The 71,174-nt window shown below is 46.9% G+C and overlaps 2 protein-coding genes across 2 annotated transcripts in view; one reads left to right on the forward strand and one right to left on the reverse strand.

Annotated features, from left to right (window-relative positions):
* The first annotated feature begins 24,401 nt into the window (after positions 1-24,401).
* On the forward strand, positions 24,402-54,021 carry PSMB2 (proteasome 20S subunit beta 2). Its single transcript, XM_044425102.1, has 6 exons — positions 24,402-24,599; positions 28,660-28,782; positions 30,476-30,546; positions 49,590-49,752; positions 52,110-52,159; positions 53,805-54,021. The coding sequence occupies exons 1-6, from the start codon at positions 24,509-24,511 to the stop codon at positions 53,910-53,912; spliced, it is 606 nt and encodes a 201-aa protein (XP_044281037.1). The 5' UTR covers positions 24,402-24,508; the 3' UTR covers positions 53,913-54,021.
* Positions 54,022-70,995: 16,974 nt separating this feature from the next.
* The window catches only part of TFAP2E (transcription factor AP-2 epsilon), a 68,032-nt gene continuing 67,853 nt past the window's right edge, over positions 70,996-71,174 (reverse strand). Inside the window, exon 7 of the mRNA XM_044425286.1 lies at positions 70,996-71,174. This exon is cut by the window's right edge and continues 304 nt beyond it. The gene's annotated coding sequence lies outside the window, so the exon portion shown is untranslated.

Here is a 71,174-nt window from a genome sequence, read left to right on the forward strand (position 1 = left end):
GGCTTCAAGGACCATAATGTCACATTATGGGTCTTGCCAGGGAGCATCCCAAATTATCCTTAAAAGGTACAGAAGTCAAACTCAAGGCCTCCCTTTCCCTGACAAAGCCCTACACCGAAGCACTGCTCTGCTGCTGAGGTCCTCTTCCTCTGACCTGCTCTGAAGCAATGTTTCCACATAGCGAGGTCTCTAATTAACAGGATTTTGAAGCTAATTAAGATTATCTTTCCAATCACATTAGGCGACTTCCATTAGGAGAATGTCACTTCCATTCATCCTCTGGGAAGACGCCATTCCCCTGTGATGAGAGAGTGTCAGGACTCGAAACGAGTTTAAAGCATCCTTTTGGAGGACCGAGGAGGGTTTCTGCTTCCCTTACATTTGGACTTCCACCCAAGTTGAAACAAAACCCCATGACCGAGGTTTCAAAATCCACAGTTGACTTTTGAAATGGACAAATGTTTCAGATTTCTTTTTAACTACACAAATGTCATTTATTAATTTGGATAAACATGAAGTGTTGCTTAGCCAAATGGAAAACTTTCACCTCTTTCTAAGGATCCCATCCTTCAACTTCTTGGGCCTGGTCAAGAACAGGAGCTACACATGAACTGGCCCCAGATAGACAGCTTATCCAGACATAACGTGAACGCAGTCAATGCACCCTAGGTCTCATTTCTGAAATTTTGCTGTGTTTCACTAGGTTAAACTTTGGATGCCATTCTGTCGTGTTCAAGAATGCCTGAAGAGAGATGTAACATAAAAAGATTTGTCTAAATTCTGCCTACACTTTGTCTATATTAATGTCTATCTTCTAACCTATCAACCAATCGCTGCTATTAGAATATTTTATCCAGTGCTTTTTTTGTCATAGAATGCACCGGAACAGAGTTTCGGCACCTTTTTTCAACAGATTTTCTAAGTTTTAAAAGTAACTTTTGAAAATTTGATGTTTGGTCCACGTGAATCGCCCTGTCGAGCGTAGCAGGTTGGTGGCAAAATCATTAAAACGGTGCATGCGGGCTGCTCGCGCGTCAAATCCTATGCGTGCGTCCGCGCTGGTTGTGATGGCGCTGCTCAGCTTGTGATTGGTCATGTGGTCGTACACTGAGTGCTTACTGCGGCGGCAACCGTTACGTTTCGTTACACAACTGACGTGGGTGGGTGTGTGTACAGTGATTGGCTACGTGCGAAAGATACATAATTTCATGAGTTCTGGCACCTTTTTTCTTACAAAAAAAGCACTGATTTTATCTCACCTTTCCATTTCAGCTGGAAAAGGCTACAGTCTCCATATTTAATAGCGATCACGTTTAAAGAAAACAAGCAAGCAAACCAGAAGAGGAAGCAGCAGGTAAAACCAGACCTTATACTGTTGTGTGCGTGCACCCCACTTTTAAGCAGTAAGGTGTTTTGGGGGTTCCAGCACAACCCAGGCTCCAGTTTCCTTGGAGGGAGGTCACTGGAGCCTGGTGGTACTTCTGTGAATCAACGTTTATCCGCAAATCCAAATCCATCCCTGCAGAACACACCAGCAGCGTTCACCACGCTGGGGAAGGGGAAGCCATTGTGCCTGGGTTCCCTACAGCAAGTGGAAAACCCACTTGCCCTTGTCAGAACTTGCTGCTGCGAGGACAGTTGGAGCTCACTTCTTTAACTCTCACCCCAGGCCCAGCTGGCACATTCCTTCAGAAAGGCTGGGAAGAGAAAAGCAAGGCTCCTTCCAGAACAGCAGACCTCTGGCTGTCTTTCAGGCAAGCCCCCTCTCGACCAGGCCCCATAAAAGTAGGGAATCTGATGCTGCCCCGCCAGTTGGCTCAGCGCAACCAAATCCCCTGAGACCTCCAGGCAGGCAGGCAGGCAGGCAGGCAGGCAGACCTCCAGGCCTGCAAGGTGTACCCGCCACCGCAGTCTGTCTTGCATCCACACCATCTCCATGGCATGCCTGGTTGGCCATTTTCAATTGTCTAGGTCGGGGGTCGGCAACCGCGGCTCCGGAGCCACACGTGGCTCTTGAACCTTTCTGCTGCGGCTCCGTCGCTCAAAACACGCACAGCCGCTGATCTGCTCCAAGCTCCACTCAGAAACGCAGCGCTGGCTAGTTAAGTAAATCAGCTAGTTAAGTAAATCGCTACATTCCTCTGCTAAACAAGCACACTTCCTGCAGGCTCTCATGCTGCTGAAAAGATTCTCTTTGTCCCAACGTAATCTCCTTCATCTGAATGTTAAAAGCTGCGCTTGGGACCTGTCACAATTCACAGCACTTGACTGTTTATCTGCTAATCAGTCACTAAACACAGCTATATCTCCGAGCCTCCGATCTGGCGGGACCCCCGCCGATTTACTGAGCTCCCCCCCCCACAGGCCAACCCTGGATAAATCAAAGAAAAGTTTCTGAAGAAAACCGAACGTTTAATGGTACGTGGGCAGATTCATTTGCTTTTACTGCTGACAAACTTATGGGGTTTGCTGTTTAATGCATGCAGCCCTTTAGCACTGACTTTGACTCTTCAGGAAGCTGTTCTCCTATTCAAAATATATGAAAGGAGTCCTACTCGGTTATAATGTAAGATTAAAAACAACAGTGTTTAGTGACTGAACAAGAGCTGCAGCTAAATCATAATGAAGATATACATAGCATTAAGGTAAAAAACCATATATGCAGTGTTATCTTCATTTTAGATGTCAAAAGGGTTTTGTGGCTCCCGGTGTTTTCTTTTGTGTGGGAAACGGGTCCAAATGGCTCTTTGAGTGTTAAAGGTTGCCGACCCCTGGGCTAGATAAAGCATCAAGGCAGAGGAGGAAAGGCTTGGGTGCCGAAAAGAAGTGGTGGAAGCCCTCCGCCCGAACTTCCTCCCCTCTCCGCCCCACCAGCCCATGCTTGGTGCCCCCTCCAGACCCAGTTGCAACTGTGTGGGGAGGCAATTGCCGCAGCTCTTTCCGTCCTTGCTGGGAGGGGAATGAGGCAGATGCTCGGCCTTCGGAGTCCGAGCTCTGAGGCCGCAAATGCACTGAGTGGGAGAAACTGCACGAAGAGCACAACCTGGCGCTTGTTGAGACCAGAGAAAGGCCTGCTGGGTCAGCAGAAGCACCCACTGGTCGCCTGGATGATGCCGCGGGATTGAGCTCCCATCCAGCTAGTCTCCTTCACAACCATGGATTCACGGGATTCTCTCTCGCTCTCGCTCTCTCGGTGGGTGGGGGGATTCTTGAGAGGTCTGAGACCACCCCCAGTGATTCAAAAAGGATGCTCAGCCATTTCTAGCCTGCAGTGGGGCATCTCAAATGGGCAGCCTGGGAGCTGCTGAGTGTTCTTTGGAGCATCTAGCCTCTTTCTTCGCATACCAGCATGGTTGGTTTGGAAATCCTGTTCCAGGGAAAGCAGAGCAAGCGTGTTGCTGCAAGGGCTGAGTCTTCAGCTGGATGGGGGAACTTTTGCTACCAAAGGCCAGCCTCCCCCTGCCCCCACCACGTCTTTCTGGACATCAGTTTGGATTACACCAAGAGTTACATGACCCATCATAATCATATTGCTGCATATTCCCTAATTAGCTCATCTCTATCTACCTACCCCCAAGATACCTTTTCTACAGCTTGCTTTGTCTGCTCTTCTGTTTGAATGATTCATTTGTGAGTCTGGCTGTGTGTGTTGCAGGAGAGGGAGCAGTTTTAGGGGCCAAATTATTCTAAATCCTTTCTTTAGGGACTGGGAACAAAGCATCTGTTATCCTAAGCCAGTGCATCAGGTTTGGAGCAACTGGTTTTGCGGCACCCTGCTGGTTTACATCTGCAGCTGGGAACCAGTTTGCAGCATTCAGGGAAAGAGAAGGGTGTTCCATCTGAAAAATAGCTCTTTTTCCGAATTTACCCAGGATGGTCACCTAAAATCAACATTTTCAAAGTTTTGCTGGTACGCAGGGCAGTGGGAGGTCACCCTCGTGTTCTTCCTCATGGGGAACCAAACCGGTTCTTGGGAATGAAACAAAACAGCTGGGCAAACTTACAGTTCTGTGTGCGGAAATTGTGATGAAAATAGTAGCTGCTGGATGCCAAAAATTCTGCAAGAGAGATAATTTTATCGGATAAGATAAAAATCTAAAGTGCGGCATTGGATACAAATTACTATGCTCAGTGAAATTGCCTGATGTTTGGCAACTCTTGTTAATTGTTTATTAGATCATGGAAATACAAACACAACATTGATTTTAAATGTTTGGAGGGTTGTTTATTTTTTCTTTTATTTTCTGCAAACTCTTATTTACAGTACAATTCTGTGCATACTTACTCATAAGTAAGCTGCATTGAATTCACTGGGGCTTACTCCCAGACAAGTAGATTTAGGATGAAGTCTTATGCTCGATTATTGCTCTTCTTGTTTCTTATTTAACTGAGGATAAGAACAGTAGTTCTTGTTTATTTAAAAAATAAATATTTTAAGTATATACATTACTAGTGAAAACAAATTCTACTATGAAAGCAGGAGAAGCAAGGAAGAACATAAACATCGGAGTGCCCTCAGGGAGGCTGAAATACATAGACAGGTGATCTGGGCTTAGAAAGTTATCTGAGCATGTTCTTGGCAAGTTAGGGATAAATGATAATTATAACTATAATAACAATTATTGCTGTTGCTAAATTGCATTTCTTTCCCACTTAACTTCTTCCTGCTTGCAACCCAAGGAGGCTTTCAGGGTTCTCTCCATTTTACCTTCAAAACAACAATCCTGTGAGGAAGGTTAGGATGAGAGTCTGTGACTGGTCGGAGTCATCCATGAATTTCATGGCTGTTTGGGGACTTGAACCCAAATCTCCTGAGCCCCAACCCAGCACCAGCTGCTATCTAGAAGCTCGGTGACCTGAAGCAGATCATGGTTCCCCCTACCCAAGAGAGAAAAAGGCACGGCAGGGCCATCTTTCCTAGTGTGCATACTCATTTATGGTGGGCTCAACAGGTGTTGTTGGTTTCCAGTGCACTTCTCAACCCTGTGGCACCTATTTAGCCAAAGATTTTACTAGAGGACCTGGCCTTGCATGCAGAAGAGCCCAAGCCTGATCCCCAGTATCTCCCAGGTAGGAGAGATACCGGGGATCTCTCCTGCTGAGCCCCTGGCAGTCCACTGCTGCCAGCCAGTGCCCGCCACACTGAGACACATGGGCCAAAGAGACCTCAGCAGCTTCCTCCTTTCCTAGCCCTCTTTTAAATAAGCTCTGTCTTCAAGTATGGTACTCTAGGGTGAGGTGAGATGAAGGAAAAACTTAGTAGATGAAATGCATCCGTCTTCCGTCCGTCCGTCCTTCCTTCGTCATCACTGCCTTTTACTGTTGCAGCAGAGAGACAGTGTGGCACAGTGGTCCAAGGGTCGGACTTGGATCCAGGAGATCCAGGCTCCAGTTCCCAGCCAGCCATGACTTTGGGTCAGTCACTGACTCTCAGCTAACCTTACGTCACAGCGTTGCTGCTATGAGGATTAAGCCGAGCTGCGCAAGCCGACCAGGCTCCTCACCAGGGGAAGAGAGGCAGGATATGAATGCCGTGCAATATAATAATAATAATAGTAATAAATAATCTGCCACTCACTCTAGGCAATCGACACAACGGTATATTCTTTTCCAATTTATCCATTGCTGCTTCCCTTCCTCTCTTGTTTCCCTTAAGTTGAGCTTCAGTATGTAAGCTCCTCGGGGCAGGGACCTGTCTCTTCCAGACTGAAAAGCACAGTGTACACTGATGGAGCTTTTATTACTACTAATAATGATAATATAATCTATTTGTTACATTTTAATAGTAACTGATCAGGTGCTTTAATATTTATTGATTGATTTATTATATTTAAATTGCATGTTTTTCTTACAAGGAGTCCAAGACAACTTACATAATCCTCCCCATTTTATCTTCACAAGAACATTGTGAGGTAGTTTAGGCTGCGTGTGAGTGACTGGCCCAAAGTCACCCAGTGGATCTCCAGAGTCCCAACCAAGCCTTTAACCACTAGGCCACACTGATGATGGTGGTGGTGATGCCACCAATAATATATGGATTATAAAGTCATCCAGTGAGCTTCACTGCTGAGTAGGGATTTGAACATAGGCTTGCTTGCTTGCTTGCATGCTTTCTGATACTTATATCCTGCTTAAATATAATAAAACATTCAAGTGGTTCAGATAGAAGCATTAAAAACACATCTAAAATACATATGGGAGCCATTGCAGTGTTCAGTATGTTGGGTTGCTGACTTGGGAGCTCTGGCTTCCAGTCCTCATGAAACTTCCTGCCTGTCGCTCATGCTCAGCCTAACCTACCTCACTTGCTGTCAGGTAAAATGAAGCTATATAAGGACCAGCTATTTATGGCTGGCCCTGCAAGTTAATCATGTTGACAGCAATGCATACGCAAGACGGCACAATCCTGTGATCTCTTTACTCCGAATCATTCCCACTGTGTTTGGTGGGGCTCGCTTCCTTAAAAGTGTGTATAGCTTAGATCTTAGGACAACCAGTGTACCTATGTAGTCAACAGTTCTTACAATGGAAAGACCCTGATGGGGAAAAAAGCAAAACCATGTGATAGAAGAAGAGCAATTCCTTGATTCGATCTTTGGGGTGCTTTGAAATGTGCTTGATTTTTTCCCAGATTACATTTGCCCCCCATCACCTCCCTTGCCTTTAATGCATCTAAGCCCCCAAACTCAGAGGCTTCAGTGCTCTGGATGGGGCATAGTGGTGGCTTTCCCCATCTCCAGCCATCTGGATAAAGCCCCGGGGAGCAGGCGGGAAGAGTGCTGCATGCATGCATGCAGGCAGGCAGGGGCTGGCGTGAGTGCTTGGTTCCAGCTTCCTCCCTTCTCCATCCCCCAAGATGCGCCCTCCCCCCCCCTTGAGGCGCATTCAGAACCTCGGGAGATGAACCACTGGCCCTTTCCCATGCCAGCTGTGTGGCAGACAACTGGTTCATGGGGCTGGGACAACTGGACTCTGGTTCTGAGAGCACTGGATCATGGAGCTGGGACTCTGAATAATGCTGTATCCCCCCCTGGGGGCAGCACACACGCCAGGTTGGGAAGCCATGGGATTGCAACCTTACCACAAAAGAAAGTGAAATAAGGGGTTGCGGGGGAATGAAATCCAATGCATCATTATTTCTTTGAATCTAAAGGTTTAGAAATCTACAACAAATCTCTAGGATTGTGGCTCACTGATTAGCGGAAACAGTTAATATGGAATTATATGAGCCTCCTCTTTTCCCCACCCCGTGCATGCGCGCACGGGCGCGCACACACACACACACACACACACACACTCTTGACCGCCATCTCAGGGAGAAAAAACACACACACCCTAGAATAATAATTAAAAGATGCCTAGAAACACTCTTGGAAGAGCATAAATTCTGAAGATGAAAGTAAATGATTAAAATAATTAAATACTTCAAGTTGACAAGCAGAAGCAGAATCTTGCCAACGGACATTTGTCGGTAATTAGTTAATTAATCCTAACACAAATTATAAGCCATAACAAACCAGTCAGGCTGAACGCAGCCGGCTGTTCAGAATTAAACTTGGAGGGGAGGGGAGAGAAAAAGAAGCAAGGAAGAGTAGAAAAAGGAAGAAGAAAAAGTTTGCAAGTTTCTGGCAAACGGAAATGAAGATAGCAAAACATCTGGGTAGACAGAGGAGAAATCCAGGCCACTGGATGAATTCCTGGAGGAAAGCCATTGCTGAAAATCTCATTATTCCAGAATTTATTTATTCCTATTGTTCAGTTTCCAGAGACCTGGATCCAATTTTTATATTGTATGTAAGCATGTGTCACATGAGTCCAACAATGAGGAAAAGTGACTTCTGTGAGGGGCAATGAAGAGCAGAGAGGACAAGGAGAAAGGAGAACATACCAATGCAAAAAGGAAATTCTAAAACTGCATGCAAAACGTGTCGGGTCCGTTTGTCAGTAGCTGGGCCATCCCTGCCACTAGACAGAGGGGGGCCATTGCCTCGGTGACAAATGTTGGAAGCTGCACGGTGCTGGAGCAGAGACCTATGTGCATCCAAGTAACCGCACAACCCACACGGAAGAGACGGTATCTCTTAGCCGCAACACCAAAGAGGTTTGCAGGATGTCCCAGATTCAGTTTCCGGAAAGCTGAGTGACCCAAGGACCCCAGGATATCAGTGCTGCGTGAGATCCCCACCCTGCTGGAGACCCTGGGGTGCTGCTACCAGTCAGAGCAGGGCTGTGATGATGCTCCGTGGAATCCGTCCCTCTTCGGTTCACAGACTTCCTCTCGTGCTTGGACCTGTCTTAGAAAGCGAGCTGAGAGGTGGTCCACGGACGCTTGCAGAAGTCTGGCTGGGCAAAAGGCAGCCATCTTCTCTGTCACAGACGCCGCTTGTGCAGTGGTTGTGCACGGCTCGATGCATGGCGAGTGCTGTGTGAACGCCTGGAGCTCTCACCGGGAAGTCAGGCTACAGCCCCAAGGAGAGAGACAGGCTGAGTCCAGGGAGCCAAGCACCCTTCCCCAGGGGTACCTCCCACACCCCTGAGTCAGAGGCGGCCATGTGGACTCAGTGGAACAATGCCTTGGCCTCGTATGATGCCAGGAGTTCTCTCCAGGGTCACTTCTAGTGTTGCTGGAGTGGCCACTTAGGAAGCACCGAAAGCAAAAAGACTCCGAATGCTGAAGATGTTGGCCTTCAACTCCACATCAGCCAGCAAGCCGCTCTGAACATTTTCAGGATCACCATTGTTGAGACTCTACAAGAACCTGAAAAAAATATTGCCAACTGGACAGAGAGGTGGTCTTCCTTGGGTGGCAGGTTTGGAGATGCCATTAAAGGGCAGTGGCTCTCTAGGAATACAGAAATCTTAGGGTGAAGTCCTATCTTTTGTGTCCTCAATGCTGGTAAACCCCTGGACTTTCGAGGATCCAGTGCAGAAGGGGAGAAGCAGCAGAGAGAAATGTTCCATCTCTGCACCTACTTCTTTGCATTTCAGCTAAGTCATTTCCAGCCAGGGATCTCTGACCTCAGATACAGGAATACAAATGCTCCTATTGCCCTTTAGATTCAGTTTAGGCACCATAGGATTGCTTTCATGGGACACGATCCAGGGCCCTCTTAACAGCATGATGGGCCCCGGGCAAAGCAGTGCACTGAGGCCCCTACGGCAACTACAGCTACTGTTAATTTTGGAAGTTTTCCAATTTTCCAAGGGTTAACACACACAGATTAGTATGGGGCCCACGGGCAAGTGCCCATCAGGCCCATGCGTTAAGACGGCCCTGAGCAACTTTTGATGGGGAGAAAGCCCTATGACTCCCCCATGCCCAGTTTTATTTGGCTTGGGATTAGAAAATGATTTGGGGTCCTGATGTGCTTTTGGCTTGCTTTTGCATTAGTATGCTTTTAAATTTTAGTGCAAAAGTTGCCATGTGGGTGGGTGGGTGGGTGGGGGATGGGGAGAGAAGAGAGGGAGAAAGAGGCCGTGAAAGATTAAACACCCCCAGCCCCTCTCTTTCTCTTTTTCTCCATTTTTTCATTGCAGTTTTTTCGACACCATTCCAAATTAATTGTAATTAAAGGAAGAAATATTGATTTGGGATGATCCAGACAGGGTGCAAATTAATGGAATAATATATTTAATCTGAGACAATTTGGATGGAAATATAATTGGCTAACTTTGCCTTCTGTGAAATTTAAATAAGTCTTGGTAATTATTTCAAAATGGACATATATAAATTAGTGCTTGCACATTGTGCGCAGATTTCTGTCCTGTGGGCTTGAGTCTTGCATCCTTTAAGTGTGTAGCAATGACTCACCCCGCAGTGGAATCCTTGCACATCCCTAACAGGTAGTACGTTCCCTTAGCCTTATAGTCTGTTGGGGAAACAAGGAATCCATACCTGAAGAGCAGGCAAACCAATGGCTTAAGCTACTCAGGTAGAATGCAGTGCCATTCTGGTTTCTGCCATGGACAATCTGAACTGCTACCGCTTCCCATTGTGTTAGGCTCTTCCAGCAGACCTGACAAAGAGGATTGTTGCCCCTAAAGGCTGGTGGATGCAAGATGGCTTACGGTTCCTGCTATCCTTGGCTGCTGTCCACAAATGCTTCTGCCATAATAAATCTGCTACTCTTTAAGTTAGCCTAGACACAAGGGCATCAGAAAGGGCTTGCTAGATCAAGCCAAGGGCCCGTCTCGCTCAGGGCTGTTCATACAGCGGCCAGCCAGCATCCTGTGCGTCACCGCACGTGCCGCTGCGCTCACATCCAGGTGTACTATTCCTTTTCTTCACATGTTTCCCCTCCCCAGATTGTGCCAGATCTGTGGTGGCTGCTTGAAAGTCAATGAATACATCCACTGAGATCAATTTGGCAGATTGTCCACCTGTTGTTTGCTGAAAGCTTACAGGTAGGTCTTATAAATCTAAGGGGAAAGGTTGTTTGGTTTTAATGAAACTATTCAAATTTCATGGCCATCTTGAATGCCTTCACTACTTTGTAGGAGGATAGGACTGAAGGTGGTGGAGGGACGTGATGCAAACAGTTTTTCAAACACTGCTAATGCTACCTTCCAATTTGGGTTTTCTATGATTGTTCCAAGGCTCTTGATAGTTGAATGAACAAATGCTAATAAAAATAGACATGGACAAATCTGTCTCTTTCCAATTTATGTTAATTTCACACTGGCTGTGCATAATGGGAGTTGTAGTCCCCACTTAGCTGGCTCATACCCATGCTCAGAAAATAGATTCTGTACCTGCAGTTAAGTTCTAGGGTCAAGAAAGGTACTTGTAGGAAGAGTATTTGCACCTTCTGATAATGAACTGTGGAACCCAAGCCACTGGGAAGCTTTGGTGCACAAACCCGAAGGAGAGAAGCTGGAGTTGTGCCTAATTAATGTGTTGCTGAGCTCTCGTGTCACTCCTATTAATTTTAAAGCAGGAGACTTTTGACTAGGAAAGTTCCCATCAGTCAGGTCCATCTCTTAATGGACAGATCTTAATGGAGGTCAAACTGTGCCGCTCCAGGCCATGTCTCAGTGTGAGGCTTGCCCTGGCGACCACCTGATGCAGGTTAAGAGATGGCATAAATAAAAGGTGAGCAACTTTTGATGCTCAGGGACCCTTTTGCCAGCTGTACCCCACCAGCCTACCCCACCGATGCAGCAAAAGCCACTTCTCATGTGCAATTCTATGCATGCTTAGGATGCTCCCTAACAGGCTTACTAGGAAGAAATACAACCTGAGCACAGCCTTCGGGTTCATAAGACTCCACAGGAGCTGTGAAGGCTTATTGGGACTCAAAAACACCCTGTTTTGGTCAATGAGAGCCTCTGTAGCAATTTGTCACTGGATTTTGGTGTTACATTCTTGGCTTTTGGGAGGTGAAGGGACTTCATGGGGAGGGGAGGCAAATGCCCACTCCAGGCAAAGTGAAAGTGTATGCAGAAGGCACAAGCAAGCATGGGGAAAGTGTGAAGGCAGCCAAATTGGGGAGGGGGGGTGAGGGGAAGTGGGGGAATAGCCTCTTAAAACTAGAACAATGAAGGAAGGAAATAGGATGGGTAGAATTCCTGGCTGGATACAAAATAAGTCCCTCTGTACAGAAAAAGAAGAAAAAAGCCCCAGCCCATCCCCAGAGATGGAGAAGTTCAGGCTCTGTGCGCTTGCGTGTGTTCATAAGTGTTTTGCATGATGTGTGCTCTGACCTTCAGAGAGGAACAGCAGGAATATTTGCTTGCCCCGGGCTAGTGTTGTCAGTGAAATGTCTGTCTTCCTTAATAATTCCAATCCGGGTGACGGGGACAGCGCATTTTTGCTCTGAACGAACGTACTGTAAAAACTGTCAGATGGGGTTTGTCTCAAGATACGGCACTTCCCTCCATTCAGGGTCATAATTACAGGCATACGATGACCTGTGGAACGGAGCATTTCTTCTTTATGCCAAAAAGGGGACTGCTGGAGCATGTGGGCTTGTGTGCCCACCAGCTCTGAAAACATCGCGGCAACTCCTTTCCCACCCCAAACGATTTCCTGCCCTGTGCCCATATACCCTGCCCTATATGCAAAAGTATCTCAGGGTGGCTTACAAAAATCGAAACAAACAATCCAATAATTAAGAATAATTAAGATATGCATAAAACCAGCAATAACATTTCATAAATGAAAACAGAATAAAAATCAAATTCAAACTGTGACTGTGAAATAGTTAAAACCAGATTAAAATTCCTAACATTTAAAATGGTGGGCATATAAAAAGGTTTTCCCCTGGTGCCGAAAAGAATATAAAGTCAGTGCCAGGCGAACCTCTCTGGGGAGCGCATTCCATAGTCTGGGCGCCACTGCAGAAAAGGTCCTTCTCTAGGTGGAGACATCCTTACTTCCTTCAAGGAAGGTTCCCAGAGCAGAGCCTCTCCCGCCGATCTTAAGGGGCACAAGGGCTCATAGGGAAGGAGATGTTCCTTCAGGTATCCCAGTCCCAAGCCGTTCAGAGCTTTATAGGTTAACACCAGCACCTTAAATTTATAGGCCGCCTATAACTGCAGAGGCCTTCCTAGGCGGCTTACAGTACTTTAGGCACCCCAGGCTGCCTTTAAATATGGTTCAGAAGCTCCAGGTGGTACGAAATGGATGCATGTGTGGACCAGGCAGTCAGAATACTTAAGTCTCATGATGCAACCTTCCAAGTGCATTTGCTGCCAAATCAATAAGCTTCTGGTCCCAATTCAAAGTGGTGGCCTGCAATTTTACACCCCTAAACAGCTCAGGACCAGGCTATTTAAAGGGCCATTGTCACCTCCATAATCCTGCAAGTATGCGAAAATTTACATTGAAGATCTTTCATGAGTGCCCATCATTAAGATTTTTTAGCTCTGCATGTACAAGAGACAGGGCCTTCTCAGCAGTGGCCCCAACACTGTGTGACGTCCTTATGTGATGGCTGGCTCCTTCAGAACAACCCTTTAGGTGAGGATTAAAAACCTTTCTGTCTGAAGAGGAACTGAGCTGAATTTGCAATTCGCTTGTGCAGGGGAACCAGCTGTACAAGTTTTCTGGATGCCTGTTATGGTTGCTTATGTTGTACCATGTAGTCCTGAATGCAGCTCAAAATATCTTCAAGCAAATGTATTTGTCTCCGCATGTCCTAGGAAAACTATTTTGGCCAGGTTTCCCCACGGTATTTTCCTAGGCTGGCAAGGTAAACCTGTGTCTATCACTGCCAACCCAGACTGAAACTAAATTGACGGAGAGAATTTTATAGATAGCGTTCCATTAAGCACTGTGTGTGTTGGGGGGGTGGACCCCCCAATCCCCCCCCCCCCAGGAATTATCTTCTGGAGGACGGACTCCTTGTAGTTCAGGCTTCTCCCGCCAGGTGAGTGTTCGAGGAGCCCACCTGCATGAGCGAACCCAGCTGGCGTGTTGTGAGAGATGGCATCCGACTTCAGTGAGGTTGTCTTTGGAGACTCTTTCAACGCATTTGCCTATGTATTTTGTGATGGCTGATTTACACGAACAATGTGCAGCAGAGACATTTCATGCAGCTGAGTGTTCAGCAGTTTTTGACCGAAAACGGCAGGACCCTTGTGCCCCACCTTTGCTATCCACCTGATCTTGCCCTGTGCTACTTCTTTTTGTTTCCCTGAATGAAAAAGTCCTCAAAGGGAAATGTTTTCTGATGTTGAACAGGTGAAACAAAAAGCAGCAGAAGCACTAAAAGGCATCAAGATCAGCGAGTTCAAAACTTGTTTTGCACAGTGGAAAAAAGAATTGATGGGTATATTGCACAAACAGAGAGTACTTTGAAGGTGACCAAAGTTTGATCACGTGAAAATAAATACACGATTTTTTATAAATAAATTCCTGGGTTTTTTGGGTCCCCCCTCATATATATACACTTATACATATAGTGTTACTTTGTTTATTTTTTAAAGCATTCTTATTTCACTTCTCACAACTTTTACATGGGTGTTGAGCTGTTCTAGGAATGATCTCTGCTCACTACCAACAATTGAAGGAGTGTCTGAGCCGAACAGAGGCAAAGACGCAAGTCCGAAGGCAAGGGCAGTAGCCTAACCCGCCGCCTGCCCAAGGGAATGCCATTTGTGAATTATGTGTCTGCTGAAGTAGCGCATCCTTGTCTCTCCGTTGCCTCTTCCTATTGTCCCCACCCCGCTTTGTCTCCAGCTTTGTCATTATGCCTAAGCCATGAGCACAAAGTGCCTTTGTCAACGTATCCTTGTCCAGGCTGACAGCCAACAGAAGCTCTCAGCCAAGAGAGAGGCCAGGACCCTCACCTTTGCTATCCCTCAACTGGAAATGGACACAGGTGCTAATCACCTCCATTGTCACTACCTTTGAAGGGATCATTATCCATTTTCACTTGCCTGCACCAATCGATTTTCCCCATCTCAGGTGGAGAGCAAACACCACCTCTGATGATTAGAGGCACAAGCAGGCCTTTCCCAGGAAAGAAGCTTTTTCCATTAACCCTTGAACCAAAGGAGGCTCCATAAGTTCGGTCTAACCAGGGAGCCATGGGAACCCTTGGCTAATCCTTTGAGAAAATACGGATCTTCAGCAAACTATTTTTAATGCTCACCCAATACTACAGTTCTCAGGGACCGGGGGAACTCTGTGGGTCAATGAATACGGGGCAGGGGACCTATAGTCCGAGCAGGTGTGAGTGCAGGCACTACTCAGCTTAGAAGACAAACTCTGCTTACTGCATCACTACTTTGTACAGAAGCAACTAGTTTGGATAAATCGTCCAATTTTGCACACATTGTGCTACAGTCACTCGGTTTCAGGGTTGTGCATATTATTATCTGTGCATATTCTGTTTGCAATGTAAAATAAATGCACATGCTGCCGTCCACCTTGGAGACGGAAGTCTGCAAAAAAGCCCTCTTCAGATCACAAGCAAGCGAGAAATCCAGTGAGCTCTAGTGAGCTTCATTTCCCTGTCTGGGTCCATGCGGAGAACCTCCGGACCACGACCGCAATACCAACATCCAGGGTAGGTCCGACTGGGCACCTGCTCAGCGCCCACACCTCAGCAGAGCCCTGGACCCACTCCTCCCCTTCATCAGCCCCACTGGCTTGTTCGCCTGTTCCTCGCATTGACCTGGACCACACCAGCGGTGAGAAGGAAGGAGAGGAGATGCTGCTGCCTCCTTGCCTGCTGGCACTCTGCTTGGAAAACTGGGCGATGCAAGGAGAACGAGGAGGCGGAGGCGGCCTGAAGAGCAGAGGGCGGAAATGGCGGAAAGGAAAGCAGATCCACGGAGGCGGGGCCGGTGGGGTTAACTCGCCGGAGCACATGCGACAATCCACAGCCAGCACTGCATGGCTGAGTACCCACAAGGCTGCTTTCAAAGGGACCGAAAGCACTTTGTGCCTGGTACGGTCTTCCTTGAGCCCCTTTGCAGTGCCATTTGAGAAGTCCTGCTTGTGGGGCACCAAGCCCAGGCGTTCAGGACGGTCGTCCTGGCATGAGTGGGACATCACAGAGAAGGCCCTGTGGCCTTTCCTCAAACTGCTGCAAGAGACAGCCTGGGGAAGGCCACAAATGTCAATCGTAGTATGTGGTCGGTTCATACCAGAAGAGGCGCTCTTTTGGGTACTTCAGTCCCAAGCCATTTTTATTTATTTGAAGCTTTTATATGCCGTCCGCATTGCGACACAGCCTTGGGATGGCTCACAACACAAATAAATCAAGTACAATTACAATTAAAACTTGGAACACACTGGCTGCATAATTAAAACTATAAATATTAAAGATTATTAAAATACTGTTAAAAGGTATTAAATACTGTTAATACTGAATAAAAAGGTCTTGGCCTGGTGCCAAAAAACAAATAACGACGGCGCCAGGCAGACCTCTCTGGGGAGCACATTCCGCAGCTGGGGTGCCAGTGCAGAGAAGGCCCTCCTCCGGGTACTTTCCTTCCTGATATCTCTTATGGAAGGCTCCCGGAGGAGAGCCCCTGCTGCCGATCTGAAGGGGCGGGAGGGCAAATATGGCCGCAGGCGTTCCTTCAAGTAGAAGCCATATATCAGCCATATGAGGCTCTGTGGATCAAAACTTGCATCTTTCTAATCGTTCCTCTAAACTTTAGTAATATAGATCTAATTTTAGATTATATTAAATAATATAATATTTATAGTATAATATTTATATTATAATATAATATAATATAATATAATATAATATGGGGGCGGGGCACAGGGGAGGGGCCGCGGCCGAGCCGGCTCTGGGAAGGGACAGACAGTTCACCGCCGCCGCCCGCAAGACCCGCCGCCGCTGCGGCTGACTGACGCCCCGTCAAGACACTGGTGCCCTGTGGGATGGACAGCGCCCATCGCGGGACCAGGCGCCGGGACGCCGCTGGCCTGCAGGCCCACCACCCTGCTGGCGAGTGCTCCACGGGCTCTGCTCCTGCCCCCCCTTGGCGTGGGCGGCAGCTGCGCCAGACGGGGGGCGGGGGGCGGGGGGGCCGTGGCCTTTAACCTGGCGGCTGAAGGGTGACGGCCTAAGGGCGGCATCGCTGTTGGGGGCCGGGCTGGCCATAGACGCTGTTGGGTGGGCCTCAGTAGTCGGGTGGTTGCGGGGTTTTACTGTTTTAACTGTATTTTAATCTTGATTTTACTTTGTATATTTTAATGGATTCACACCTGGCTGCTTCCATGGGGTTGCCTGGGGAGCGCGTGGGCACCGCCATTGGGGTGGTTATGGGCAATGGTCGTTATGGTGTTGGGGGTTTAATGTGTTGGTATAGAAGAAGGAGGGACAGATGGTTGACACCTGTTCCTCCTTCTGGTTATTCCCCCAGCCGGAAGGTTCCAGCTATGCTTATCAACCGCCCTACGGGCCTGACGGTGCTGTTACTTAATGCCAGGTTGGTCCATAATAAAACATCCCTCATCCACAACCCAATTGATGAGGAAACTGACCTGGCTTGCATTACAGAGACCTGGGCAGGAGAGCGGGGGGATGTGTCCCTCTCTCAACTGTGTCCGCCCGGGTATCTGGTCCAGCACTGGCCATGCCCGGAGGGGAGGGGAGGGGGGTCGCTTTAGTTCATCAGGCTTCATTAACCCTCGCAAGGCTTCCTGTTCTCTCGAGACCGGGTCTAGAGTACCTCTACCTGGCGCTGGGTGACCGAGACAGACTGGGGATTCTGCTGGTGTACTGTGCACCCTTCTGCCCATCAGACTCCCTGCCTAAGCTGATGGAGATCATCTCGGACCTGGTATTGAAGACTCCCAGGATGCTGGTCCTGGGGGACTTCAATCTCCATGCCGAGACTGTTCTGACAGGGGTGGCTCAGGACTTCATGGCCTCCATGACAGCCATGAGGCTGTCTCAACATGTCATAGGCCCAACCCATGAATGTGGACACACGCTGGACCTGGTTTTCTTGACGGGGCAGGAAGAGGGTGATCTGAGGGTAAGCAATTTACATTTGACTCCCCTGTCATGGTCAGACCACTTCCTTGTGAGGTTTGAGCTTGATGGTGGCCCTTCCCTTTGTAAGGGTGTGGACCCTTTTGTCTTGGTCTGCCCTCGGAGCCGGATGGATCCAGATGGATTCCTGAAAGCTCTGGGGGAGCTTCCAGTTGATAAAGCTGGTGCTCCTATTGATGCTCTGGTTGAACTATGGAATGGGGAAATGGCCGGAGCTATTGACACGATCGCTCCTAAGCGTCCTCTCCTGTCTGGCAGAGCCCGTTCATCCCCTTGGTATACACCTGAATTATGGGCAATGAAGCGGGTTGGGAGACGGCTAGAGTGTAGGTGGAGGAAATCCCATGCTGAATCTGACTGAACACAACTGAGAGCCCATTATCAGGTCTATGCTGTGGCGGTGAGGGCAGCAAAGAAGAAATTCTTCTCCACTTCCATTGCCTCCTCACAGTGCCGTCCAGCGGAGCTTTTTCGGGTGGTACAGGGACTGGTACATCCAGGCCCTAAGAAAGATCCTGTACCACCCTTGATAACCCACTGTGACAACTTTGCCCAGCACTTCAAGGAGAAAGTCTCTCAGATTCATCACAAGCTGGACTCCACCAGTGATTCAGATTCCGTAGGGGAGGTGCCAATGTTACCATCTGGTCACATTTTGTTGGATGAGTTTCAGTTATTGCGACCTGATGATGTGAACAAGGTGCTTGGACAAGTACGTCCCACCACCTGTTTACTTGACCCTTGCCCATCGTGGCTACTGTCCAAAACCAAACACGGGACTGGTGCCTAGATCCTGGAGGTCATCAACGCCTCTCTGAGGGACGGCCGGATGCCTGACTCTCTAAAGGAGACAGTGGTTAGGCCGGTCCTAAAGAAGGCGTCCCTGGACCCAGAGATGGCTGCCAATTATAGATCGGTGGCCAACATCCCGTTCTTGGGCAAGGTGGCGGGAAAACTCCAAACTCTCTTGGATGAAACTGATTATCCGGACCCATTTCAGTCTGGCTTCAGACCCGGGTATGGTACTGAATCTGCCTTGGTCACCCTGTATGATGACCTGTGCAGGGAGAGGGACAGGGGGAGTGCGTCCCTGCCTGGACCTCTCAGCGGCTTTCAATACCTTCAACCATGGTATCCTTCTGGATAGGCTAAGGGGGCTGGGAGTAGGAGGCACTGCTTGGCAGTGGTTCTGCTCCTACCTCGACGGCCGGTTCCAGAAGGTGGTGCTGGGGGACTTTACCTCTGCGCCATGGCAGCTATGCCACGGAGTACCGCAGGGATCCATTTTGTCCCCCTTGCTATTCAACATCTACATGAAACCGCTGGGAGAGGTCATCAGGAGGTGTGGGCTGCGGAATCATCAGTACGCTGATGATACCCAGCTCTACCTCTCGTTCTCCACCAATCCAGGTGAGGCAGTGGCTGTACTGAACCGGTGCCTGGCCAAGGTAATGGGCTGGATGAGGGCCAATAAACTGATGCTCAATCCAGACAAGATGGAGGTCCTGTTGGTTGGCGGATCGGGCTTCGGAGAGGGTGAATTGAACTTATTCCTGAATGGGGTTGCACTCCCTCTTAGGGACAAGGTCCGCAGCCTGGGAGTGCTCCTCGACCCAGAGCTTTCTTTGGAGGCTCAGGTGACAGCGGTGGCGAGGAGCGCTTTCCTTCAGCTTCGGCTAATCCATCAGCTGAGTCCCTACCTGAAGGACGACTGCCTGGCGACAGTGACACATGCATTGGTTACTTCCCGATTGGATTACTGTAATGCGCTCTACGTGGGGCTGCCCTTGAAGACAATCCGGATACTTCAGATGGTGTAAAACAGAGCAGCCAGGTTGCTGACGGGGACTGGGTGTTACTCTCACATAACCCCAGTCCTCTACCAGCTTCACTGGCTCCCCATCGAAGTCCGGGCTCAATTCAAGGTGCTGGTTATCACCTACAAAGCCCTTAACAGCTTGGGGTCTGGATACTTGAAGGAACACCTACTTCCATATTTGCCCTCCCGCCCCTTGAGATCGGCAGCAGAGGCCCTCCTCTGGAGCCCTCCGAGAGAGACATCAGGAAGCAAAGTACCGGGAGGAGGACTTTCTCTGCTGTGGCGCCCCATCTGTGGAATGCGCTCCCCAGAGAGGTCCACCTGGCGCCGTCGTTATTTGTTTTTCGGAGCCAGGCTAACACCTTTGTATTCAAACAATGTTTTAACAACGTATAATATTTATAGGTTTTAGTTGTGCAGCCAGGGTGCTTCCGGGTTTTATCTGTATTTGTATTATATTTATTTATTTGTGTGAGCCGTCCCGAGGCTATATAGCAAGGGGACGGCATACAAAAATTTTAAATAAATAAATAAATAAATAAATTTTTCTAAACTTATTCTTTCTCTCGTTTAAAATGTACTTTGAATTACTGCTATTTTGCGTTGCATCTGGGAAGTGTTGTATCAATTCATCAAGTTCAAATTCCTCAAGCGTCCCAGTTGGAGTATTGGCCTGAAGGCGCACGATACAGGGGTTGTGTCTTTACTGAAGCCAAGCAGAGACCGCCTGAGAACCACCTTTAGCCTGGTCATGTAAATTCAGTAAAGACCCAACCCCATGCAGGAGAGCTGGCTGGGATATCCTGTGGTAGACCCTTTTTCTGTCTAAAAGAACAGAGGCTTTTCATAGGATTATCCCCTAAACAATCAACTCCTGCACAGCATGGAAAATAGCTCAGGACAACCACTATTCCCATTTTGATTTTCTGTGTGTAGGACGTTTTCAGCACAGAGGCTTATTTTTAAAAAATCTGATGTATTACCTGCATGTCAGGTGGAATGACGGGCATTCTAGCATCTTGTCATGGAAACACTTTGTTCTTCTAGCTGTGGAGGCCATGCCTTGGAGACGCAACGGCTCTGTCTCGGCTGCAGACAGCTCCCCAGTTCTCAAACCCAATTTGCAGGTCATGAATCAGAGGTGCTGTTTTGATGGGTGGGTTGAGGGGAGGTTTCCAGCCAGGGAGGCTGAAATGTGAATTCTTTAGGAGCGTGTGCAAGTGTGTTTGTGTGTATGCATGCTTTTTTTCTTTTTCTTTTTTTTGGGGGGCAGCTGGCAACTTCTTTCCTTTTATGTTTTACTTTTTAAAAACCACGACATGTGCAGGAAGTGAACGACAGCACCAGGACAAATACATTCAGAAAACTGCAATAGAGGTTGATATCAAGTGAGTTCACAGATCTCGACCACAAACAAATCTTTCAGATGTATGTCACTCTTGTAGGGGCATAATATGTTATAATTAGCACAAAATGTGAATTGCAGGGCAAAAACAAGCTTTTCATGCATTCAAAACCAGTAAACATTCTGCAGTTTGCATTTCTAACTTTCAAATTTGAAATGTGAGTACTTCAGATTTACTGGCAATCTTGATTGGTTTGATTATTAAAAAGTCTCAAATATGAAACCTCATTTTTCTATGTCAATAGCCAAATACAGTTAAATACTAATGACAGTGAAACTATCAAGTACAGGCAAATACTAAACATTGTTGAAAGTCAGCTATCGAATGATGTCAAATACCCAAGCAAAGGTTGGGGTTGCTAATTTTTTTATTATTAAATTACATTTTATACCTCAGGAGGGAAACAATTCATCAATGGTCACCCTCTACCGCACTGGATCACCTTCCACCCCCGATCTGTATAAGGCAAGAGGGACTACAGTTTCCCAGCTGCTCAGGAAAACTCCCATAGCTTCTCCACGTGCCCAGTCCTGCACGGGGGCCGAGTTAAAATGGTAGTGCACAGAATCCGAGTACCTCCCTCTGGCTGTTAGGCTGCTATCTTCTTCTGCATCAGCCAGACTATGCCAAAAACCTGTGTCACCCTGAGCTTTGCATAGGGCCAAAGCCATATTGGAGGTTCTTGGACACCAGCATCAAATTTGGAGGTGTCAGGCAAAGAGGCATTTCCGCATTTTGTAGCCCTGCTTGCTAATGCATAACCAGCTTTGAACCAAGCTTCTTGACACATAAGACTTTATCTAAACCATTTTTTCTCTCTTCCTTTGCAAAATTTGGTCTATATGTTTTCCTTCTGTCTGATTTTTCCTTCTTGTGTAAATTCAATTTGTCAAGACAATTCAATAACAACATTAGCATTTAATTGCACCCCTGGGCACAGTAAAAATCATCAAGCAAGATAGTTGCTGAATCCTCTCTCAGTCCCTATGAGGTTTTGGTTAAACTCCTTTGGAAAAGGATCAGCTGCAGCAACCCTAAGTCAGGCAGCCTGGCTTTGTGTGCAGCATGCCCTGCTCCTCGCACTCCACAGGAAAAACATATTTTAAAACTTCAAATTGGATCCACACACTTAGAAACTGGCATGGGGCTTTGCCATTGTTTGGTAAAGAGAGACATCCTGTTTTGATTTACAGACGCGGCGCTCAATTTAACAAGTGTAGCTGTGGGCGATTGGAAAACAGTCAAAATGGTGAATGCCTTACTCTCATTTATACTGTTCCTTAAAGACAATTTGTCGCTGGTGCGTGTGTTTTCTGGCATGTCTTTAAAGCTGCAGCATAATGGGACCAGGGCCAGCCATGCTCTGAAGTCCTGGCTGGTGGTTTTGCAGCAAGAAAAAAAACAATCACAACACAATCCATAGGTGGCCACCACAAACATGTTTCTTCCTTGATACAGGGAAGGACTGAGAGAGGACCATTCTCTGGTGGAAGGACTGTCCTGTCCAGGTCCAGCTTAAAGACGAAGAATCGGCTCGACTGTTGCCTGTCCACTCTTAGCACTGTGGGCAGCCAAAGGAACAGGCTGGCATGCACAGTGCTCAGTCACAGTCTTTAGAATGACTTTTCCTGTGCTTCTATTTAATTTCTCCCAATCATTTCTGGATGTGCATCTAAACATGTTGCTTAGTTTGCAGTTTGGGGGCAATCAGTGTCTTTGTTCCCTTTATGATTTTGCATTTCCTTCATTATGGGAGTTAACAAGCACCCACACTAATCCTAGGGTGATGATGGAGAAAGGGAAATAAAGCAAAAGGAGAAGTGAGTCAAAAAGTCAAGGGCAGAAAGGAGGAGAAAGGAGGCAAGGTGGCCAGGCAGCCAGGTTACCAAGGGAGGCAGCCTTTTCCGATTCTCAGTACTAGCATTCATATCTCACCATGCTTCTGAGCTCAGGGTGTCCTGTGCATTTCCCCACCCCCACCTGATGATGGCACTTCAAGGTGGGTTAGGCTGAGAGACAGCGCTGGTCCAAGATGGGGGAGCTTCATGGCTGATTGGGGATTTGGAGCCAGAGCTCCCCAGCAGAGCCAGACCGACTGTCGCGATGGAGAGAGCAACCCTGTGACCTCTTCACAGTGTCTTGCTTCCCAGAGCACGACACTCCAGCCTCGGAGCTGCGAATCAGAATTCCAGCGCCACTCTCCCACCCACTCATGGCTGGCACACAATGAACCACGCCTGGTCAGCAAAAAAACTGCAGAGAAGGGGCAGAGAAGGGAGGAAACTGGGAGAGCCTGGAAACAAGGTATCCTGAGGCTGGTCAAGCCTCCTTCCTTCACCTGAGATGAGCCCACAATACAGGTGAAAAAACCTGTCTAGCAGAAAACACAGGGCAGGAAGACAGGGAGGCAAAGGGTTAGGGTTCGGCTGCAGCGGCTTTTCCCGCTCTCCATAAGACACCTGTAAATCTCTGGATTCAGTGGTTTACAGCAACTCAGCAGGAATGAACCCTAAATCTTATGCCAAAACATATACCCCACTTTTCGGTTTAAATCCCCAAGGCAGATTGCAAAAGATACTGCAACTGAAAGCCGTGTAGTGAGAGCAGAAAGCAATCCAAATGAACAAGAGCACTACACAATCAATTAAGCACCAGTCACAGCCTGAAAGGGGCTCAGTTATTTTTGTAAGGCAGCACTGGGCATCCCAAATGCTCTGTGGAAGTGAGTCAGAGTGGGAAAACATCTGAAAATTAACAGGGAAAGGGCTTAAGGGCTTTGTTCCACAAAACAATGTCACTGTCTCTGATGGGGGCATATGGGTCAGTGCTTCTTGTAGGTGAGCTTATCCTGTGCCCGGAGAATACTTCCTGAATGGGCAAGGATTGTAGGCAAACATCCAGGAAGCAGGAAGCCCTGACTGCCTCTTGCCCCTGTCCTTTAGCTGCTCTGTATCCTTACTTCCCTTTTCAACTCACAGGGACTAGAGTTGTAGAGGAGCAGAGGGGCACCCTGCGAGAAAGAGTGGGGTATGTGTCAGCAATGGGATCTGAAAGAAGAGTTAAGGAGGATGCGTAAGGGGAATGAAACAGCATTCGAGAAGGGAGCAAAAATGCAGGGTGCTCTAAAAGGGGCGGCAGGGAAGTAGTTAAAAATGGTGTCCCCAAAAGACCAAAATGCATCAGGAGCTGCTTGGAGAAGAAACGGAAAAGAATACAAGGGTCTTGACCTCTCTTCAGTTGCCTCTGTTATGAACTTGGCTCCTGCGAGAGTCATATGCGATGCATTATTTGAGTTGTCCAGCACCTCTGGAGGCCCCAGGTTCGAGCAGGCTTTGATTCGGCGAACGCAGCCTTCTTCAACATGGGGCCCTCCAGAAGTGTAAGACCACAACCTCCCTAGCTGCCATCGCGCACAGGAATGCTGGGCTTCGCAGCTGGAACGAAACCCGCCGAGGAAGAGACGCTACAGTGGAAAAGGGGGGCAGCAAGGCGGGCAGGGCGGGCCTTGCGAGAGTCACGTGAGCGAGTCGAGTCTCGCGAGCTGCCGATCCTTCGTGGGCGGGGCCTACTTGGAAAGAAACTGCGAAACAAAAAGGGCAGAGGGGGTCGATCACATGACTCGCTCATCGAATCATAGAGTCTTTGTCTAGAAGGGCCTCCGTTCGCTCAAGAGCTCTCGCGAGGAGCGCCCACCTTTAGTGACGTCATCATCCCGCGCCGCGGCGCACCGGCTTTCCCTAACGCCCCGCTGTGTCATTGTAGCGCGCTTCCCCCTGCAGCATCCCGCGCCTCGGTCTGCTGTCGCCTGCTGGGCTGCAATGGAGTACCTCATCGGCATTCAAGGGCCCGACTTCGTGCTGGTGGCCGCCGATACCGTCGCCGCCTCCAGCATCGTCCACATGAAGCGCGGTCAGTGCCCGGGCTTCGGCTGGAGAGACGGACGGGGCAAGGGGGCGCCCGGCTGGGCTGAGGTGGGGTGTAGGCCCGGGGTGCAGGGGAGGCCCTTGTGCGTGCGGAGGTGGCCGGCGCCGAGAGGGCCTGGCAGTCCTCCCCAACCTGGAGTCCTTCGGATGCCTTGAACTGCCAAATTCAACGTCTCTCCGGCCCGCTGACTGGGAGATGCTGGGGGCTGTGGGCAACTCACCCTGAGGATGCTGGGTTGGGGAACCACAAGTCTCAGAGTAGCAGATCCCACTCCAGGCCTCTCCGCCGCTAAAAATGAAACGGAAAGTAACTGTTCGAGTGGGGACCGCCGCACGCGGAAACTCCCCGTTACAACTTGCTGTTAGTAAGGATTCCTTTCATAATATTGATCGATGACTGTTTATATCTTGCCTTTATTTTCTCTGGCACGGAGTCCAAGGAGGCTTACATTGTCCTCCTACAATTTTATCATTCCAACAACAGTGTGAGGCGGGGTAGGCTGAGAGTCAGAGTGGGACTTAGGCCCAGTCCACATCAAACTGCTACATCACACTAACTGTCAGGTAGCAAGCAAGGGATGGGAAACACCCTTCTTTGCCAGACATCCTAGAGATGCTGCCATTCAAAACAGACAAAACTGAGCTGGGTAGATAAATTATTACATTGTCCTAGTAGTTACCTTCAAGTAATTTCTTCCTCAGATGTTTGGGCTGCAACTCCCCATCAGCCCTAATTAGTGTAAGTAATGTTTAGGGAATGTGGAAGTTGTAGTCCACCAACATCGAGAGGCCACACGTGTCCCACTGCAGCATAAAAGCCTTTCCCAACTTGGTGCCCTCCAGATTTGTTGGAGAACAACACCCATCATTTCAAGCAACTGGTGGGGATGATGAGATCTTTAGTCTGGTGTATTTGCATAGCATTAGGCTTCAAAAGTGATGTGAAATATGTTGAGAGATGATAGATATAATAATCTAACTACATAGGGGTGTAAACAAATCCCCCAGCTCTGCACTGGAACAAAGATTACTTAAAGAAGGCAAGCAAGGAAGGCCCTGTATGCCCCACTTGTGGAAATTTAGGCACTTTCCAGGTGCAGGAGCTCTTCTAGATAATATGTAAAGATTGCTCTATCTGGAGAATGCCAGACAGAAAGTCTACATTTTAAAAGTTTCTTCCAGTCCCCCTGTATTCCTCTTTTTCTGTCTAAACTTACATAAGATGGTACCTTTAAAGGAAAATGTAGCAGTACAGAGTAAAGTACTCCATAACATTAAACAATCCTGCTGTAAATGAGCATACTGGTTGCATTGATTTATTTAGCTCCTAGACTGCTCAGTAGCCAAAATATAGATTCCTGGCTTAATAAATAAGTAGGATCAGGAATACAAAAAGCACAGAATAACAAGATGTATCTGGGTTTTTCTTCCTGAAACAAGACTTTCCTTCAGGCTTATGCTCACTTTATTGGAATGTTGTTCTTGTACTAAAAATAAACAGAGGCAAGCCTCGTACAGCTGATTCAAAACTAAGGTTATTCACCCAGAGCCAAACTAGCATAATGGTGGCCCAGTGCAAGTCCATAGCTGGAAGCACAAATCTGTCCCAATATGTGAAAAGAGGTTGGCATGAGATGCTGTTTTAAAGGGAAAGAGAGGTGGTGTGGGGGTTCCTTGTATACTGCTGTGTTCTCTGCTGACAGAACTTTACAATGTCAGGAGTATTCTCAGCGTTTCCTTTTTGTTTCCCTTGCCCTTCTTGGTCGAACTTCCACGACAGTTAAAGTGATTGAGAAATTTGTTGGTGTACAGAATAACTTCTTTTCTGAACTCCCATAGAGTGCTGAATGACAGAAAGATAAATTCGTAGGTTTGAATGTATTGGTTGTACTTGTTTAAAAACCTTTGGCAACTTTGTTCTACTTTACCTTATTTTACATATACTTTTCTTCTTTTTGTACTCTGTTTATCTTAAGAAAATAATAAAAAAAGAAACTTTCATGACAGGTCTGAGATTAAATGGGCTACTGTGTGTATGTTACAGAAGGGTGGATCAGATTTGGTGAGCTGCTAAATATGCAGTGACCCCATCTCACATTCTAATAAGGAGAAGGCTGCTAAATGTCATCGAGGGTGGCATATACTAGGGGTGTTGTACTTCAGGTTTACTACTAAATCAAACCCTCATGGGTTCTCCAGATCGCCACTCCTCTTTCCCCCAACCTCCAGTTTTTGATTGTTTTATGGATTTTGTGCAGTTTTTTCCAAGTTGTAAAAGAATGAAATGCCTCTGCTGAGGTTCAATTACTGGCAGTAAGTGGCTTAAACTAAAATACACTGCTGCTTTTGATACTTTGTCTCTATTATTATTATTATTATTATTATTATTATTATTATTATTATTATTATTACATTTCTATGCCGCCCCTTGCCGAAGCCTCGGGGCGGCTTACAACACAATAAAATACATTGAAATACAATAGAACATAATAAATTACCACTAAATACAAAAATACAAAAAATACACTGAGATACAAACATAATAATATAAAATTAAAATTAACAGTATAAAATAAGTAAATAAAGAATATAGGAGGAGAAAAGAGAAGGAAGAAGTTGCCCTGGCCAGATCATATATTTTAACAATTAAAATGATGTTAAAATAAAAAGGTCTTTACCTGGCGCCAAAAAACCAGTAACGACGGTGCCAGGCGGACCTCTTTGGGGAGTGAATTCCATAGGTTGGGCGCCACCACAGAGAAAGCCCTCCTCCGAGTACTTACTCTCCTAATGTCCTTCACGGAGGGTTCCCGGAGAAGGGCCTCTCCCGCAGATCTCAAGGGGCGGTCGGGCATATACGGACGTAAGCGCTCGTTCAGGTAGCCAGGACCCAAGCCGTTTAGGGCTTTATAGGTCATAACCAACACCTTGAATTGGGCCTGGGCTTCAATGGGCAGCCAGTGAAGCTGACGGAGGACTGGAGTCATGTGAGCATAACGCCCCATCCCCGTCAGCAACCTGGCAGCTCTATTTTGCACCAATTGAAGTGTTCGGACCATCTTCAGGGGAAGCCCCACGTAAAGCGCGTTACAGAAGTCTAGGCGGGAAGTCACCAGTGCGTGTCTCTACCTTCTTTGCATCTAACACTGCCACTTTTACCTGTGTCCTCACCTACCTCTCTAATGTGGCTGGCCCTCAGGAGGGCTTCTCCAAAAGGAAATCTGGCTTGTGGCTGAAATAAACCTTCTTGGTGTATACAGTAGGTTAAATTGGTAGGTGTAGATTGAGTGCAATGTTGTTCTCTGGTCCAATCCAGAAGCAAACACAACATTGTTTGTCAGTGCTTTAGTGGAGGCTGACCTTACCTTGTTGAGCATTCACAATACAAATAAGCTCTTGACGTCTTGTTCACTGTCTGTCATGTCCTAAATGGATGTGCATGAAGATCTCTACACTTAGTGGTCCTGAAATCCCAAATGTAGAAGTTGGACAGACCTTTGGCTTGCAGGAACTCCTTTGTTCTCTACTAAGACTTCCACGATCACTTCATGAATTTCATTTGCTTTGTGTAAAATCAAATAATTTTGAGGCCAAAAATTTGAATTGAGTACTGGAACTGAGTGGAACTCAGACTTCTTCCACACAAAAATCCACCCTTTGTTACTCCAGTGTATCTTCATGCTGTTCTGTAGTTTAGGTTGCCAGGGGTTGTTTTGTAATACTGCTGCTATTAAACAATTGGGTGAGATATCTCCTTGCTGATCTCCTTGCAAGTCACCCAGAAATCTACCAGCACATCCAGATGTGCATTCTTGGCCCTTCCAACTCTACTGTTCTGTGATCTATGAACTCTCACACCCCTGTAAAATACCCAACCTTTCCATTCGGCAGTGAAGTGGGGGGAAAGGGCCCTTGGGCCCACTGGAAGAGTCACTGCTTGTTTCCCTTTCCTTCTGGCTTACTATGAATACTTTGCATGAACTCATTCTTATTTCCAACACTTTTATGTGTGTGTGTATTTCTCTCCTTCCTCCATATGAATTTAGATCATGACAAGATGTTCAAGATGAGTGAGAACATTTTGCTGCTGTGTGTTGGAGAGGCTGGTGACACTGTCCAGTTTGCAGAATACATCCAGAAAAATGTCCAGCTTTACAAGATGAGGAATGGTGAGTGTGGCTGGCGCTGCGTGCTTACATGTGTAGACTAAAATCTCGATGTCTAGATTTCTGCAGTTATGACCTGTGTACTTCTCAAAATTCTACACACATGATTGGATTTTTGCTGCCTGGTCAGCATCTTCACCCTGTATTTGATATGCGACTTGATTGGACCTATGGGCAGAGTATAGAGCTCGTTCAGCTCACATCTTCCTATATCCCATGCTCCATTTTTTGTTTTCCCTCCTTGGAATAACACTGCAGGGAGCCAACAGAGAAACATAGCAAAGGTAAACATGTCAGTTTCTTGCATCCCTGCTGCTGTGGAGTATTTAAGAGCCAGTCTGCATGATCAGAACAATCACATAACGTAGGGATGTGTGAGGAATCTGTTTTGTGGGTGAGAATCTGTCAGATACCTCGGCTTTGGTTTCCCGGACTCCAACTCACTTTCTTGCAGCCCTGAGTCCGGCTTCCTGGTGAGCAGACGAAGCATTCACATGGTTTCCCGCCAGGAACTGAGCCCATGCAGACAGCATTGCTCTTCCTCACATGGGACTCGATGCCTTCATTTGTGCTCCATGTGCTGTGGAAGAAGGTTGCTGGTTGTGCAGCTGGACTTCTGTGAATATTTGCCTCGGCTTGGCTCACTTTCTAAGTGGAGGCTGAGCTTGAGAACAAGTATGATGGACAGGATGGATTCTGAGGAGGATCATTCCAGCCCTAGATTAGGGTAGGCTGTGAACTGTAGTCCAATGCATCTGAAGGGCACCAGGTGACTAAGGACTGTGCTGGTTATCATTTCGAAGTGCTCCAGATGTTTAAAACCAGACACGGCTTCTCTTCTCTATGAAAACCAGCACTTTAGGAAGGTTAGAATACACATTTCCCCCTGAAGTGCTAGTTTTCATATTCAAAAATTCCTTTGAATATGCAAGCCCTACTCACCCAAGTCTGAGGTGCTTGAGTCCCAACAGGGTGGCACCACATTGTTCTGCTTGTTTTGAGTAACACCCTAATTCTTTCATAAGCCCCTGGTAACCCTGCCCCCTCATCTCTGTTTGTGTGAGCACAACCTAAGGATTACTAGCTATCTTTTATTCCCTCCATTCCTTTTTTTGTAAGCATAGGGCTGGAAAGTGAGCAATTTTGGAAGTGCTAACCCTCATCAGAGATAACCAAAGCACCCCCCCCCCCAAATGGCCAAGGGTCATGGCTGCTGAGATTTCTCCCATATGTTGCAGAACGTTTCTTGTTCTGTTTCCAAGAGCTTGGGACATCTTTGTCCTGTTGCTGTGGTTATTCACTTCCTCACTTGTACTGTGCTGTAACTAAACCAGAGTAGAGAAATTGCCTCCATATCCTACCCCTGCCTCCATTTTACTCTTTTCCTGTTATTTCTCTGAGTCTCTTTTTTGACTGTAAGCCCCTTTCATCAGGGATCTGCCCTTCCTGTCCTTTGTAAAAGGCTGTGTACGCAGATAGTAGTATTAATAATGATGATCACAACAGTATTCAAATCAGTATTTATTTGTTAGATTTATTTTCCACCAACTTGGCTCAAGGGCCCTCTAAGCAGATTTCTCTGTCCTGTGAAAGTGAGCTGAAATAATTGTCTTACTTTCAGGAGAAAGTAAACTTCTCCTGATCATGTTTCTGTTTGGTTTAGAACTTTACAACTGTGCCCTTCTCTTAATGGCAGGATATGAGCTGTCTCCAACTGCAGCTGCCAACTTCACACGCCGAAACCTGGCTGACTATCTGCGGAGTCGGGTAAGTAAGGCAGCTTCTGCAAGCCAGCCGGATATGCTTCAATGTCTCAAGTCTGCATAATCTTTCACCAGCTATTAATGATTTGTATTCAAATGTTCTCATGGCCTGTAGACATACTGTTTGCATAGCATTCAAAATATAGGATGGAATCCTAACATATGTTAACCTAAGGAAGTCCATGGATGGAGACTTGGCTGCTTCCTCCTCCCTCCTGCAGACTGCCTCCCGCCCACCTCCACCCCCCACCCACCTGTGCCCACATTTCCCAGAAAGTTTCTTGTGTGATGAAAGAAATGGCCAGAGATCCACTTGGGGTGATTCTGTCCCATTGCAGGGCTTCCAGCATTTGAGGGGCTTTTGGGGAGGGTATTGCTGTCTGCAGAGGTGAAGAGGGCATGCAAAACTTTGCTTCCCAATACTTCCTTGTATCGTCATCTTAGGGTCCAAGACATTGATTTCTTGTCCTTCAAGAACAATTGCAGGGTAATGAGTAGGCCCTTTATTGACACAAGTGAAGGTCTTGTACGAAACAGAACATAGGCTGGATGTCTGTCTGAATTCAAAACAGAATTATCTTTTCTTAAACATTTGGCTAAATAAGAGTGGCCAAGTCATCCATTTGAATGCTGCATTTACCTTTTCATAAAGATGACAACTGTTGCAAATAAGCTTTGTGGTGGCCATGTTCCTTCCCGGGAACAAGAAGGCTTGTTCCTTTCAGACCACTCTTAAATGCTAACAGTTCTGGGAACTCACACTGCATGGAGAAAGCTGCCCTTCCATTTATGTGCCACATTGCTATTTGCAAATACATAAATGTAGAAACGCATTTTCATCTGTAAATGTTTCCTAAGCAAAGGTTCATTACTTGCCCCCTGCTAAAAGAAGCTAAGAGTCCTGGACAAAGGGTGATTTGGGGGAAAGCCATTACTCTGTGGCAGAGCACCTGTTCTGTACATGGCAAATTCGAAGGCCAATCCACGCAATCCTTGAGGTGGGACTGGAAGAGACCCTTCTCAGCCCCTGGTGAGCTTCTGCCAGGTAGCAGGGACCTGCTGCCTTCCAGAAGCTCCCTTTATCACTAATGGTCGTCCATGCTGAATGGGAATGTTGGGCGTTTCAGATCAGCACATCTGGGGGGTGGGCACTAGGTTGGGGGCAAGATGGTACAGCGCTGCTCTAACTTGGAGTCAGGCAGCTTCCTATGTTAATTCACATTGTAGGCCAAGGAAACTGAGCAAATCCAGGGTTCCTGTGCACCTTGGGTTCCTTCCAAGAGGGAGACAGGCAGGATATAAACACAGTGTAATAATAATTTTTTAAAAAGAATCTGCTTAATTACTCTGGTCTGCTTCTGGGACTTTTACTTTGCTGCTCTTCTGTACAACTTAGTCTGGTTATACTAGTAGATGGTCTGAAACCCACCACAAATCAATAGGAATCTTCTTCAGCCACTGACTGGCCTTCGCTCTCCACAATCTTTGCCTGTGTATGTTGCAGCACAATTTTAGTGGCTTATTTGTTCCATTTCTCAGTGGCCCAGTTGCCAAAGCTCTCTGGACGTTCTGAGCTTATGCGAGCTAACATGTCCTCCGGCTTCAGTGGGGCAGGTAGACGTTCTGATACTTAGGAAGTTGGATTCTCTGGTCAGTTTGGGTCACTTTTTCAACACTTCCTTGAACTCAAAATATACATCACGTTTCTGCCTTTTGAATGTTCCATGTATGTAACATAAAGTGCCTGCATTTGGCTGCCATAAAGAGGCCTTGAATACAGGAAACACTGGTTTGTTCCAAGTGAAAGGTTTGAATCTCCTTTGCTCACACAGAAGAAAGGGGAGATGAGTTCAAGGCTCAATGGGCATGTCACTCTCAACAAATCAATTTGTTGTGAAATCTGAAAGCTGCTGTTACCTTGGGATACTTAGAACAGGCCTATGAAGTGGGGCAGTGGCTTCCTCATGCCGCAGGTTTGAGGCTGAGGCTTAGTGCGCAGCTTTTTTAGACCCACTAGTAAGGCATAAGTGGACTCCAGGGGATGGTGGAGGACAGGAAGACCTGGAGGAATGTTGTCCATGGGGTCACAATGGGTCGGACACAACTTCACGACTAACAACAACAAGTAAGGCATAACTCAAACTGGCAGATCCTGACTTGCAGCTGAGCCACTGAAAGGGGTGGTTCGTGGGGTCTGCACGGAAACACAGAGAATCCATTTGTGCTCCTGTTCTTCCTTTTCCTACAGTTCCTTCATCCAGTAAAGTTCCTTTACCTCTTTGTGATACAAAACGTGTTATGCCCTTCTTTTGGAAATTTAAAAAAAAATAAAAAGCCATGTGCCTACTCATGACTGAGTGCTGCAGGGCAGAAAACACAAAATAAAAATTGGGAATGGCATGTGACTGCTCAAGTTTGCCTCCCCTTGCATTCTTTGGAAACAGCTGCTGTCTGTGTATAGAGAGGTTTAAGGAAGTGCCCCAGTGCAGTGACGGAGCACATGCTTTGGCTCTGTCACAGCATCTCCGGGCAGGAGAAGGGAAGACCCTGATCCTTATTAACTTAATGTGGAAACAAGGCAGGGAAAAGGAGATGTGATTGGGGTCTACAAAGTGTGGAAAAAGTGGAGAAGGATAACTTTTCCTCCTTCCCCGCACATCATACTGGATCCTAAAGGTCCTCCATGAAACTGATTGGTGGGAGATCCAGGAGAGATTAAAGGAAGTTCTTTACCCAGCTATGGAATTCACTTCCACAAGAAGTAGTAACAGCCCCGGTTGGGGGTAGCTTTAAAGTGCACGTGGGAGAAGGCAATCAAGTGGCTACTTGATCAAGTGTCTTGATCAGAGGCAGGATGCCTGTGCATACCAGTTGCTGTGGAATGTGGGTATGAGGGTCCTGTGGCTCCTTTATCCTTGTGGGTTTATAATGGGCAGCTAACTGCCCACTCTGAACAGAATATCAAACTGGATGCACTCTGGATTAGGTCCTGCGGAGCTGCTCTTACAGTCTTCTGGGGTAGCTCTGAGCTAGATGGACTGATGCTTCATCTCCTTTTAAGACCAGCTTCACATGTAATTTTGATTCCTTAGCCAATCAGTTTCAAAACAAACATGAATGTCACTTTGGAGCGGATGGCAGTGGGTCAGCTGGTCAGCTTACACTAGTCTACAAGGAGAAAACTTTGGAGAGGAAATTTTACCAGAATTAGGTCACTAATAAAGGAAAAGTAAGTCCTGAGTATTAATTGGCCCCAGTTTACAAGATACACCTCTAGGTCAAAATTGCATCAAAATAATTCAAAATTATCATCTTTATCATCATCTGAGTCTAGAGTGTAGGATTCTGGTAGATCTGGAATTGGCAAGTCCTCACCATGGGGTACCAGACGCAGTGCGGATGGAATGTTTGGATATTCCATGGTCCACTTTTCTTGAGATCCCTTTTGCAATTGGGGAACCATATAAAAATAGTAGTCACTACTATGATTGGTGGGTTCCCTCCACAGCATTGGGAGTTCGCAAGGCGTGGACTTTTTCTTCTTTAGCCAATGATCCAGATCCGTTGCACATGTAATGCAACAAGAATGAGGGGCCCAACTCTTGTCCTGGACCCCTATTTTGCATCCAAAATATAGGTGGGATGCCTTTGTTACCACTGCCGTCATACTGCACTTTTGAGGTGCAAATACAATCACTCCACAAATGTGGCAGAAGTTATCTGCGTTGTTTGCACAGTTTCGAGGCATCTTGGCTTCTGAGGGAAAATATCAGGCAACTGTTCCTTGGAAATGTTAGGCAATGACACTTCCAAAAGCCACCAGATGGAACTCTGTGATGCGTAGAGCTGACCAAGACAAATGTACCTTGCAGTGAAAGAACAATAAATTACAGTTACGTAATATTCTTTAGTCTCAAAGTGAAGATAAATTTATACACTTCCATGTGGTATCATTTTCATAGCTCTACCGTACTTATGGTAGAAGTTTCAAGGCATCATGATCATCGGATACCTCCCTCCCTTGGAGGTGGCAAATATACTCGCCTGTGTATAAATCTTGAAAACTTTAGCCAACCAGCACCTTTGTCACCTGTTTTCTAATTCATCTAATCAAAATATGTAAGAATTGGTGCATTTTATCTCAGAGGTTGATACTTTCCCAAAATTTGTAGACCAGTGTTATACTTAGACATCAGCCTCATTTCTCAGCCTGCTCAGGACATGGTTAAGTTGACATTTCCTCTGGACTATCCAGTTCAGATCCTCAGTCGTTGTGTCATGGGATATTGTGTAGCAGGGTTGGGGGACCCTTTTTGGACCAAGTGCCAGCTTGCATGTCAGAGTTGTTCCCAGGGGTCACATTCTGGCAGTGGGCAGGGCCAAAGCAAAATGGGTAGAGCCAAACAATCCAACCCCTCCCTCAAATTCTTTTGTTACCAATTTAAAATAGGAATCACGTTTCCTAAGCAGAGCAAGCCTCCACATGACTTCCTGGAAGGAAGCAGGAGATGGATCAGAAGGCAGCAGAATGGAGCAGCTTCTTCGTCCAGCCCCTCTGAAAAAAGCTCCTTTCTCTGATCAACTGCTGATGAACATCAAGAAAGTGAGCCTTTTGCAGGGCTGTGCAGGAGAAAGAAAGCACTTCTCTCTGATCAACAGTTGGCAAAGGGGTGGGAAAAGTTGGAAAAGCCACCTGGCTGGATGGGGGACTTCCTATGAGCCCTTTCCCTGCTCACGTCCAAACTGTGTGGAGAAAACCCCCTACAGGGATGTCTCTTGTTAATCTAATAGGAACATAATCCCTCTCATACCATGTTAGAATATTTGCCCATCTAGTGAAGTAACATTGCTTACTGTCCAGAAACATTTTGGCTAATGGGCAGGATAGAAATCAAATAAATAGAATAAATATTCATAAAATAGATAAAGTATCTGGGGTCTCGGGCAAAGGGAGGTCTTTCCTGTCACCTGCTAACCAACTAGTTTTTAACAGGAGGTGCCTGGACTACGCATGGGCCCAACTGCATGCAGAGTGCGTGCTGACGCTATTGACTGCTTCTGTTTCTGCTCTTCTTTTAACAAGCCTCTTAAATTGCAATCCTGTGCAGGTTTAGACAGAGGGAAGCCCTGCCACTTTTAGTATGGCATGTTGGAAGTTGTGGGCCCTTATTCCTGCCTAAACTTGCATAGGATTGCATCTTCATGGTGCCAAATGACCTCAAACCAACTTTTTAGTCTATCAGAATGTGAAATACCAGTAATTTTAGATTCAGTTCTGAGATAAATCTTCACAGTACCTGCTTCTGTCATGCTGATTCATTTGTATGACTTTGACAGGCATGTGGGTTATTTTCTTAGTGATAGAGGAGCTTGTGTTGAGTGGGCAAGTTCAGATGGTAGAGTTGCTTGCTTGGAGAAGAGCTGCAAGCATTTCTTGTCTTTTACTAAGACTGTGGATACAGAAACGTAAATGCTTTGAACATTTAAATGCTTTGAAATAAATAGCAGGGAATGGTGGTTCCTTTTATTTGGGGGAGAAGTAGGATTTAAGCAGTAACAGTCTTCATGAGACAACTAGACTTGCCATGCTGAAGGCCAGTGGTTTCCATGTGCTTGACTCACACTGATTCCAGTTCTCAGCTAGCCACTTCTCTGTTCAGCTGTGATGTTTCCCATGTTAACGATGGGATGGCCTGGGTGTCTAGAGCTTGGGTTTAGCATTTGTTTGCTGGAGCAGACTGTGTGCAGTTAACTACAGAATGCTCTCCCTGCCTGAGGAGCAGACTGGAAGTAAACATGGGGGCCCATGTATAACACCTGGGATAGGCGGAGAAAGCCGTCTTTGCTCTCGGGCATCCCTTGCAAACCTCCAGGAGCATCCGTCTGACTAAAACAGGATCCTGGTCTAGATGGTCACCCTGCTGTCCCTTCTCACACTGCCGCCTCTGTTCCAGCTTCCCCAGGCTGGGCTAGGTTCTCTTTGTGGTTTGTCTTGCCAGCAGAAACTCTTGATCCCGTTCTGCCTTGAGCACAGAGGATTGGCAGACTGTAATGAAATATTAGATGATTGGTCAGGTCCACACAATCTCTGCTCAAACAAGTCAAAGAAGTTTATAGAGGTTGTGGGCTGTCCCACACTAGAGGCATTCAGAAAGAAACTGGAGCGCCATCTGAGTGGGATGGTGTAAATTGGTGTCTTGCAAGAGCAAGGGGTTGGACCTGAGGGCCTCCATGGCCCCTTCCAATGCTACTGTACTTTGATTCTATGAAATGCATTTGGCCACTCCAGATACTAAGTGTGCCAATAGCTTGCTAGTGCTCACATGCATAAGCCCTACATGTTTTGTAGTCTTATGCAGAAAGGAAGACCCAGGAGGCTGACTGCATTTGCCAGGAAGAATCTCTAGTTAGCCAGGCCTGCGAAGAGCAGTTCTTGCAACCACAGGGGTACTGACCTGGACTTCCAGACTGAAGGGGGGTTTTTTTCACATGTAGCCATAGATAGTAGAAAGGAATTAAGCTGTTAAAAAAACCTGAGATGAGGCCTTCAGTTCTCATTAAAATGCCCACATCCTGTTTAATCTCTCTCTGAAAACAGTTTAATAGAGTGAAGCTGTTTGATGTGCTGAGCCAAACAAGCTGCTGTTGTAAAAATTGAGCAAGAAGCTTTGAGTAAATATGTGAAGCTGAATAGTGTGTGTGGGGAGCGGCCAGATGCAATAACTGCATTTTTCATAGTGCTTTGGAAGGGGCTATGCAATCAACCCTTCCTTGTCTTTTACAGCACAAGACCATGAATGTATCCCACATCTTGGTTCACTTCCCTCCTTGATCATCTTTTCATTAGTTATCAACTCAGGTTTGATGCACTTCTTGCCCTGTTAGGGCATCTTGTCAATTAATCATCTGATATTTGATGAACTGTTTCAGGAAGCCAAAGTGTATATGTAGGAGACCCAGTGCTTTCTGATAGCAAAGGGAAAAGCTGAGGTCTCCTTGCCATGCATCCCTGTAGGAGTCCGGTTCCTTTTTCCAGGCCAAATCATGGCTTGGCTGCCTGGAGCATGCCTTATGGCTGCCTGTTCCTTCTTTGGCATTGTCACTCAATCGCAGTACACTATAGCTTGCCTCCAGATCAGATTTGGAAACCTTGGTGTAAACTAGTTTGCCCAATCCAGGGAGGGAGGCAGTTGGAGTCTCTCTGGCAGTGGGGTGCGAGGGCAGCCCACGGGCTATGCATGACTTCCCATGGCCCTTTTTGCTGGCCTGACTGTGTTCCTTTGTCACAGCCACCGACCTTGTGGTGAAACCTATAGCAGAAATCAATTTTGCAAACATAAAAGACATGTGGGGAGTGTGTGCCTTGTTTCAAAACAGAATCATACTCCCAGAAGCCTCTCAAAACCATAATTCTGGAAATAAGTCGAGTTTCTTTTTTCCCCTGAAAAACAGCCATGTTTTTTGCTGATGTAGCAGCTTCATTGTAGTGGACAGTGGTAGGTTTTGGGGACTAATGTAGCTCCCTGGTCGCTAGAAGTTGGCCACCCCGGCGTGCGGGGGAGGGAGCATGCAAGCATGAAGCCCATCCACCACTGTTGGCCCTTGCCATAGGTAGTATGGCTGACCCGGGTTTTGGGAGCGTGTAACTTTCTCCTGAGGAAGCTCCTCCCCACCCACTTCCACTAACCAGGATATTTGTGTCTTGAAGTATGGTTTTTGTTAAAACTGAATCTCTAAGTCATCCTATATCCAGGTTCCTAATAAAAGTCATTCCATTTCTTGAATATTGCTTATTCACATTTTACTGTCCATGACATTGTTGGGTGTAAATCGTGGATTAATGTTGAATCTCATGCTGTTGTTCCATGGCAGTTAATGTTTTCCTCTTTGCCATAAATCATTCTGTCAGTTACATGTCTACAGAATTGATGCTCCTGACAGTACTTAGCTGGCCACTTGACCCCAGTTCTCTTTTGGTTGACTCTGCTTTTCCTTTTCTTGGACTGGTGAGTGAGCACCAAAACCTATGTGTAATGCTGGTGCGATGTTCTAGAACAGTCATTTGCAAAGCAATATATTGGGGCCTTAAGAACAGGGTGGCACAGTTCCTGTTTCGGAGGACTTCTGAGGGGACGGGTCATTTACTCCTTAGCAGGCTGTGGGGGAGACCGTGAGATCTGGCTCCCAATCTGTCCTGGCAGGGCTTTCCTGCCGACGCGGAGCATTGCCGCCTTGTACTTGTACATTGCTGCCCCAGCAAGGTCATGTGACCTCTGGAGCAGATGGCCCAGGTGCTACTGGCTTGGAGCCTCTACACTAACGAGGGCAATTTCGCATGCTGCTTGGTGAGGTAGGGTTAGCAGGATGCGACATGATGGGGTTCCACCTCCTCCCTCCCTGTGCCAGGTCCCTGGAGGCCTGATCCTGCCTCGTGCACCCTCCCCCTCCTGCCGTGTCCCTGCCTGCCTTCTAGCTCACCTGCTCCAGATGGGCCACGCAGCAGGAAGGACACTGGCAGAAGCAGATGTGTTTGTTTACCGGAGATGAAATGTTGCGCTCTTGCAGATGGCAGTGCCCTCCAGCAAACCATGCACTTTGACACCATGGCTGTGCCACTTGCCGGGGTGGGGAGGAGGGGGGCTCCTTCCTGCCCGAATGTCTCCTTGCACTGTATTTGCATGAAAGGCGGCTGCGATGCTTTCGGCGTGGCATCTGTAATGCTCGGTACTGGATGGTGTGCCTCCTGGCCATTCTGAAGAGCCCACTTTCAGTTCTGGATTGTTGTTTTAGGACCGAGCTTTAATAAGGGAAGCAAAAAGATCAATTCCCACATCCATCCCTTTTTGCACTCCTTGGAGTGCCTATTTAGTTAAAATATTAGCATCTTACCTGAGGTTTCTTTACAGCAGTATTTTGGATAAAATCAAGCTTAAATGATGTCATATCAAAAGCTGATTTACTGATTGATGGACCACAATAGAATTCAGTGATTGCTTGTTCTCAAGGCTCTTTGAAACTCAGTGACTAGCAACTGGGCCTCCTTCACAAGGCAATTCTGCAGTCCAGTGACCATGAAAGCAGGGCAGAGAGCCTCCTTTTGCTTGCCGGTGTAACGTAACTTTGAAGAAAGTTGGAGGGATTCCATTGCAGGGGAATGGAAACAAAAGCAGAAATGGCAGGATCAGAATACTCCTCGGTTGTAGCCTACAATGCTTGCTGCCTGCTCCTTGGGAGAGGCATTGCAGCCCTTGAAAGCTTGAAAGCCACCCAACTGGCAGTCAAGGAAAACAGGGTGTGGATGCCTGGGGAACCTGATGTTCCCCAGTCTTGCCCTCAGGTGGAGGTCCTGCTTTGTGAATCAGCTTGCCATGTGTGAACAAGTGTAGACAGACTTTACTGGGCCTTTGATACTGGTTTCAGTGTATGGCAGGGGTAGAAGGATGCTAATGAGAGCAAGTCCTCCCCATAAGTCTCCAAACCCTATGGTCTCTTGCTGTCCCTTTCAAAACTGTGTGGGCGACCAGACTCCTCCTCTCCTGGCCACACTTTGGATGCATTCTTCTGATCCCCCAGCCCAGAAAGTCTGGCAGGCACATGGTGGCCTGGGTGGGAGGCCTTCCCTGTTGACTGGCAGTGCTGCCTCCGTTGACGGAGCAAGGATGCTGCTTCTGTTGCTGCTGATTCGGTTATGTATTCTAATCACAAGACACTCTAAAATAGGCTCATAACTGTTTGCCCTTAAGGCCTAGAAATTAGAAGGAGAGAGTCATGTTTCCTGCCTTTGTGCACATGAAAGTGGAAAGCAATGGGCCCCACAAGATGCAGGGTATCAGATGAGGCAGGGATGTAATGCTCAAGCCGCATCTGTCGTGGGAGAGGCACATGTTACGCTTCAGCTTCTGGAAGCTTGACTAATCACGAGGTTTGGGGCTTGGGTGGGATATTTTCTCTTTCAGTGAGCTAAGTTGATCTCTCCAATTTTAAAGACAATATTGATACTTCTTTTAAAGAATGTACAAAGCAGGTCTTGTTCTGTGAAAGTTCGGACCCATTTTGGCCCTGCAGGATTGAGATGACTGTTCATCAAAATACCGAAAAGCAAGCTGCATGCAGGGATTAGAAAACTGACTCATTTGTAGTGTGCTTCAACTGAGCAGTAGCTAAGACTGAGGAGTGGGAGGGAAGATACGGTTTACAAAGAAGGCCAAGTAACCATTGTCGTAAGGTTAATGGCACATTTCCAGCTTTCCAGTGCCCAGAAAGATATTCAGGAAACGGCCTCCACAATCAAAGCAAGGATAGCATTGCAAAGAGTATCCATACCCCTCTTTAAAATCAGTGCCAGACTGAGCCACTAAATGGCTCTCAAGGCCTGGTGGAACCTGGTAGGTTTTTGCCCAGTTTTGCAAAGATGGAGTCTGGTGGGCCTCTCTTAGGAGGGCGTTCTAAAGTTGTGGAGCCACGACAAAAGAAATGCTACCATTACTCCAACTGTATGGATTGCCCTAGTAGATGGAATTCAAAGTATGGTTCTAGCAGCTTGGTCTTTCTAGGCGGAACCCCACAGAATGGAGCTTGCTTAAAGATGAAAGTAGGGCCTTTGCTGGGTGCCCTCCACATCCTCTGGTGCAGGCGTGCCTGGTGCAGGGAGGCATGGTTCTGCACCCCTGCTCTGACTTGTGTCTGTTCTGCTTTCCTTGCCAAGCTGCGCGCATCATTTTCTAAATGCGACAGGACGGACTGTCTGACTCACATGTCGAATTGCATGCAGCATAACTTATTCTGCTGCCCCGAAGCAAGAAGCGGAAGAAGAATTTGACTTGTGCCTGGTTGCCTTTCGTTCTCCTCACATTAAAAAATAACTTCCACACCAAGTTCACTCACATCCCATGGCGAGAAAAGTTGCCTTATGCAACCTACATAAATTCTGCAAATTAAGCCAGGGGGCATGTGCTCTCTTGCTTTTGCACCCAGTGCCTGTGGTGGGGGAAGGCAAGGAGCTAACCTACGGCCCAGGTACCCATCGCTGGCCCACTGGCACTACCCCCCAGCCCTTTCTCTGGCTTGTGGACTGTCCACAGATGTGTCCTGCTGTGACTGGATCGGGCTCAGGGTGAGGCTACACTTAGGTGTGATCCAAAAGCAAGCCGACACACAGGCAGTGACTGAGGCAGTTATGCCACCCCAGAGGGAGAGAGTCAGAGGAGAGGTTTGAAGCACAGACCAGGTCAAAGCATGATACCTCGTCGAAGCCGCTGAGTCCAAGATCACCTGGCAGCAGTTGATCTGAGCACTGGCTAAGAAGAGCATAAGAAGAGCCATGCTGGATCAGGCCAAGGGTCCATTTTATCCAGTGTTCTGCCTGTGGAATGGCTGTCTAGCTGTCAGTCTCAAATTTGGGGTAGAGCGGGAAGGGGGGTTGTTTTGGCTTTGCACGTATGGTACCTTCCACGGCAAAGTTGAGTACAACCTGCAGCTGATTGAAATGGTGCATTAGTGTTACTCTCATGCAGCCCAATTACTGCTGTGAGTTCTCTGATATAAAACCCTCAGCCACTTTCAAAATTTCTCTCTCAGCAGCGGGTGGCATGTGTGAAGACATTGCTCATTTGCTCTTCAGAAGAGAAAGCACCCTTCAACAGAGTGCCTGCTGTGACTAGAACTCCCTGTGCTAAAGGGCCCTGTTGGCAGCAATTCTTTACCACCTCTTTGCTTTTGGCTCTTTGGAAAAACAAGCCCAGTCCAGCTTCCATACCCCAAACCTAAACCATTCAGTGTTCTGCCCCAGAAGGGCAATTTCCTAAGGATGGCATTTAGATCATTTGACAGTGTGATGAACTTTAAGCCCCCAGAACCTTTGGAATTGTCTTGATGGTTTCAGATCGGCAAGTGCCATCAACCAGGCATTGTGGGTGACCTTGCAAGTCTCTCTCAATGTGTATCTTTTCCAAAATTTATTCATTATCTCATTACAATCTTTAGAACTTTTCTTAAACATACAGACAAGCCTTCATCAATTTGGTGGCTTCCAGGTATCTTGGTCTGCAGCTCCCAGAATCCCCAAGCGGCATGCGCAGTGTTGCACACCTGGAGAGCACCAAGTTGGGGAACAGTGATATAGACCTTGTTGGCATGTAACGGCAACCCAGAGAATGATTTGAATATTGGATGTGGAAAATGAAGGGTTTTTGTTGAGTTGGCACTAAGTGTGTACCACAAGTTATGGCTTGATTATGGATTGTTTACCACAAACAAATGAGGAAAAGGACTCATGGTTTGTTGTTGGGTTGTGAACTTTGGGTAGAAAACTGTCCTGTGGATTTTCTCCAAGAGTGTTTCAGTAAAGGAGGGGGGGTTTTCCTAAGAGTATTTTGATGTTTTATTGGAGAGAGGCAAAATATGAAGCATGGGGAAGGGAAGGTGCTGTTGGATCGGTGGCATTGAAATTTCATCCGCAGCAATGGATTCTTTTCAGAATTAGCTGCGTTCCAATAGCATCTTTTCCAAATTTGGCACAGAGTTGCACTGCTGTGCCATGCAGTTGTTCTACTCAGGTAATATCCATTGCTGTTGTTGCCTTGTCTGGCATAGGTTACGCATGCTGTGTGCATGAGCACAGGGCTTTCAGGATCTGGTATGATAGTTTACCATTTGAGATTCTACTTTTTTTCTTTTCTTTAAAAAGGACTAGAAGCTAGAAATGAGTAAAATGAGTTGAGCAGAATGTGATGTTTAAAGTATACTTACATGCACAAGATATATAAACATTTTATTACATTGTATTAACATTGCTGCTTGCGCATCAGACATTCCAGTGTTTGTAGACTCATTAGCCTAGGTGCTAGAAACTGTCGGACAAAACTCATGAGGCCAGCTCTTGTGGAAGTGAGGAAATGCTGGGAGAAGGACCTGCTGAAAAACGAAGCAGCCTATGCCACAATCAGCCAGGATGCCGGCCAGCCTGTCGGCCAGCCTACCAACCTGCCTTCCTACCTACCTACTTCCTTCTGTCCTTCTAAATGCTAGACTTTTAGGGGGGAAATCCTGTCCTGATGATAACACAGTGGGAAATATACGCAAGGTCCTTTGCACTTTCTGCACAGAATTGATAAAACGGTTTCTCTTAGCTCTGATTTAGGGATAACAGTGAATTAGAACACTGGGCTCATTTGAGGCTGTCTGTCTGTGTATCTATCTCAGTGATGTTATTTTGGATTAGCAAGTGAAATTGGCCAAGAAAATAATAGCATGTGAACTCTCTGGTATAATAAGGCATCTGTGCCATGTTGCCTCTGAAATCATTAAATCTGGAAGTGGTTCTAATTGCAGCGGGTGCCTGCTGCTCTAAGAAGAAGGACAGAGAGTACACCTGGAGCTGATGCCAGGGAGTGTTTCACTTTATAAATAATGTGGCTAGGGAAGCACTATAGCAAGGTGTGCAAAATTATGCATACTCTGGGAGAGATACTAGTATAACCTTAGAATTCAGGGTTACCTGGCGAAGTTGATTGGCAGTAGGCTCTGGGGTGACCAAAGGATGCTTTTCTTCCAACAAAGGATGTTGGAATTTGCTGGTACAAGTTGTGGTGGTAGTTACTGGCTTAGCTGGCTTTTTTAAAAGGATGTTTGGTGGAGAATAAAACTGCTTTGTGGAAGGTGGGGCTGTCCTTGGCACTAGTTCTGTTGGCTCCGTCTTGCCTTCTGTTTTGGAGATGGTAGACTGCTGCAGTCCAGTTGCTGGGGAGCATGGGTGTGAGGGTGGCACTGCCTCTGTTCCCTTGTGAATGCAGTGTTGGACTAGATAGGCCTTTGATTGCCTTCATCAGTGCTTTTCTTGGGTTTGTTGTTGCATTTTGACAGCAGATGATTACAGAAGGCTAAATTTGGCTTATTTTCAAACTCCATTTGGACTTTTGAACCTTCCGTGCAAGTTTGCCACCAAAAATCAGCAGCAAATTGGAGTGTTCAGGGGTGCAGCAGTGATAAAAGTGGGCAAAAATGGCCTTCAGACCCCATTAAGTCACCCACTTCTTTCCTGTTTCATAGCCCCCAGCTGGGATAGATCATTGTCCAGGGAGGAACAATGTGAAATTGGACCCACTTTAAGCAGAGGCCTCTGCATGGGTGGGGTCCTTTTACCATGCTGAGCACCACTCATGGCCCAGTCATCTGGGCTGATGCTTCCGGTCTTGCTTGGGAGCTCCTCGCAGCATCTCTTTGGCCTTCTAGAGGCATCTGTTTTATTTCAGCAACGCAGTTCTTAAGCTGAAGCGTCAGAACACGTGGCTGGTATAAAGACGCATAAAAAGTGACAGGCAGTATGTGTCCCATTATGGTGCCCCTCACACCAGGTTGAATCATCACATTTGTGTACAGCAGCTCCATTGCTTTAGCTGATGAAAAGCTGATTTGATCTCCCCCCCCCTTTTTTTTAATGACAAAAGCCCAGCCTTTTTAAAAAGAAGGGGAAGAAGAAATGAGGAAAGCACAGCTCTCTTTTTCAATAAAGGAAAATGTAATGTTCAGGTTAAAATACTGGAACCCAAGTTTTTTGCCGTTATTGAACAGAGCTGTCTCCCTCATTGAGGCATCCAGCACAATTGTGTCTTCACTGTACTGTGTACAGGGTGAAAAAACATCAAAATTGATTTTTAAAATTGATTTTTATTTAAATTGGATTTTTAAAATAAAATGCTTTTGAGGAAAATCTATTAAAGATAGTTTTCTATTTAAGATACATTGTAGTCCAAAGGTTATTCATTGTGAAATAGGGATTCGTTTTTATTTATGTAGCATGAAGCTGTATATACATGCACTGTTTAAATTTTTTGGTAAATGCATTCCATTAATCCATTCACAATGTCATGTTCTTCTAGAGGTTTCTGTAAGATTATTCAGCAGTTTTTCTATCTAGACAATATTATTGCTGATTCTTGGTTTTGCAGTTCTCAAAATTGTGAATTTGCATCTGCAGAGCTCCGACGCCTCTTCTTCACACAAAAAATGTTATAAAATAAGCATACGGAGTTGAGAGATAGACCTTAATCCCATTTGCTTTGCAAATCTATATACACAAAATCAGCCCCTTAAAACTTTGAAGTGTTAAGTTTGAAAAAATTCAATGAATAGAAGATTGTTGGGAGTGGAATAGATTGGCACAAAAAGCTAAGTGTGAGGAGGGAGGGACAAGCAGTAAAAATGAAAGTGAAACCTTCTGAGCAGAATACCCCACAAGTCTTTGGATTTTTTTTTGTCTAGCCTGAGGTTTATCATAATATTCTTTCCTTGGAGGAGAAAACTTGTAATGGCAGCAGACCGTAAAATGAGACCAAGTTCAGGAATAATTTGATGAAGTTGCTCTACTTATGGGTAAGGCGAGTATGCCTGCAAATTATTTAGACATCATGATTTAAACATAGTAGTGATTTAAATTGTGATTTAAAGCCATTTGATTTAGATCAATTCCATCCTGGCTGTGTAAGAGCTTTTAACTGTCTGCTTCTGTTTTCACCCGCCTGTGATGGTGTCCTTCACAAACTAGGTTATCTTCCAGCTCACCCCTCCCAAATAGTTCCTAATGGAAGTTATTTGTCCCAGTCACGTCCTTTGGAATCCTCCAGTTGCTTCCCTCCATTCTGAAAACTGCCTGTCTATTTCTACTTCGCTGTGAAACTCCAGTTATTGGGGGGTATAGAAATGCAAAAAGCAAGTGCATGTGGTCTTGTTCTTTCCACTCTGTAAGAGGACTCTTTCTCTGCTTTCGTGATAGCAGCATTTACACGGAGGTTGAGAGCTTTTTTTAAGGCTTGTGGAAAGCATTTTTGGGAAAGTGTGGAAAGCAGGTTGCTTTGTGGATTTGAGCTTCATTGAGATCTTCCCCTGTAAAGCTTCAGTGAGCTGCTTTTCCTATTGTTCTCCTTGCCCAAAGGTAATCTTATCCTGGGGAGATTGAACCAAGTGATGTTGGGGGGTGGATTTCATTTCAGTGTGATAAGAATTTAGCAAAATTTGCAACATTCACCATGTTTCAGATGGAAGGAACTTGAGATTAAAAGAATTCAAATATTTGATAAATGGGTGGATTCATCCTGCCAGGCCCAGGACTTTGAACACTTTGCTTCTAAAAGTTTGAGTTTAAATCGTTGTGGATTTGACCATGTGAGTGCTTAGTTGAGAGGTGTCACCTCCTTTTCCTGACTGTTTTATGTTAGGCAGGTACAGCATGGCCATCTCTATGCTAGGAATGGCTTTATTATTGAATTTGGCTGATGCAGCCAAGTTTTGTTTGGCTTTTGAGAATTTTGTTTCCGTTTCTTTCACCATCTTCCACAAAATTCTACATATTTGGGAGAGAAAGAACTTGAAGTTTAATGGATTTGAATTTGGGAGAAAGTGAAACTGATGGTTTTTTCTGTGCCTTGTTTGAAACAACATTTTTTCCAGCTTAGCACAGTATAAAAGTCATTTTTTTCCAAGTTTTTCTGCCGAGCCAAGTTCACCAGTAGTTGGGTAGATTAGGCAGACTGGTGGAAGCTGGCTTCATCACCCGTATCTAAAGGCTTTGACTCTGAACCTGACTCAGTGGCAAGGGCGGTGCAGGTCACAGCCTCAAGACACAGTTTACAGGGAACTTAGACAAATTTGGAGTATGTAGGTCTCTTAGCAGCTTTTAGAGGATTAACCGCCCCTCCAAATTTGGAGGCCGCATGCCACTTTTTGGTGGCCAGGGAGAAGGGGAGGTCTGCTTCTTCAGCAGCTCTTAGTCCGAGTATGACATAATCTGGCTAGGCACAGATGGAAACAGGTTGCTCTTGAGCCTGTGCTGTTGTTTAATGCCCTTGTGAACAACCGCACATAGAACATTTAAGGTCACCCTCATGTCCTCAAACATAGGGCTTTTCGACTGAGTCCCTTTCTGCTAGTTGTCAAGTGTAGAGAAACCAGGTGAGGTCTGTGCATGCGTGAGCAAAGCGATTATGCGCCTTCTGGCTTCCACTGAAGCAGCATCCCCAGGACCACATCGAATGATGCAGTTTAGCTGGTCTAGAATGGGGCTTCTGGCCTCTTTCTGTGCCACCTCCACCCACCATGGGTTCACCTGTTCTGGCAATAAGAGACAGCCGTGTTTGTGCATGGAAAGGCCACATCTCCCTCTCCTCCTAACTTGCACGTACACTTTGTTGAGTGCAGCGCCTTAGGAGGATACATTTAATTACAGGTAGCTCAGGCTGGCCTGGGTCCAAATGGGCTGGCAGTTCCCCTTCCATTGTCCGTGCTTGGTAGGATGCCTTCCTCGCGCCTGCTGCCTCTCTCCCCACTTCTCTGTGCCTTTGGCTTCTGCCAGATGTCACACCGCCGCCGCTCCGACCTCCCGTGACTGATCTTGTTGTTTTGTTGGGTGCCGTTGTCACTGTGCCTCCCTCTAGCTGTAAATTCTGAAGGATTTCACGCTTCTTCCTAATCACCGTAGATATTTTAAATCAAACAGTGCAAGGCAAATTCCTCCTACCCTTTCTGCTATGTGTAACACCATGTGAACATGATCGCTGATTTTAAAAAAGTTTTTTACTCTGCTTCTTTAACCAGACATCCCTTGAGTTAAACTTTACTAATTGTACTTTTGAAAAAAGTGCCAAGTTAAGATTCTTGCAATTAAAACTACAGAATTGGCTGCTTCTTTTTCCATTAGACCTTGCAAAAGTCTCTTGGTAACCATATTTAAACCAGGTTCAAATCTTTGCTTGACCATAATGGTCCCCTAGCTGAACCTGCCTCCCACAGGGTTGTATCTCTATAAGGGCCCGCGCTCATCCATTCCGCCCTCCTAGCGAACCACTGGCAGTTTGCTTGTCATGCCCAAGTGTGCCCGGACACACTGTTCAAGAGCAGTTGGTGTACAACATTGCACTGTGTCCCTGTGCCCTTGAGGGAGGGCTGTGGAAAGGAGCCCTGCATAATAAAGGGGCACTTCCAGGGAATGGAAGCGTGGTGCTTCTGCATTGGGTGGCAGCCTTCTCTTCTGTAATGTGGAAGGGCTGCGGTTTGCTGGGAGAGCAACTGCTTGGCATGCAGAGGGCTCCAGGCTTGATTTCCAGTCCTCCAGGTAGGGCTGGGAAAGATTCACACGCTTGTGGAACCCTGCGGGGCTGTTGCCAACCAGTACTGACAGCCCTGGCTTAGATGGACAGCTTCCTATGGACCAAATTTGTGGTTTTCCCCACTCCACCGAACAAAGCAAATTAGGAAATACAAAATTTGAGGAAGGCTTGAAATGCCTTTTTAGTCTCTATCAACTAAGCATTCTTGATCGAATTGTTGCAAAGCTGTCAGGATCTAAGGCGCTTGCGTATCATTTGTGTATGTGTGCTTTGACATGTGACACCAGCTTAGGTAAAGTTGGTGTTTAGAAGCCATTCTTGTGGCCCAGAACCTGAGCCTCCAATTAGCGCACACCTTCAGTTTGCCAGCTTCTGCATGTGCAAGATGTTTAGGCGTCAATAAGGGGGTGTTAGCATGGGCTAATTAAATCAGTGACACTGGAGCTGCTTTTAGTCTCTGAAGTCCCTCTGAAGCAGTTCCTTGCTTCTCCAAGTAACATCTTTCCTTGCTACAAAGCTGATTGGTTCACTGTCTTACAGGAACTCATCCTGTAATTCAGAGGTGGACCACTTGTTTGTCTGGGGGGAGGTGCATTGCTTCACTGGCCTGCATCAGTCCCCCGCTGCATCTTCATGCATGCGGGGGAAGTGGCAAGGGACCCATGGGAGGTCACAGTAGCCCCTGGGGTGGCATATGTGGCTCATGGCTTACCCACCCCGATTTAGGTGGAAATAGGAGGGGGAAAGTCTGCATTGCCAGACTGGGAATAACTCTAGTCCCCCCAATAAAAATTGCTAGGGATGCATTGGATGATTGGAGCAGGGCTCTGGTGTTTGTAGCTCACAAGTCTTGCTTGGGGCTTTCTTTTCTTGCTTTTAGAATGTAGAAAGTATCGGAGGTCCTTCTTTCCAGATCTGTGTTCTTACTTCTTCTTCTTCTTCTGTGCAGACGCCTTACCATGTCAACCTCCTCCTGGCTGGCTATGATGAACAGGATGGGCCTGCCCTTTACTATATGGACTATCTTGCCTCTTTGGCCAAAGCTCCCTTCGCAGCCCATGGCTATGGGGCATTTCTAACACTCAGCATCCTTGACCGCTACTACAAACCAGGTAAGGACAGATTTGTTGGAGGGGCACCCCAAGAATTCCAGGTGCAGTCATCTTGCTGTCGCTCAGATTTCTAACCCTTATGGTGCTGTGTGAGCAGTCCCGCTCTATCAAGTGTTGGGCTGAAAGGGCAAAGCAGTGTTTATAGGTGTCTGGAGGCAAGCGAATGGCTTTCGCTCTCCTCTGGCCTCGCAGGAGCAGAAGATTCTCCAATTTCTGCCAATGAGGAGATTTCTGCCAATTTGCATGGCTTGTGCAGGTGTCAGAACTCATTTCTTAGTGCAGAATTATTATATTCTGTTTAAGGCAGTTTGGAACTATAGGTTTGAGTTACACCTCTGCCTTCTGGTGAAATAATATGAAAAATATGAAAGTTAGGGCTTTCTTAAGTGCCATTGATTTCAGTGGGACTTAAGGACAGCTAATAGCCTGCATCTAACCCATTATGTTCATTCCTGATCATGGGTTTTTTTTAAGAGCCATTGACTCTGTTCACATATAACAAATATTAAACTAGATTAATTTAATCTAGGGGACAAGCAACTGTGGGTGGCAATGAAGCTTCCCACATGTTAGGCACATGCACTTTCAATTGCAAACTTAGGAACTGCCCATGGTATGGTATTGGATTAACTCTGGGCTATGTTAACCCCTAACAATGCAGAGTTCAGGGTTTGGATGTAGCAATAACAAGGCAAGAACGAGGCATTCCTGGATTGTTGATTGAAAATGGAAGCATATCCTTGCCTGCTGCTGCATCACCACAGCTATAGCAGTAGGTTATGCTACTCACAGGTAACCATTGATTGCATCCCAGGTCACTGCTTGTTACTCAGCTAGTCCAGGGACACAGGCAAAGGAGACGGTTTGCAGCAGGAGCACTTGTCTTGGCTATGGGGTAGTCCTTGAGGTATGCCTGCCATTTGGGATTAGTGTTAGATTTCTGGTCTCCAGGAATCTGGGAGTAGTATTTCCTCCACATGAAGTAAAATAGGTGACACTAACTTACAGGAATTTAAAAAAGGAATTAAAAGTTGCATCTTGACTCCTGATCATCTTGGGCGCTGCTCTTATCCTGCTGTACATATATTAAGGTTCATTCAGTAAGCCAGTGGCAACCTTTTAATCTGCCTGAGGAACACAAAACCCCCCTTCAGGTTGCTTGAAAACTTTTCAAGGGAAGACGTAATGAATTGAGCTTCCTGCCGGATTAAAAAGAGCTCGTTTACCACCCTTCTACTTGCTTTGTGGGCTTTCTACAGGCATAGCCCATTCATTCCTAAGCTGCAGGAAAGCTGGAGGCTCAGGTTTTCTAAGACATTGTATCTTAATCTTGAATAGTGTTCAGCTCTTGGTATTAACATAAGACAATATTCAGTAGATGACCTGCTGGAGTGTGTACTCTGTGGCTATATTCAATAGTCAACAACTTTTGCCAGCCTTTTTGAAGGTACTGCCATCCAAATGTCATGGTGATGATTGGGGATGATGGATCTGTAATCCAAAACACCCACGGGGCATCATGTTGGGGCAGAGCAGTGGATGCAGTTTCATAATTGATATCCGCCGAAACAGTTTAAAATACTTGCATGCCAAATGTTGAGTTTTAATTTTGCACCCATAGTGTATCGATGTTTTTTTAAACTGAAAGCTACGTGGCAAAATTGGAACTCTTGATAAATGTTGAGTATTTGTAATCAACTATTGATTCAAGCTAACTTATCTGAAGAAGCCAATTTGATGCAAATTCTGCCTTGTTTTCAGGCTGCATTGCCACTGCAAAATGTCTTTGGTTGCCTTCCCTCTCCCTCGCCCCTCACCTCTCATTGGCGAAAGCAGAATTCTGTCCCCTGACCTAGCATTTACTCGCAGTTCACTGTCCCCAGCATGGGGAAAACCTTTTTTCTAACGCAGGAGAATAGCCGGGGCTCTTTGCACACGTGCCATCCCCATTGTTAAAATGCCGCACTCAAAGCCCAGCACTCCACCCCTCTGAGGGATTTGCAGCCGACCGCAGACAGATGGAGCTGATTTAAAGCAGTAATATGCTGAAGAAGGCTGAGCTGGCCGGACTCTTCCAGCACCCGAGCCCCTGGCCGTGGGAGGGAGGGTTCTGTCGGGCTTCCCGTTACGGTGGAACAAATCGATTTTCGATGGCTCGTTGGGCAAGAGTGCTGGGGCACAGGTGATCCCTCATACATCTGGAATGAGTTTTCGCAGAGCTGGGAAAGAGACTTTCGTTCCTTTGTACATGGCTGAAAAGCTGTTCGAACTCTGTAAAGGGTTTTGGGGCGGGGAGGGCAAGAGGCTTGGCTGCTAATCAAAGCTGTCTGTGCTGCTCTTTTTCGTTCCTCCTCCAGGTATCACCCGTGAAGAAGCAGTGGAGGTTCTCCAGAAATGTCTCGAGGAGGTGAGTGACCTGCCCCAGCCCGGGGGGCTAATGTTTGGCTGCCTTTGTTTGGCCTGGGCTTTTCCCTCTTTGGCTGTTGTACCTTCTCTCCTCTCACCCTCTGCCAAATAAAGATACAAATAAATAAATATTGCCAGAAGCAGCAATAAATAAAAAGCAGCCAGATGTGAAATTGGCTACTGGGGAATAAGCATTTTTCTCCCCATACCCATCCTAATTTGCTTCATGTTTTCCTGATAAAGCTTATATTACCCTGTCTGGAAATATTTCTTGTTCTTCCATTTTGAATGAAATTTCAGCTTCTTTCATTTTTAAAATTCAAATTACCAGCCCATCTGACTGGGGCTTCATCTGATTAATAGGTTTGCTACCCAGGTGGTGCTAAATTAAATACAATGTTGCAGTTACCTTGCATGGATGGGAGGGAGGCTGGCATGACTGCCAGAAAACCCCAGTGCAGGGAGCATAAAGGCAGTCTGTATATTGCTGGGCTCAACTCCAGGTGCTCCGGGGTGGAGGTGCTGTTTGTTGGACCAGAACTTCTCCCCAGGGATGGCAGTGTCTTCCTAAAAGGCCACCAGGGCTGTGAAAGCTGTCTTGTGGGCATGTGTTCTGCCAGACCACAAGCCCTGCAGGTGGCCACACTCCCCATGGTGGCCCTCTTGGCCAAAAATGCCCCGCCCCTGATTAGGACAAGCTGACTTTTGGTCTATCAGATCTTTATGTAAGGACCATACACCAATGCGGTTGGTTTAGAAAGTAGTATATAAATGTTATAAATGGTGAGCATGGTTGCTGTTATCCGTAATATGTGTCTATCAAACCTGTTCACATTCCATGAGGCTGGTATCAGAGCACAGCACAACAGGGAAGAGGAGGGAGAGCAGAGATTAAGGTCCAAGTTGCTTCTCAACCCAGTTTCTCCCACTCAGTTACTCCAGCAGCTGCCCCCTGACTCACCAAGAGGAAACAGGAATTTGGGGGGACCAGGAAGGCAGGGAATTGTTCAATTTTTAATTGTCACACTGATCTCAGTTCTCCTATGACCTTTTCATGGGTCCCTACTCTTCATATATTAAGGGACCAGACCAGGGGTTCCAAACATAGGTTCTAGTCTTGGCACCATCAGCCTATCTGTCCTTCCTAATTTTCATTTTTATTAAGGTGTTTAAATTATTTTACTGTGAGCTGGCACATTGCAAAGTCAACTGCTGTCCTCCCATGTCATCTTTGTTTGAGTTCAAAAGAGTGTTTTTTTCTTCTTCTGGAGCTCAGGTCCCTTCTGAGCCTTCCTTCTGTTCTTGACCCTGCTAACTTTCTTTTAGACTTCTAGCTTCCTTCTAGTAATGAATGTTTTGTGACTGGCCATGTCCATCTTAGCATTTTTTGAATACAAAACTCAAGTTTCCAGATGTTCCTACTGATCCTGAAAGGCTTGGGACCCCTTGAGTTGATGCTCACTCTGAGATTAGAACTAAAATTGAACGGCGAACATTTGGCCGCAGTCCCTTGGGCTTCTTAGGGGGGGAAGCAGCTTTGTTCATGCAGCAGAGAAATGAAATTGAAAAAGACAACTGAGGAGCTGCTCCAACTTTTGGATGACTTGCCGAAAGCACTGAACAAACTTTCCTTCCTCCTCCCACAGCTTCAGAAACGCTTCATCCTGAACTTGCCTTCCTTCAGTGCTCGCTTCATCGATAAAGATGGCATCCATGAAGTGACCGACATACCTCTCCTAAAATCAGTGTCCTGAGCACCTGTTCTTTCTCCTTTCTCCTCGGTTTGACATTTTGTACTTGTCTGCAATCCAGGGCTCTTGCCTTACAATTTGCAGACACAAATAAAAGTGGACTCTTACAACACTTTCTCTCTTACTCTTCCAGAAACCAACACATTTAGGGGCAGCATGCTTCTCTATGAATTAGGTCGATCTTCCTGGACCTGATGCCTTCCAGATGCATTGGGCTGCACTCCCCAGAGTCACGTGGAGGGCACCAGCTTAGGAAAAGCCAAATTGGCAAGACACATGGTTTCCCCTTTCAGGGGGAAGCCTCGCTTCTAGTGACACCGGCTAACAAGCCACTCTTCCACCAGACTAGTTTGGCTTTGCTTGATTGCTTAAAAAAGAAACACTTTTCACCCCTCCAAAAATCATTTTGTGTGAGAAAATCTGCTGCAATGTCAAGTCCTCTAGTTCAAAAGGCAGATAAATATTCATGACACAAAGAAAGTTGTCTCACAGAGTCAGATGGTCTTAGTCAAAATAATCTGTGCTGACTAGCAGTGCCTCTAGGTTCTCTCAGACCCAAGTCATTCCAGGTCTGCCTGAGATATGCTGGCACCTGATGTTGGGATGGGTAGCATATAAAACATGATTGGAGGGAGTTCGGAGAGCAGAAGGCACCTGTATGGATGAGGCACGGTCAGTGTCCAGCAGAGACGAGCACCACTGTGCCATGTCCCCGCATGCCCTCCCAGCTGCTCCCTCTTGAGAAGAGTCCTGTGCGTGCATGTTGTTTCTTTCTAGCAGCTGCGATGGTTGTGGGGCAGGATTCTGTTGATGCCAAAACCTTGGTTAAAAGGAGCAGTTTAGTGTTTTGGGCTCAGGCACCCCACCCCACCCACTTCAGGCCCTCTCTGTTGGGCAAGGGGGGTGTTGTTTGTTTTTTGTTTTTTTGCCATGGCTTCCATAGCAGTCATTTTGTGGTGGTGCTCAGGACAGTTTTCAAATTGCCAGATGGACCATCTGGCACAGGTCCCTGCTGTACAGTCCTAGAAAAAAATAGAATAATCACTCAGCCTTTATATGTTACAAAATCAAACTGGATGTTGAGCTTGATTGACTTAAGTCATCTGCAGGTGCTTCCTTCTCCCTTATGCCACACTGAAGTCCACCTTGAATAAGTGCTCTGGGGCTGGGAAGCCACAGAGAAGCACAGTTCTTGTGCAGGGACCTGACCCTCCTGGCCCATTCGGTATCTAACCAGGTGCTTGGGCTGCTCCAGCAGCACCACCGTGATGTTGGTGAAGCTTTAACTCCACCCTGCACTAAGATAGAGTCAAAGAAGATAACTCTTCAGCCAGTTCTATCTAGATGTCCTCCTCTATTATCATCATTTAATGTTTATTACATTGTGTTCATCCATTTTTTCTGGTGTGTGGGGAACCCACAAGCTCTATAATAGATCTTTTTTTTTTTTAACAAAAGCTTTTCCTCCTTAGCAGTATGCAAAACACCAAGTGTGGTATTTTGGTAGAGTGAATGCTTTGCAGGATAGATCTCCGGGTCAGTCCTTGAGGAAAGGCCCCTGTCTGAAACCTGGGAGGCTCTTGCCAGTTGTCCAGCTTTTTCCAACCCGAGTGGTTTTATCGGCCCTGCTGTTTGGGGCAGATGGGAGTTGACATTCAGGGCATCCTGCATTTGGATCAGTACGATGCCATTGTATCCCATAATGTCCCCTTGTGACTGGCTGTGTCCGATTGATTGTTGGAAGGAGTGGGAGGACGTTTTTCACTGGGGCGGGATGGTGGGGGAATGTCATTGTTACTGGTGGGGGAGTTGCTTCTGGCTTGAGGGCAGAACAGCAGGATGGGTGGGCCAGTGATCCGACTTGGCACAAGGCAGCAGGCTGTGCTCAGCTTCCATCTTGGCCCCAGTGCAGAACAGCCAAAGTGCCCGGCTGGATCAGACCAAGGCCCCACTGGTCCAGCACTCTGTCCCCAGAGTGCCAACCAGCTGCCCTTGGGAAACCCAGAAGCAGGGCAGGCAATCCTGACTCTGAGACTAGGTAGCATAGGGCCACCAGGGCTTTCTCTCTGTGAATTTGCCTAACCCTCGTTGACCACTGTTCAAGCCAGAGGAACATCCTCTGGAAGTGAATTCCTCTGTAACGTGAGGGATATGGGAAAAGTCCATCCTTTTCTCTCAGTGGAGTCTTTGTGACACTTGGATTATGTGGAGGGTGCATTTAAAGTTGCCACGCCTCTTAGCTGAAGGAATCTGGCACAGAGTAGATCTCTGCCAGGGCATCTAGCATGGGCTTGCCATACAGCAGAGGACCAGCACGGTGGTCGAAATCTGTCGTGGCCTTGCCAGATCCCCATCGAGCTGTTTGTGCTGGAGGGGCCAGCTGAGAGCAGAGGAATTCACCAGGCTGCTCCAAGCAAGTGGTTCTAGTCAGACAGCCTGTCCAGGCCTGCCTTTGTTCTCTGAGATCTCTATGGACAGGCAAGGCCTGCAAAGCACGCCGACTGGTAGGATGTGGCATCCCCTTGAGTCGCCTCCTGGCATTCTTGACTCTCCCCCAAGTTGGGCACTGGGTGAGCGAGGTTCTTTATCCGATGTTTTCAGCATGACACCAGAAAAACCCTGCCCAAGCTGGCCAACCAACCATGCAGTCTAACCTTCTATTTCTCCTTCTCGAAACTTGGAAGGTCCCTTTAGGCCCCTTCTCCGCAAATTGATCATTCAGCTTCTGTCAAAACCTGTTTGAGCCTATAGTGGGGACTCCCATGTGCTCACAATGCTCTGTTTCAGGGTGTCCTCGTGTCTTCCATCTCATCTTGAATCTAATCCTAACCCTAACCCTTTACAAAGTGCCCAAAGGGCAAGAGAACTGTTCAGATGAGGAAAACCTTAATAATCAGGAGATTAAGAAATTGGAGCAGGACACCTGTGGTGCTGAGGACCAGCGGAAGCACCCCGGGCTGCATTAGGGATTTCAATGCTGACTTTTACCCCAAACAATTCTGCTTTGATAGTGTACAAAGAGTTAATACAAGCTTTCCCAATCTGGTCCCCCTACTCTCAGAGGTATTGGACTACAGTTCCCATGATCCCTGAGCCAACATGTTCAGTGTTCAGGAATGGTGAAAAAGTCTAACAGACGAGGCATTGTGCCGAAAAGGCGGCAGGGTTATCACAAAGGAAGCCAAACATGAAAACAGAGTTTGGCATGCAATCCTGTGTCTGCCCAGAGAGAAAGTCCCATCACTCCTGGCATGCATGGCTGGCATTCAGGGAGTTGTAGGGCTTTTCTCCGTCTAAATATGCATGGGATTGCGCTCTTCGACATAATGCACCAATATCTCAGTAGAGAATGTAAAATGAAAAGCGAGAAGCAAAAGAACCAGGTTCTCCAAAGGAAAGCTGGAATAAATTGAAGTAGAGGTTTCCCACTTTTAATAGTGCAGTTTTAAAGCCAGCAGTCCTGTACACACTGACCTAAGAGTAAGCCCTATTGAGGCTAAGAGGGCTTACCTCTGAGTAGAGAGGGATTGTACTGTACATCTGTTCAAAGGCCCATCAGCGCTGACAACACAGGCGCTGAACACGGCAGCTGAGGCTGACCAATTTGCAACGCCTGGGATGCTGTTTGGCGGTTCTCCCTTCATGTTGAATTAACAGAGCTCCTTTTAATAGGCCTTCCCTCTAATTAATTTCAGTGCAGCTCTTGACTGTTTTTTGCATGTTTCCTCTTTATCCAGAAGTCATGGTGACGTGCGAGCGTCTGAGGCTGTACCAATGGTTCCTTTTTACTGCATACCAAGCAGAAAATGTCTTTAGTACTACTGCAATTGACGTTGATCTTCTCCTTTTTAGTTCTTTTTGTTAAAGAAGGGTGGAAAAAAAGGCACTATCATATCTTTGCAATGATTTGCATTGGGGATGATCACCGGAAACCTGGATGCACTTAGAATATGAGTTAATTTGTCTCTGTGTGTTAGTTTCATGCTTAGTCTTTCTTTAGAGGCAGGTGATAGTTTTATGTATATTAATGATTCCACCCCCAAACAGGCTAGTTGGAGTTGAGTTAGAAGGGAGCATATGTTCTGCCTCGGGGCAAGGGGCCAAGCACCGAATCCCCCACTGATGGGCGAGATAGAGGCTGTGCTGGAAGAGGGCAGAGCAGAAGCCTTTCAGAAAGCAGAAAGTGGTTCTGCATTGAGGCGTACAACAAAGGATTGGACAGACCTTTCAGAGCAGACCCAGAAGTGGGGCGTTTTGTTCTCAGGGCATCTTTATTTTGTCTGTCTTGGCTTTGTTTGAATTTATTCATTTTAGGGAATCCCAAAGATTTCAAAGGAAAACAGAATTTAATGGAGTTTTCTTAATTTTCTTCAAAGGAATTAATGAGAAAACAACCTGAAAATGGGGGTGGGGGGAGAAGAGAGAATAAATGAAACAAAGTCTGAATAATTGCCACATGATTTTAAAAAGGATAAATGAAGTATATAAATTATACGTATAGTTTGGGCAGCTCCCCTCCCCTCTGCCCCATCTTGGAAAAGATTCAGTTGCAAGGATTGAAATAAAATGGGGGGGGGAGGGGGGAACTAGGCAAGATTCAGTGTGTTCTGCATAAGCATGCAATTTGCAGAAAGCTTCAGCTGTTGGCCAGTACAGAGTTGGTGATGGTGATGCATCTTCAGAAGGTTGGCTTTTGGGGGGAGGGAGGGCAAAGTTAGGTTTCTGGTCTTTATGGCTGCTGATGCAAGGGTGGGATGAAAGCTCAGACGCAGGGTGGGATTCCCCCTCCTCCCCTTGAGGGGAATGCTTCATGATCCCACCTAACTGTTTGCAGAAGCTGAACGCATAGAGCCAAATAAAGATACTTTGCACAACTCACACATAGGTAATTCAGATTGATGTGCTGGCTTAGTCAATCGTTTGCGTTACTCTAAAGGCACCTGAGAAAATATGTCAATAGTTTATCTGCTGGAGCAGATAACTGCACTGAGATCTTAAGGGGATGAGCCTGTTTTGGGAGAAAGCATCATGTTAGTAAGGGATATCTACAAGCCAAAATGACTTCACACCAGACAGGGTGAATGAGATACAATCATAATTTTGTTCCAGAGGCATTTTATGGTGTTAAGTTCCACTCATTTCAAGAAGATGTAAAATTGACCAAACAAAAACTAAATTTCACGGATTGCAGTGGGACTTAGGGTAAGGAACCAACATTCTCTGGGTCTTCATGAAAGTCTGCAACTTTCCCTTCTGTTTTGCCTGAATTCAGTGACTACGGTTAAAACTACCGGCCCTAAACTTCTAAAGCAGAGGTGAAGAACCTGCAGCCCTTGAGCTAGTTGGATGTGGCTCACAGAGATGGGATGGGATGGGATGGGATGGGATAGCAAGGGGAAATAGATGGGATGGCACAGAAGGGAAGAGAGAGAGATGGGGATAGGGGAACCCTTGTGTGTATCATTCTGCATTGTTGCTAACTCCACCTATGCTAGGCTACGACCCTCAAAACTACTAAGTTCTCCCGGCATGTGGACCCCACAAGATTACCCCTGAGGGACTGTGAACCTTAACAAATGTAAGACATAGTACTGCTGCTTTAAACTGCCCCACACACAAACCCCTTTTGAGAAACCACTTCTGAGTGCTCAAAATCTTCCTTTCATTGTAAGCGAATGCACATTTCATTGTTGCAGTCTTCACAATAATCCAGTAAGGTAGGTTGTCCTTATTTGTCTCCACATTGCGAATGGAAGCAAAAGGAGAGAATGACTTGCCCAAGGCGATCTGGACAATATTTGCACCCAGGCCTTCCCTTTTCACTTGTCAGGCTGGGTCTGGAGTCCAGGCATGCCACAGAATGAAGTCACAGCGTGCAGAGATGACCAACCAATTTGGGCTTATCATCATTACATTGCATTTCTTATCCGTCCTCCTTTCCTCTTGTGAGGAACCAGACAGAGGACCCCCCTTTGCCACTGCCTGCATCATGGTCCCACTGATGGAAAGTCAATATATTCATTAATGCACAGTTCCTAGATTTACCAAATTGCCTGCAAGTTTTGTTCTTCTATTGCCAAGAGTAGAAGAGTTAGAAGGCACTTGTTTTATTCATGAAACTTGATCAGGGAAGGAAACTGCATCCTTCTGAAGGCTCCCAATGGCCCCCTATAGCTAGAGCAGCCCGACCTTGGTTTTCATGGGTCAAAAAGGTTTTTTGACAGGCAAGACTTGAACAACAGCCCTGTCTTGTCCACATCTTTGTTAACAAAATTAGCTATTCAGGAAGTAGCAAATACTTGCAATTCCAGAATGGGCCTTTTCATTTGAAAACACACACACACTCCTGCACAGACATTAAGCGTTTCCTCCCTCTCCTCAGACAGCTGGCTCAAGTTAAGCAACATGAATCCACTTATTGGATAACGACCTAACAGCACATTAGTGCTGAACCAAATGGCTTATTGTCACTTTCCATTTCCAAGACGGCTGCATTTGTTTTAATGGTTAACAGCGGTCCAAGTGTAAAGGCAGCCTTCAGAACCAGGAGCAAGACTGGTTGACTACAGGTGCTGGAGACTGGGGGAATCATACGTAGCAGAGGCTGTTCCACTTATGGTTCAGCGGGCAGGAACCACAGTCTTCCATGCTGGCGCACACGCAACAGTGCAGATAGATGATTCTGGACCCTGCCGGATGGGAGGTTCTTTACCTGATCAATGTGTGTTGCTTCATTTAATGCCAGGTGTGGCGCCCTGGTTCTGCAGCACTGGGGGCTAGAGTCGGAGTTGGCATAAACCCTCAGCCCAGCCTCTGTTCTCTTCCAAAGTGAAGCAACAACACAAAACAAGAAAGCCCTGCCCCCTAAATAACTTCACCTTTTGCAACAGGGATGACACAGGGCAAGCGCCTGGCTCCCTCATGTACCTGATTTCCACTTTCAAGGTTTATTTGGTATGAGAGGGATGATTCAAAATGGTATCTCCCATCTGAGGTGCAACTTGACACAATCCCATCAGAAAGCTGAAATGGGTCCAGCACATGAGCAGATTTTACTGGCTGGTGTTACCAGGAATAGACTGAGACTAAGGCTACACCTGTGTGTCACAGAAAACTACGCTGCACAGTTTCTGCAGCGTGACCATGAGGGGCTGAACTTGCTGGTCAGACAGTTGTGAGGTTCTGAGATGACCTGCACCGTGCCTCCCAAGCAGCTCCCATGAATGAAATCCATGCGCTCTTCCTGTTCTCACCTATGGACTGCACCCTCCTCCTCCTGACTGGTCCACAGCAATCCTGAGGCATTCCTCTTCCCTCCCAAAAGTCTGCAGCACTTCCAGCCACTGCAGCCCCACATGGATAGAAACACAGAAGCAGAGCAAGTCAGAAGGGGCTCCTGGGCCATCTAGTCTGAGCCCCGGATCCAGCCGTCTCCGCTAATGACATGCCTACCATGTGCATGTCCAGCCTATCATTGAACACCCTCACTGATGGGGCTTCAACCACCTCCCATGGAAGCCCATTCCTTGGGGTCCTAACTGTCAGGAAGTGCTTCTTGGCGGCCAAATTGAACCTTGATTCCTTGAGCTTGACTCCGTTGGAGCGCATCCTGCCTTCCTCTGCAGGGGAGAACAGGCCTCTACCCACCTCCATATGACACCCCCTCACACACCTGTGTGTCACCAACAGATCCCCTCGGAGTCTCCTCCAGGCTGAAAAGACCCAGTTCCCTCAGCCTCACCTCATACAGCTTTCCCTGCAATCTGGCCACCATCCTTGTGGCCCTACCTGGCTATATGCTTCCTGTAATGTGGAGCCCAGAACTGACCAAAGTACTGCAGTTGTGGGTGCACCAGTGTTGTATAGAGTGGCAGTAATACCTCTCTCGATCTAGAAGCCACGCTTCTGGCTATGCAACCAAGGGTGGCATTTGCCATCTTGACCCGGTGGTCACACTGCTGACTCATGTTTTGCCTGCAGTCAACCAGCACCCCGAGGTCCCTTTCACAAGTGCTGCTCTCCAGCCTAAGCTGGAGAATACAGCTTGTCCCCTAAGCTGTACTTCTGACACACATTCCATGCCCCAAGTGCATAGGAAACAAGGAGCCCTGCCACAATTCACTTTTCCTTCATATTGTCTCCATTTCCAAGAGTAAACAGAGAGATGGAGACATCCCACAGCCAATGGGCATAAGGAGAATAAAGATGTGTCCGTTGCTAGGGAACAGAGGGAGCAAAGACTAGAACCAGCCACTTATAGGGCTGCTCTTGACAGGGGGACTCTATGGTGTTTCCATAACCGCAGTGCCAAAATGATGCTGGCAGTCCTGGGTCCAGATGAACAGAGAAGCCATGATGAAGTGTGGAAACCTGACAGCACCATGGATTCTCTCCCTGGGTCCGGAAAACTAATCTTCCCATTCAGGAACTCCAGAATTGAGTCTGGATGATGCAACAAGGCCACAATGGGAAGCTTTCACCCTGGCTTCTCATGTTCTGTGACCCCACCCTGAATCCAATAAGAAAAAGACCTTCTTGGTGTGTGGGTTAGCAGTCCAAGAACTGGGTTGGTCGCATCTTTGAACTATGCTTGCACTCCTGAAGGAACGGGCATGTTTGGAGATGCTGCTGGGTCTGTAAAGGCCCAGTGTACCCATAGAAACATAGAAACAGAGCAAGTCAGAAGGGGGGCCAACCCGGGCCATCTAGTCTGACCCCCGGCTCCAGCTGGTTCTGCTCACAACATGCCCACCATGTGCATGTCCAGCCTATGTTTGAACACCCCCACCGATGGGGCCTCAACCACCTCCTGTGGAAGCCCATTCCACACCCTCAGGGTTCTAACCATCAGGAAGTGCTTCCTGGCATCTAAATTAAACCTGGCTTCCCTGAGCTTTGCTCCATTGCAGCACGCCCTGCCTTCCTCTGCAGGGGAGAACAGGTCTCTACCCACCTCCGTGTGACACCCCCTCACATACCTGTATGTTGCCAACAGATCACTTTGGCTGGTATGACAATGCACTTATTCCTGAACAGGGACAGCCCAAGCAATGTGGTTACTGTAAAGGTGGGGCTGCCCTTGCACCTTGCTGAACAGCTGGAAATAGAATGGAGCATTGCAGCAGCCAGATGTGCAAGGGCGCACCCGGCCATATGCACATCGCTCCTGTGTTAAAAGAACGGCCTCTTTGAAAGACAGAACTGGAGGAGTTCTACATGCCAGAGCTTCTTGGTCTTAAGCACAGCAGGCAGGGCCGTTCTACACAAGAAGGCCCCCATTGCCAGTCTCTGTGCCCTGAACCCCAGGGGTCTACTGATTGCATCAGAGAGAAGAGCTGCCCCACAGCCATCCCCAGAGAACCTGGAGGCACGTCAGTCTGCAAGGCAAGGCCGCTGCATTTCTGTTAGCGATCCCATGACTCAGTTGCCACAGAACCACATCTCCCAGGATTCCCTGTTGTGCTGATGCAGTCGGGTTCCTGCGCATTTTAATACTTGCATGGAAGAGGGCATTTTAGCCCTGTGGCACGCACCTGTGAGAACGCCTTTTCCTCCCTTGAAGCCTAGCAGCAGGGGTGGGTGTCCAGCACCGACCGAGCTGTGCAGGGCAATTTTCCATCCAGACAAGATGTGGATCCCAAACGGCTCCCCACCTGTTGTGAAAATGAGCCCTGCATAAGGCACAGGGAAAGTGACCCTCTGTTTTCCAGACAGGTGCCTCGTACCAGGGGAGAAGCAGGTAAATAAGGCCGAGCAAATTGCTCACTCAGTTTGCTGGCTTGAAGAGGAGAGCAGCAGCCAGCCAGCTGAGCTTAGCACTAGCAGGCAGGGGAGAAAAAGCCTCTTGGATTCTGGCAAGCGGGAGTTGCATGTACAGCAGCCACTTCGAATCATAGAATAGTAGAGTCAGAAGGAGGCATGAAGGCCAATGGGTCCAACCCCTGCTGTTGAGGACATTTGGAATCACCAAAAGGGGCGGGGGGGGGAGGAACTGCTTCACTAAAGGACAAGGGAAGGCTGTTTATGCTAATCTATATGCATACATGCAAATCTGTAATTTAATCTAATTTTAGAAACAGGAATGCAGTCTTTCTCTCTCACCACTGTGTGGAAGTTTGCTGCCAGAGGAGGTGCTGCGCAGGTGCGCAATGAGGACAGGCAACCGTCCCGATCTTTAAACTGGAACTGGAGGGACAGCCCTTCAGGTAGAGGTGGCCCTCTGCCAGCTCTTCCAAGGAAGGAAGAGGAGACAGCCCCTCCCTCGAGTTGTGTGAGAGGTTCTGCCTCTGCCCCAAATCCTCACCTCACCCCAGGGGAATCTGCTCTTCTCCTGCCCTGTGGGTATATCTTTACTCCAAGGATGCCTGGAGGCAGACCTCACACTGCCAAGCAACGGGGAAGGTGCTGAGTGGGTGGTTTGCCATCATCGCACAGGCTGCAGCTTTGTTGAAGCCCAGTGCCTCATGGGCTAATCAGAAAAAAAAAATTAAGGCTGGGCTTGGGGTGAAAAAAAGAAAAGGAAAACCCCAGGAGATCCTCTTGCACACCATCCAACATGTATTATCCTTCAGGCTAATGATGGTGACACAGTGTGTGAGGCTTCATAACCCACATGTCCTCAGGTCCCTGTCCTGAGGATTTACAGTATCCTATTTGACAGAGGAGAGAGAAACAAGGGGAGCGAGGAGGAGGCTCCATGGGCCTGCACAGCCCTCCCAGCTCTTGGGCCCAAGGAACGGTCTGCCTCCCTTCACTGATTCTCTGAGCCATCTGAGAGGAAATGACCAGGAGAAGGCATTCGCACTGGAGAACTGGGTGGGTCAGGAAAGCACGAAGAAGGCTTGGACTACATCTGCCCGTTGATTCCTCCCTCTTGTTCCGTTTTGTTGACACAGGTTGGCAGCAGCTTTGCAGGGTTTCAGTTTTTCCGGCTGTACCTGGAGATGCTAGGGACCAAACACAGGTCCTTGGGCCTGCAAAGCATGTGCCACTGAGTTACAGTCCCTTTCCAACTGCACCCCTCCCCTCAGAGTGGATCCTATCATGCCTGTCCTTTTCTGCCTGAGCCCCATCTCGTCCTTTTCTGCCTGAGCCCCAAACCCTCATCCTACCCTTTCCCCTGAACATACCTTCTGTCTGCAACCTCCAGTTTTGGAACCCTCTGTTTATTTAACGACGACATATCAATTCCAGATTTGAATTAAAATGGTCCAAACACTTGGAAAATTAAAATAGTAATGTTCAACCAAGGGTAAGAAGATTGCTTATGATGAAGAAATCAGAAGAAACACCAAATCCAAACAGGAGGAGTGAGTTTTGACAAACTGCAGCAGATGCAATTGAAAAAGAAGAGTTTTGACCTGGATTCCAGGGGGAGGAAGGGCGGAGGTGTCTGAAGGGCGTGAGGGTGGGCTGTGGGCAGAAAGGACCTGCTCTGCAGGAGCTGTGGGGTGGAAGTAGAAGCCGTTTGTCAGGGGGTGATTTAAAAGCTGAGAGGTTCCCTCAGGGAATCCAGACCAAAGTTAAAATGAAGCTTGTGAACTGGGTCCTGAGACAAATGGATAACAAGTGTGGATATTTCAAAAAAACAGGTTTTAAGCGAGAACCAGTGGTTACCAGTGCAGAACTGGGGCACAGGTGGCACAGGTTCTGCTCCCCACTCAGCCATGGACCCAACTGGGTGACTCTGGGCCAGGCTCAGACTCTCATCCCAGCCTACCTCACAGGGTGGTTGTTGTGGGGGTAAGATGGAGAGCAGCAGGAGAATTACAGGAGACCCTCCTGGCAGGAGGCGCCTCCTGGCATTCTTTGAAAGATGATAAGGCAAGATATACATGCAATTAATTAATTAAACTGAGCTGTGTTGACAGTACCACGCCCAATTGAACCGCTATGTGTACGAGCAGGAAGGAAGCGGAATGAATCTTTGGGGTTCAGCCCTTTCCCGCCCCTCTTTTCCTTCCGCAGGGCTGTGAGCAGGAATAGATTAGGCTACACTTTTGCTTTCACTGATCCTGGCTTGTTGTCTATAAACCAGGAATTGCTGTTTAAAAGAAACCAGTGTGTTAAACCAAGAAAAAACTATTCAGGGTTTTTGTTGGCTTATTATTTAAAAAAGAGTTCCTTTCCAGCGGTGATTATTGGTTTGTATCAAGCCAGGAATCAGCCAATGGGAACCTGAATTATGGTTAAGCGGCCACAAAACAGGAGTGTGGAAAGCAGCGTGCGCAAGGCCAGTATATTGCCCAGGCTCCTCTGCACAGCTTGCATCAAACCAGATTCCCCCAGTATTATGGACTGCAACTCCCATCATCCAGGACCATTTGCCGTGCTGGCTGCCATGGATGGGAACTGCAGTCCACAGCATCTTCAGGAGGCAAGGTGAGGAAGTTTGCACTAAATCAGGGTTTTGTATCACAACCAAACCAGTGCACTTCCTTAATTCCCTTCCTTAATCTTTCTATAATTGCTTTATGAAAAATCACCCCCTTGAGAAAGGATGGCAGGTCTATTTTGACCGAAAATGTCACCACCCTCGTGAGCATGCCTGCTGCCTGCTCCTCCAGTTGGGAAAGGGGGATACCGCTTGCCGAAACGAAAAAATGCGAAACACTGAAGGCAAGCTATTAGCAATTTGCGGTGAGGAGGGTGCACGGAAAGAAAAACACTCCTGATTTATATAGCAATCGGTTTGAAATGTTTTCATGGTTTCAAATCCTATAAATTTCTACAAGATGTTTAATGTTACTTTCCAATTAATTAAATGGTGGTGGGGGGAACCCTGGCTCCATTAGAGGCCAATTTAGGGCACAATGCAGGTCATGCTTAGACAGAAAAAAAATCCAACAACTCACAGCATTTTCGGCCAGCAGGGACTGTGCCCTAAACTGTCTTTTTTCCCCTTTGGTGGACAAAAAGGCTAGTCCTCCCCAGCCTGTTTGCTTCGGCTGTTGTGTCTGACCGATACTTATGTGTTTGCGCATTAATATTTCCCTCAGTATTCCAGCCCCTACTTCAAGAGGAGGCTGGCAGATTGGCAGTGAAAACATCGCCCGAGGGCTGGAGGGGTCACGTTGGCTGAACTGCCTCAGCCGGCTAAAGATTTGAGGCCTGCCGCTGCCAACGGTTTTTCTGAGGTTGGCACTCGCGGTCCCCACCTCACGTCACATTTGCTTCCAGAAAATCTTCAGGCAGCAAAAGCAAGAGGTCCTTTATGTTCTGAAAGACTATGAAAATGGCTGCTTGCTTCTATCCTGGAGCGCCACTCAGTTATGAAACAGGGTGTCTGGCATAGCATCGCAGGGGCAAATACGTGGACGCAGACAGAATTCCTCTGAATTTGCCGAGAGCCATCATTCAGTGCCTCCCAGGACTCCTTGGAAGGGGGTTTTCTCTCGGGTGGCAAAGCCTTAAGCTGCTGAGGAAAGGGGAAGTGTGCTGAGCCCCATCCTTTGTCATGCTAGTGGTCAGTTGACCTCTGGGGCCAGAGATTTACTTCCAGGCCTTTGGGAGCATGTCCCTCTTGAGCATCAGAGCGGTGGACCGGCAGGGTGAACAGAACACTCTGCGATCTGCACTCGTTCGGGCGTCATGAATTCTTGGCCCTTAGTACAGTGAGGGCTGCAGGCAGTGCTCAGGTCCAGGGCCCCAGCAGCCCCCCCCCCCCCCCCCAAGAAAGCCACTTACCCCGCGAGGGGCAGGCAATGAGAATATAAGGGCACCTGGAGCAGGGCCCTTTCTATTCCTGCAGTTAGAGCTGATAGGTGTGAAAGGAAGATTTGAAACAAGGAAGTAGCAAAATTTAAAGGGTAACAAGGAAAATGACATAGCCCAAAGGAGGGGGCGGGCTAAGATCAGACAACACAGGGTGTGAGAAAGCAGACAGGCAGGATGGCCAAATACTGACTCAATGACTTGTTTATTGACAAGCTTGTCAGAAGAAAATGAGCCTGTCGTAGCGCACCGGGGCAGGGCTGGATTGGGATAAGGGCCGGTGTTGGAGCAGTGCGGAGCAGGCGGGCGGAAAGAGTGTGAACTCCCGGCACCCCAGGCAATGAGGGGAAAGGAGGAGGGAGAAGCGGCCAAGGGCAGGGCATAAAATCGGATGTGGACATGTGCTCAGGTGAGCTGGAGAATGGGAAGGAAGCCATTTTTCAATCCTTTTATTGCAATGAAGTTTTAAAAAGAACTCTCTGCATGCTTGGAATATTTTTCTCTTCTGAAGGAAAGGAGTGTTTCTAACAGAGCTATGGTGCGGGTGAGTTGAAAACGCAGAACTGAACACAGCACAAGGTATTCTGGGCATGGTCGCCGTTTTCATTTCAATATGGCCCCCAACTGAAGCTCTCTGGGTGGTTTTCTTACTCCCTGTTGTGCCTGCCCCCATCCCAATGGCTGTTCAGCCTATGCATTTCCAAAGGCTTTGAGTTACTGATGAAGCTAAGCAAGCATAGGGGCAAGAGGTGCCCCTGCAGTTCAAATGGAAGCTGCACATGCAACTCGCCCAATAATGGGGAGAGCTTCCTGCACAGCAGACAAGGAAGAAACTGCCTTAGAGCCACAGAGTTGGAAGAGTCCGTGACGGCCATGGGGGTGCACCCTGCTGCTGCGGACACCAATTGACACCATCCCGCACATGTGAGGCAGCTACGCATCACGGCAGGTTCTGGTCATGGAGGCCCAGCAGTCCTGGGCAGCCACACTCCATCCGCAGAGCCGCCCCTCAAGGCTGGCTTGCACGGGTCACCTTTTAAACGCTAGACAAGGACATCTCACTTCTTTTTACGTTACATTTCTCTCCAGCCCTGCATGCAGAGGAAAAGGCAGTCAAGAAAAGGATGTGTCTTTCTCCTCACCCTCACCAAACCGAGTCCCATGGAAAGCCAAAGGTGTGCGTAAAAAACAATCAAAATGACAAAACTCTCGTTTGTCAGAAGACTGAAAAATAGTCAGCTGCTTTTCAGGCTCTGGAGCATTTTGCAATTTGGGCTGTTTCCCTAGAGATTGTGGTTTGGATCCAGACTGAATTTACTCAGAGTAGACCCTTGACTAACTAACAAGTCTCAGTGATTTCAGTAGGTCTACACTATGTATCTTTTTAATTAATGTTTTATTGTGCAAAACAAAACCCCCTCCAAATTGCACTATTAAAATGGGGGAAGGGCAGGGAACACCACCCTGAAACATTACAACTTTTGAACAAAATGTAAAAAGATCCATAGCACCAGTTTTGTGTGTGTGTGTGTGTGTGTGTGTTAACATATAGCAGCACATACTGCCATTGTTAAAAATAAATTATCCATAAGCTTCAACAAGGTATCCCAAACCTCCATATATTTATCCATTTGTAAATTATGCCTAGAGGCCACCAGTGAAAAAACTAACAGTTTCATCAAATCCTATACCCAACGTGTTATGGCAGGTTGCCATTTATATTTCTAGTGTATTATTAGCCTTTTAGCTGTCAAAGGGGCACAGAAAATCAATTAATGTTGACTTTGCATTGAATTCCAAAAGATGGGTAGGTAATTTTTTAAAAAGCATATCCCTGAACATTGAAGAACTTTCCATCACAATATTTATCCAGATTATGAGCCTTCAGTAAGCATGAATCCAGCCCCTCATATACAAGCAGTGGATTTGGAGGGTTGCTTTTTAATTTAAGCTATGCTCCCCCCCCCCCCCCGTGCTCAGCAGAGTGTGCTTTTCCCTCACTGCATTGGTTTTTGGCTAGCTCAAAGTTCATGTTCCCAAACTGGTTCTATTGCATCCTCGTCCAACTTCTTGTCCCTTTCCTGGTGCAGAAGGAAGGAGGTAGATTGACCCGTTTTTGGATATTGGATATCTATATCTATTGCTATTTAAGTTCAAAGGACAGAGGCATCTTAACTCTACCACAAAGTATTACTGCAAATATTGACCCAAATATCAGCTTACTCCAGAACACTTGTTCCTCCCAACTAAATTGTCAAACTTCCTTGGATATTTTAACTTTTGCTCTGACAAATTTGACTCCAGCAAAACCCAACTATTTTGTTTCCAGTATCAAAAACACAGGTTTGGAAGTCTCTTTCCAAATAAAAAGAGGTTTTATTAAGATAATGACTGACATTTTGGTGGTGGTGGCATTGTACATCTATTGCAGCTTTTTAAGAGAAACAATGTACAAAAGAAAAAACAACTGGGCGAAGTATCTCTAGTTATTAGCATCACAGGCCTTGTCCATGCTATTATGTTGTGGATCCAAAATTTCATTCCAGAAAATTCCAAAGACTTTATCTTTCAAAAAGAAGGGAAAAAAATCAGTGAAGTCCCAACTTAATTGAATATAAATAACGTGCACTAGACATTTTAAAACTTTTTGATTTAATTACACATAAATAAATATATACAGATTTCAAAACAGCTTTGTTTGGCCTCCTTCAAGGTCTGCTTCTTGTGCTTTAATCATGTATTAATTTATTATTATTTATTCATTATTATAATTATAATTATTATTATTTTGAAATCCTGGGAGTGGAACAGGGATGCAAAATTGCACTCATCTCAGATTCAGGACAGCTGAATGACACTCGGCTAGAATGAGAGATCTCTTCCTTTTGTTGGGGAGAAAGCTGTCAGGTCATATTGGTTAATACACGTTCCAAGTAAATCATAAAGGGAAGATCCACAGATACTCCCGATTGGTCAAAATGTGTAAACAAAGTCACAGAGCTGCTCAAAGACTGGATCACTGGTAAAGGTTAGCCAGACATCCACAAGAAAGGTGAGCTTTTATAGGTGCTGCTTCCTCTCTCGCCGCCTCTCTCGTTCTCCCTGCCTTTTATCTCCAGGCCTGTCCAGCAGGACAAAAATCCACTGGTCTTTCTTGATTCCACTAACACCTTTTCATCTTTAGTTGCTCATTTTGAATGGGATCTTGGAGCTGTGAGCTTTTAAAATTAAAATATGGAGGAAAAGAAGCATTGCACATGTAACCTGGCTTCCAGTATCCACCCATGAAAATCAAACGTGTGAACAGAAACCATCACCTGCACTCCATTTAATTCAGTCTTTGTGAGGTCCATGTAAATGTTTCTGCTTCTTCAGTCCTCTCCAATCTTCACTTTTCATTGACTTCATTTCAGAAATAGATCTGTTACAGTTCAAAAACATGGTGGGAGAGAGGGGGATCCAACTGGTTTTTCTTTTCCTGAAGGAGGTAAAACCAGGCCTCCTATCTCGTGAACTGGGAACCGGGGGGGAACCCTCCTGCTAGGGAAGGCT

Source organism: Varanus komodoensis, unplaced genomic scaffold (assembly GCF_004798865.1).
Source record: "Varanus komodoensis strain SLA01 unplaced genomic scaffold, ASM479886v1 scaffold15, whole genome shotgun sequence".
NCBI classification, from domain to species: domain Eukaryota; kingdom Metazoa; phylum Chordata; class Lepidosauria; order Squamata; family Varanidae; genus Varanus; species Varanus komodoensis.

Excerpts from the sequence above, each read along its gene's own strand:
- PSMB2 (XM_044425102.1), top strand. The coding sequence starts at position 24,509 with ATGGAGTACCTCATCGGCATTCAAGGGCCCGACTTCGTGCTGGTGGCC. Across the intron at positions 28,783-30,475 it reads GCTTTACAAGATGAGGAATG|GATATGAGCTGTCTCCAACT; the intron begins GTGAGTGTGGCT and ends TCTTAATGGCAG. Across the intron at positions 49,753-52,109 it reads TGACCGCTACTACAAACCAG|GTATCACCCGTGAAGAAGCA; the intron begins GTAAGGACAGAT and ends TTCCTCCTCCAG.